Below are 64,721 nucleotides of genomic sequence, written 5' to 3'. Positions count from 1 at the left end.
GGTGAATGCACTAACCAGCACCACTTGGTAAGCTATTGGGAAGGATGGCTGTGTTAAAGTACTGAACGTAGGCCTTCAGAATCTCATTCTATTCCTGTTTGACCCCGAAAAGGCTGATTGCTGATTTTCGGTACTTCATGTTGCTAGCAAACTGGTGTTGGAATAGGGAGCTAAATTCTGTGCAGCAGGGCTACGTTTCAAACTTATGGATATGCTCAGCTCGATTAGTTGTACCTTCATAAGCAGGTAAGTGAGGAGGTGTTCGAGAATGAACAGGGAGTTCCTCTACCATGATGTTCTCACTAAAGGGAATGTCACATTCAGTAGGTGTGGTCTCTTTTGTTACCTGGTGGTGAAGCTCCGCTATCTCTTTCCTTAGCGATTGCCATATTCCAGGGGGCTGTAGGGTGGTTGTTTCCTTGTATGCAAAGTCAGCAGGTGTGGTTCGATCTTGCTAGTGTCAGCAGGAATCTATTCATCAATACATTAGCTTCTGGTGTTCCACCTCTTTCCATCTAGGAAGAGGATCCTGCTCCGCTAGCTTGAGAATCGCGAAGGTTTAGTTGATGGCCTCCATGATGAACTTACGAAGCTGCTCATAGAAGAGCGCGTTCATAGCCATGTGTCTAGCTATTTGGTTGAGAGCTGGAGTGAGAGCATTGGCGGCTCCTAAGTTTAGATCTGGAGCGAGAACATTGTCAGCTCTTAAGGTTGGATCTGCAGGTGGAATAGTAAGACCAATTACAGCCAGGAGGGAAGAGTTTCCCTCAATGGATCTATTGTCACCTCCATTATCTGAATTCGCCATTTCTCACGTCAAAACTCAAGTGTTCCCACAGATGACGCCAATCATTCTTACCAGATTCTTCAAGGAAATTCTAAGATAATCGGAGACTAATCCTGTAAAATAAAAAATTAGCACTCTGATGCTTAAGGCAGTTACAATTTTACCAAAAAAGGTACACATCATTGGCGCGTTCTGTGGGAATACTTGAGCTTTAATGTGAGAAATGGCGAATTCAGACAATAGAGATGATAATGGATCCTATGAGTGAAATCCTTCCCTCCCTGCTATAGCTGGTCCTACTGTTCCACCTGCAGATCCCACTGTAGGAGCTTTCAGTGCTGCCGCTTCAGATCCAACCTTAAGAGTCGCTAGTGCTCCAACTCTAGCTCTCGGCCAAATAGTTGGACCTACTGCTTTGAACCTGCTCTTTTATGAGTAGCTTCATCAATTCATTATGGAGACTATCAACACAACCCTCCGTGATTCTCAAGCTAGTAGAGTAGGACCCTCTTCCCAGCCGGAAAGAGGTGGAACACCAGAAAGCCAAGGTGTCGATGAATAGGTTCCTGTTGGGTTGCAGTAGGATCGACCCACTCCTGTTAACTTTGTAGGCAAGGAAGTAGCCACCCTTTAGCCCCCTGAAATCTAGAGCTTCGCCAGTAAGTGACAAAAGTGACCATGCTTATTGAGTGTAACATTCCCTTCAATTAGCACATCATGGCAGAGGAGGTCCTTGCTCATTTTCAAGCACCCTTTCCTTCACCTGCTTATGATTGTACCACTTATCCAGCTGAGCATATCCATAAGGTTGAAAACACAACCCTACTGCATACGTGTACTGATGGAAGGAGGCTTTCTCGACTATTGAATGCTTATAACCTCAGGAAGTTTTATTTCTAAAATCTCTACTCTCTATTTACAGCTTGCTATCCTTGTTATCAAGTATTATCTCACATGAATAAAGGCAATTATGCTTCCGATCTTGTTTACTCGCAAGCTCAGTTTTCAGTTCCTAGCTAACTCCAAATAAGCTACCCCCACTAGTTGGCGCATATTCTTACATAAGTCGTTCCTAGCTGGCATACGCACTTACGTAAGCTACCACCACCCATCGCATGCTCCAAATAAGCCGCCACCAATTGGCGCATCCTCCTAATAAACCACCCCTGGCTGGTGCACGCTTTAAAATAAATTGCCCCTAACTGGCGCACACTTACTAAGCTACCACCAGCTGGTGCATGTAGTGACATGAGCTACCACTAACTAGCGCATCCAACTCGGCCATCACGAGCTAGCACATACGCCAACTACTAGCTGACACACTCACTTCAATTTCAACTGCTTTATGTTGGCACATTTGTTTCAGCACAATGCTAATAAGCTAGATATTACTTAGCATTAGTCTAGCACCTATAAGGAACATTCTTATGTAGCATATATAGTACCTGCAGGAACAATAAAGCATAGTAGAAAATTCAAGCGGTCAAGTCAATTAAAAAATCCCCTGGATCTGCGAGCTCTAGTTCCTTTGTGTAGAACGACTCTCCAGCTTCAGCTCTTCAGCCAGTCAGCATCAATCAAGAAACCCAGTGGGATTTATCCTGCTGATGAGCATGAAAGATCTCTTATTTTTTGTAGGATATTCTACCTACTCCAGCAATCCAACTCTACGATTTGCACTCTTAGAGTGGGGGGATTGATGATGCCCCCTATATCTTTTATGGACTAAGCCTACCAGTAAGGCAGATCAGCCGAGCTTAATACTAGCCAAGCTAAGCCCATCTGTAGAGAGGAAAAGCCCACACAGGCTTACCTCCTACTTTACTGAATTGCCAAGCCCAAGAAATAGGTTCATTTCAGTCGAACACATCACTATACAGCTAGACAGACAGGTCATAAAGTTTACCAACATATTAAGACACGTCATCCTAAAAGATCTCCAAGTGGTTCCTGGCAAATGAGTTGGAAATCAGCAAGTATTCAATTCTCAAATTTTCAGGCAGATAGGGCAAGACTCATTTCACCTGACGTATCTTAGTCAATATTTATCCAAATCATAGACAGCTTATTCTGGATGATAGCCAACTCGAAGGGCTTTCCAACGCCATACAATACTCTGCAACAACCTCAGTATCCCACTAAATACACGCCTATGAATAAAGGTCTTATGCAGTCATTTGGTATCATCATTCTTCATACTCAAACTTTCACTTATTCTCTCCACTTTCTTTCAATTTTTAGGCTATTTAAGCTTATATTTTGCACTTTTACTTGAATACCTATCATTCTCATATCATATTTCATCATTGTTCTCACTTAAATTCAAGTTTTTCTTTTTATTTCTTCTTTAATCCATTGCTGACTTAAGCATCAATGCTAAGCTCTATTTTGCAAGGTTAGTTCCCAGTAATCTTAGGATTTCATGGAAGATCCTTCGACCCTTGTAGTGTGGTCAAAAATATTGTACGCATCAAAATTAATATATTCTTTAGTATGTTCTCATAGTTGTGGGTCCATAATGACCCGCCCCATACATTTTTCAACTTTGCCCTAATTCTTCTCCTCTCCTTACTGTAATTTTCTCTTCTCTCTCCTTCTCTCTCTTTTCTCCCTAGCTATGCCGCTCGCCTTCGCCACTGACCCTTGTCGCACCGCTCGCCTTTTCCTACTCAACCTTGCGGTGCCTCTCACCTTGCCGCTTTTCTCCATGCCTCTCGTCCTAGCACTCTATTTTCCCTCTCCTCTCCCTTTCCTCCCTCTTCCTTTTATTTATTTTTTTAAATATGAACCCGATTCTTGGGTTTGTTCTGTACTTAGCAGGATGAGTCTCAGATTCACCGTGCACCGGCATGTAACCACCTAGCCAAGAAAAAATAATATTGGATATAAAATATGCTAAAAAGACTAATAAAGTTGAAGAAAAATATACACATTATTGCGTTAAAATAATCAAATCTATAATTTGTACAGAGCAGTAAATACAATTAATATAGTTCCAGGCTCTCATGATACATTAAAATTAATTTGATACTTAGGATTTAGCAAATTTAAATTAATTTTTTATTAAAATTAACTCATTAACAATTAATATAACATTATGAATCAATTTGCAAAAGCTATAAATGAAAAGTCTTTGTTACTATAATGTTGCGTAGTTATTATTACAAATTGATACATATTATAATAAGTCGCACTACAAGGATCGAAGAATGTTTAAATGAATCCTAAGATTAATAGAGTAGTCCTATAAAATAAAGGTAAAAGCACTCTAATGCTTAAATTAGTAGCGGTTATTGAACAAAATAAGTTGAGAAATTTGAATCAAAGTGAGAATAATAGTAAAATAGGTGATGTATTTTGTGTGGAGTGTAAAATATGAGCTTAAAGTAGTTGCAAATCAAGAAAGATAATTGAATGTGAAAGTGAGAGTTTGAGCGTTAACTTAAATGTTAAATGAATGCATAGAAACCTATTAATAGGCCTCCATAGAGTAGAATCCGAAGGTTTGTTGGGTGAATTTGTTACCAATGGATAGCTATACGAGTTAGCTTATAATAAAAAAAGAATCTCAAGTCATAACCTTTTGATTGGGTCTTGCTCAATTTAGACGAGTTTTCTAGAACGATCAAATGGCTAGAGCTGTTGGAGATACCTTAGGGTGATATGTCCTATTGTGTTGGCAATCTGTATAACGTGTCTGCCTAACTGTTTGATGACGTGACAGACTGATAATGAGCTCGTCCCTAGACTTGTTAGTTTAGAATAGAAAAAAAAAAAAGAAAAACGAAGGGGGTGGGGGGTGGGGAGGGGGGGCTTGTGGACCTTATTTACTTGCTTATGGGTCAAGTGATGCTATGTCCTGAGCCGGTTCAAGAAAGGTAGAGAGGATATGACAAATATAAGCAATAGATTCATAATTAGTGAATAAAAAAATTAAAAATAATTGTCCATTAACATATTAGTTATAGATTTAATTTCAATCTTTATAATAAATTTATTTTTTTGTAGAACACTAAGATATATATATATATATAGAGAGAGAGAGAGAGAGAGAGAAGAACTTAATAGTACTTTCCATGATTCTTTTACTTCATCGTTACTCTTTTATATTTTTAGTTCAACTTATGAACTTATTGGGGTTTGCTATCTTCTTTGAAGTGAAAAAAAAAAAGACTGTTTGATCGATTATATTTTCTTACATATATATATATTCAATTTTTTTACTAAAATATTAATAAATTTTAATATTACAAAATTATCATTTAAAAAGTTAAGAAAATAATTCTAATAGAGAACAAAACCCACTTATTGATTTTTTGTTCATATGGAGGTGATCGTAATTCAATTCAAATTGATTATCTCTTTAATTTGAAGTGTACTAATATAATTGGCAAATCTTATATAAGAAAAGTTAGAATATTAATTATACAAAAGTTCATTATTCATTACAAATTAATGAAATTATATTTGATTACAAATTTTCATTAGATTATGGTTCCTCTGCTATTAACTTATGATTTTTTTTTAACCTAATTTCCATTTTAAAAATAATAATTTACAGAATTTACAATGAAATGCATGAGTGAATGTTTTAAAAGAATAGAACCACAAACTACAAATTTTATGATATAATAATTATGATGTACTAAATAAATGACTTCGTTAATTTTATTTAAATATTGGAACTTTTATATTTTTTGTTTTACTCCCACATCAATTTGTTTCAATTCAAATCATTAAACATACTAATTAATAAATACGAAATGCAAAAATTCAATTTTAAGGAATAATTTTTTTATTTGATACGTAGTAGCAATAAATTCAAAATTGAATTAAAAATAATAAATTAAGTAATTTCCTCATCAACTAAAATAATTATGATCAATTTTTTTTAATAAATATAATTGCATACTAATGATTCAATTATAAAAATACAAATAAACTTATAAATTCAATTTTTCTTATAACTAATAAGTGATATATTTACCTTTAAAAATATATTTATATGCATGCATTGTACGTAATATATTTCACTTTTATAAAATATTTTAAATAAATCTAGCCGAACACGACTCCGATCTTCTCAAAACACTAACATCACATCATACTCAACTAGTCATCAATAGTTGTAAGGAAAAAATGCAAGCAACCCCTTGTGATATTGTAAATGAGTAAATTACCCCCTTATGAAAATCAAAAAGCAATAACCTTCCTGTATTGTTTAAAATACAATAATTGACCCTCCTATGATTTTTAAAATAAAATAATTTAACACCCTATATTTTTTAAAATTCAATAATTGACCCTCCTGTGATTTTTAAAATGAAGCAATTTACCTCCCTGTATAAGGAGGTAAATTGCTTTATGTTAAAATATACAGGGAGATAAATTGCTATTTTTTTATAGGAAATATGTACTTATTTTCAATATCAAATAAGATAAATTACTATTCACGCATAGTTATAATGTCAAGAAACTCGTAATTCCTCTGTGGGTCTTGAACCAGCAGCATGAGCATGCCTTATGATTGAAAGGATAGGGTTCAACTGGACTGCTGCAGTAAAGCTTGTTTTCCCATTCAAGAGCTCATAATCATATTGAGTGCAGTCAATATTGAAAGCTGCAACCCTAAATTGATATCTCATCTTTTCACATCTTCTATCCTCACACTCATCATTTTGACTTACCTTTTCTCTCACCTTAATCATAACTACAATTATTATTTGTGAAAAAAGAGAGACTTTTAATTATTGTTCATGCAAATTCAAATGTCTTCTTGTAAGAAAAAATATTATATGATTAGAATTAATTGTATTTATTGTCTATATATATAAAATAATAGTAAAATAAATATCGTATATATAAAATTAATTTTTAATAATTACAGAACTCTGGCCATCAAATTTTATAAAATAATTGAGAATTGCTTATATGTACAATTTTAGAGCTTTTTAAATTGGAGGAATAACTTACTAGGATCCCTCAGCAATTTTCAGTCACTTTTAAGATTTCGACCATTGGAGTCCGACAATTGGCAAAAACAAAAAAAATTAATTTCAGGGTATTGTTCGTCACCCATATATTTAGAGTTCTTAATTTGCCAACCCCTCCCGCCCCAAATATGTGGAATAGTAAATATAGTGAGGCTTATATGGTTATATCAATATTTTAATAAATTGAGTAACTGAACAATATTCAAATCAGTATATTAATATAATAAAGAATCATGAAATAAATTATAATAAATATACATAAAATGAGTTTAATGAAACTTAAACCCATAACCTTAAATTTATCCATAAAACTTAATTAGTCTTAACAATCGCACTAAAACCATCGTTGGTAAGTAATATTCTTTTCAAGATGATACAAATGGATAATCAAGACGTGCATAAACATGACGAGAACTTCACATTTATATGTTATGCATATCTAATTAATTATCACACAGTAAATGTTATTATATTTTTTATTGGGGCATTTTTTTAAATTATATATATACTATATATTAAGTTCTCATAATTTAGCTGAATATTAAATATAACTTCGTTGAAATTAACTCCTGAAAAGTAACTAATAGGATTGAGAGGGGTTTGTGCGAGTTTATAATTAGTATGCACATGTTTCGTAATTTGAGCTCATTTCTTGTCAAATATTAATATTAAATAATTTATATTTTTAATTGATTAAATTTTTAAATAAGATTATCTATGGATAATTTCTAAAAAGAAAATCATTGAAATTTTCAGAACTGTATGAGATAATTATGAAAGTCCCAAATTTCTTGTCTTAGATTATGAGATTTTGGGTTTAGGATAAGGACGAATGTCGGTCACTTTTTATTTGTCCAACTTCATATTTGCTAAATATTTTATGTAATTTTGATTAATATCACAATATTATTTAGTTTACTATATTGGAATGCATTATTCAATTTTTTTTTTATAAATTATTTACAACATTATTAGTTCACATCTGACAGTGACTAGCTTTCTTGTCGTGCATCACAAAAACCTTCAAGAGATATGAAATTCAAACCAATAAGATATGAAAGTGTTTACATTATGGATTGGCCAAATGATTGGAAATGATTCACGCTTTTAAAAAGTACCATCTCCAATGATGGAACCGAGCCCAATAATACTGGAGAGAGAGAGAGAGAGAGAGGAAAAAATTAATAAATAAAATAAAAAATTGAGCATGATATTTCTTGTGAGGCCATTGGAACCGAGGTTACAATTGTCGATTTCGTCTTTATATCTTTGGATAAATTACACTCTTATAAAATTAAGTTCAATTACACAATCGTCCTCTTCTTTATGCAAAATTATAAGATTATTTTTTATTCAATGATAAAATTTTGCGCAAACATATTTTGATGTATAATGCACTAATACTTCTTTATAGAGTCACTAAAAATATTATGATTTTCCGTTACACCCAATTATTATAGTCAAAACAATAAAAATTATAATAAATACAAATCAACTACGGTTTCGCAACGGCCATTAATCGTTGTTTTTGCAATTGTGGCCAAAATATTAGTCATGGCTAAAAGCATAACAAATGATTTAGCTATGGCTAAAAACCATTGCTAATAGTTATTACCGTTTATAGTGTAGCAAAAACTCAATTTTTTTTTTTAGTAAATGTACTTATAATTTTACAATTGACGAAAAATATTAATATAATTAGACCTAATTTCAAGAAGTGTCGATGCAATTTATTCTATATTTTATGTTATATTTATTTTGTGTTAAATTCTTCGTATATCTAAATGATGTAAATTTTATAAACAGAATAAATTACATAACATTAAGTATAAAATAAAAGATTAATATGTCATAAGGATTATTCCATTGTTACACGTGTTCCATAATTGTTACTCTCTTTAAATAACATGATAAGTGTAATTCACTTACCACATACTTTTTTTGGATGCTGTCAAACTTTGGTTAATTATTTTAATGTTATTAAAAGAATTATAAAAATATAATTTATATGAAATATATAATAAATTTATAACGAGTCGTGGATCAAATTTAAATTTTTTTTTTTTAAGAAAAAAGGCATGTCGGTCCCCATGAGTTGTTTGCTTGGAACTGTCACGGGACAATTCAGCAACTGCATGAACTCATTTGCATTCACAACCCCTTACTAATCTTTCGGACAGAATCAATGTGTCGTAAACGAAAGGTGGATCAGATTAAGGAATCTGCTTTTATACAGTCTTTCTGTTGATGTGGAATGTCATAGAGGACCAAAAACATACATAATGTTTAATTTTGTTCTTAACTTGTTTTAGGATATTTGGTGGAGATAGAGAGAGAAAAACAAAGATAAATAAAAATAAGTTAGAGATAGTGTGTATGTCTGGATTTATTTTTGGAGATAATATAAAATAAGTATGGTATGTTTGATGTTGGGTACTGGGAGACAAAAAGTACAGTTCATTGTCAAATCATGTCTCTTTTGTATATATTTATATATATATATGTATAAAAATATATTTAATTTATTTAGTTGTGAATGGATTAAAATAAATTTTATTTTCTAATTATATATGTATGGAAATGTAAAAAAAATAATTTATGTAGATACACTTTTATAAATAATTAAATGCACTCTAGTAATGGTTTAACAGTATTTTTTGTTAGACGTTCTGTTCGAGGTGATAAATTTAAATATATTATTCAAATAATGTAATATATGAATTAATCGCATAGAATTTTTATATTATTTGTATTTTTTAAAATTTTTTAATTATTCCATGATGTAGAAAATATTACGTACAAAATATTAAGTGGTTAAAATAAAATATATTTGCATTTAAAAATCAAATACAAACCTCACCAAAGAAAATATTATACATCTAACATGTATATCAACTCTCTAATGCATCCTTCAATTTTTTATAATTTGAAGATCCACATAATCCAATATTAACTAAATATAATTTATAACTACAGATTGCAATGGTTTGAAAAATATATTTTGGATTAATACGGCGTATTGTCCAATTAAACTATGACAATGAAACCCTTAAGTCATTGAATGCTATATGACGCACACAATCATGTTCCCGTTAACTTTATAATTAACATATGACAACAAGTGACTGGCTCACATATTCTACAACACCACTAATACTTAAGGACCGTCACGTCGACGTGGTGGAATTTCGGTTGGTCGCCGCGAGCGTGCTGTACTGTCTGCCTCACTATGCGAATGGCCTCCATAGTCGGATTGCACGCCAAAGCGACGAATGTAATCTATCCATGACCTGATCCCGCCAACTCCCGAACCCATGTCCAAACTTCTATGTGGCGCTAATGAAATATTGCGCGCCAATCGTGGGCCACCATCCCCACGAGCTACCTGTTCCTCAACATCCCAACTGGCAATATGGGTATGCGTTTGGTTTTGAAATGATTAATTTTAGAAAAAATAATTATGCCATTTTAATCAATAATTTTATAATAAGTTATATCAATGCAGATTATAGTAAAAATTAAAAATAATTGAATTAATTATACAAATACATATTAGAGTTAAACATAAAGGATAATTAAGTAAAGAATGATTGTTGTGGAATTAAAAATTAAAAATATAGTTTTTATAAAAAAATATTACTCGGATGGAATTGATCATAAAAATAATTATTAAAAAATAAATTAAATAGCATTAAAATTGTTCTTGTACTGGAAATTTAAATTTGAATTGTTCAATTGCAAGACCAAACAAGGCTTAATTGACAACCCTAATTTTGAGATGGCGAAAGGTGAAGATAATATCTTGGGATAAATATAATAAGAATAAAGAGAAAAAGAAAAGGCAAAAGGAAAAAGAAAAAAAGGGCACTATTTCAGTGTAATACAACACAGCATTACACTGAACTACACCGCCGCTCCACCGCTGAGAATCTACAAAGCCCGGCCGCAGCGGCCGGCGACGACTCTTCCACCACATCAATCGGAGGCAGGACCATCCCGTCGGCGAATAAAGCCCGCCCATTTCTCGGAAGCTCCTGAACAAACCCTTCCTCGAGCTCCACAGCCGGTTCGCCAGCACCACCGCCGTCCCCGAACCTCCTCTCCACCTCCAAGTACTCCCCAAGAGATGCCCTTCTGGAGTCACACTCGTCCCTACACAGCCTCCACCATCTCCGCCTTTTTCTCTGTTTGGAGAAAAATGGGCTGAAGAGCAGGAGATAATCATCCAATCTGGGATCAAGAACGGTATAGATCTGAAGAAGAAGGAAGACGATGAACAGAGGTGAAGGGCGATTTCTGCTAGGAAAGGCGATTTCTACAAGAGAGGAAAGAGAAAATCTACTGCTGTAAATGAAGACAGTCAGTTTTGTTCCCCACTATTATTACAAAAACACCTAAAAATAAAATAAAAATGGGTAAAACACTGCATGCCAAACATTACATTCATTTTGGGCCATCTCTTAGATGGCCCAAAAACAAACCCAAACATAAGGATATATTTTTACATTGTGATTTTGTTGGACAATGCCGGGGCTTACTTGACATACCATGTGCGGTAACATATAATTGGAAAGGGTCTGCCGCCGAGTGGTTATAGCACCTTGCAGCAAAATGTACCAGTGCTCAGTTTCTCTTGGCAATGACACTTATTTGGGGCATCTGGGGGTGTAAAAATAAGCTCATTTTTAAGGGAAAATAACTCATCCAACAGCCACAATTTTGTTTGTGAAGTCTTACTTGCAGCATTTCCAAACGGCTCAATTGCGGCATAGTGGAGGCTTGGTATCTGTGTAGTGGAATAAATAATTACTTTACGTACTATTAGCATATACAAATAGATTTTAACCTCCATATAGGGATTGTTAATGTGGACCTATTCAACTGGTTTGGGACGAGTTCTGAAGCCATAATTGAGTCCCGAGATGGGTTCCAAATCTTAGTCTCTTTTGGATCAGAATTAGAACCAAACCTGATTATTTTATTTTTTTATATCTTTTATATATATTTATATAGAATACGTTTATATGAGAAAAATCTGTATATTTTATTTATACTTATATATAATACATAAACACTAATATTTTTATAAATGGTAAATAATTTATAGAGGTTTTAATTTATATATTATAAACAACACATATTTTAAATTTTTTAATATTAATTGACATTTATATAAAAAAAATTTGAATGCCATTATTGTTTAAATATATTTTTTAATATTTTAAAAATATTAAACTAGGTACAACAGGTCCAACCCTCCGAGTCCTAAGTCTGGGGCGGGTCAGGTCCTTAGTTCAACAATTTCTTGGTTGGTTGGGTCCCAAGTTTTGGCAAAACCACACCGCTCAGATCTGCATATACCCTCCTAAAAGTAAATAATATTTTTAGGGTTAAATACATTTTTCACATTGAAGTATGCTTATGGCCCAATTCCCCCCGAACTATTAAAGGTATCGAAGACCTCCCTCATAACATGGACCAAATTTTTAGAACTACAATACCGTTATTATTATTTTTTTTCGAGAATAATTCACCAAGTATATTGCTAGAAAAACCTTAGCGTTCACACTTTATCAACGTTCAACTAACATGAATCAGATTCAGGCCCTCGTGGTGGTTAGCTAGGTCGTGGACAATTTGATAAGCGTCCAACTTGGGTTTACAGCAAGGAGGAGGAGATACAAAATGAGGTGTTGAGCGTAGGGGTTGAAGGACAACTAATAGGGGTTTGATTATGACTTCTAGGAAGAGGTCCAACTGTTTTAGACTAATCGAGGTGGATATGGAGGGGAATTGTGCTAGCAAATGGAGGTTGCATTTGGTGGATGAAGAATCTGATGTTGTATCGGTGGAGGCTATCGTGCAGCCCCGTCGACAGCCTTGAAACTTTAGCCTAGAATTGTCAGGGGTTTGGGTTCCTTTGGACAATACATACACTACGCGAGCTGGTGAAGCAGTTCAACCCTGACTTGGTTTTCATCTCCTAGACCAAGTCAAAATCTTGGAGAAACGAGATGATGAAACATAAAGTTAATGATTTTGGAGTATGTATGGATTCCCGAGGTAAGAGTGGCGGCTTATTGCTTTTATGGAGGAAGGACATCGGTGTCTGGGTATAATGGTTTTTCACTAATCACATTGACACTACAGTAGGTCTTGAGGGAGCGGCGAAAAGATAGACGTTCACAAACCTTTATGGAACTCCAAAAGGCTCTGATTGCAAGGTGTCTTGGGATCTATTGTGCTATCTTCATATGGTGTCAGCCTGGCCTTGGTTGTTCAGAAGGGATTCTAATGAAATTTTGCACCAGCATAAGAAGCAGGGGATTCACCCTTGGGCACAATGGCAAATCGAGGCCTTTCACCATTCTTTGGGGGATTGTAAACTGAATGACTTGGTGTGCTCGGGGCATATGTTTACGTGGTGTAATAATGTAGAGCACCCCGCCACCGTGAGGGAGCGTTTGGATCGTGCCTTTAGGGATAATAAATGGGCCACGAAATTTCCCTCAACAAGGGCATCTCACATCTCAAAGGCATGTTTAGATCATACAGTTCTCTTTTAGGACTTAGAGCCTCGTTAGGTTAGTGAAACTAACCCAAGAAATCCAGGTCTCGGTTTAAGGTAGCTTGGTGAAGATCATAAGAGTATGCTAAAGTGGTTAAGTAACGCTGGAGATGGGTACCGACGTTTGAAGCGAATGCATCACTGTGGAGTCGAATTAGAAACTGTAGGCAAAATTTGAAGGAATGGAGCCGGATGCATTTTGGGAATATTACTAGATGCATTAAGGAATTGAATGAGGAGATCGATAAGCTAAGGGAAGGAATGCTGATGGGAGAGAAAGAGGCGATTAGAGTTCCTCGTGATGAGTTGGAGGAATTATTAGAACGGATAAGACATTATGGAAATAGAGGGGTAAGGAGTTGTAGTTAAAGAGGGGGACGAAACGCTAGATTTTTCCATACTCAAGCCACTGAGAGGTTCTTTTGGAAAGAGATCTTGAAACTTAAGAATGAGCAAGGTAACTCTAGGGGGTAAAGATGAGGTCCAAAAGATTGTGTTATTATTTTGATCACCTTTTTCGCTCACACAGCCTGACTCTCTTGTGATAGATGAGACCCTTTCGTGTGTACTAGTGGTAACTGACGCTATGAATGAGGAGCTCAGTAAGTTGTTTTCCTCTTAGGAGGTAAAACGAGCGCTCTTTTAGATGAACCCCCTTAAATTTTTGGGCCCTGACGATATGTCTTCTATCTTTTTTCAAAAGTTTTGGAATGTGATTGGTAACGATACTACTTCATGTGTCCTTCGGTTCCTTAATGATAGACTACTTGAACTTAAATTTTATTCTATTCATATAGTGTTGCTCCCCAAATGTGCTCACCTAGAGATGGTTTCCGATTCCATCCCTTTAGTCTGTGTAATATAGTGTACAAAATTGCATCTAAGACTATAGCTAATTGTATTAAACTATTAATTGGTAACATCATCTCTAAGTCTCGATCGGCTTTTGTTCATTGATCACTGACAACATGTTCATTGCTTAAGAACTTAACCATTAACTAGCTCACAAATATTGGGTTACTTCAGGCCGCATTTCTCTTATCAGTAAAGTATATGACCTCATCGAATGGATTTTTCTTGAATAAGTGTTATTTAGATTATGGTTTAATGTGCAACTGGTTAAGTTGATCTTGTTATGTGTTACTAGTGTACTCTCGTATTCTATTATACTCAAAGGGGTCCCATTTCTGTAAGTCTCATAAGAGAATGAATTTGTATCTTATTAATTAATCGTAAGGGTATATATACAAGTATCGAAATCCTATAATAGGAAGAAAAATATCCTATTACAATCAATCAGCTCTTCCTATTATTTAGCCTACAAATCAGCCTATGTCTGTTATATATCTAAATCCAACAAAGAAGCCTATTTAAAATCTCTAACACTCCTCCTCAAGTTGGAGCATAGATATTAATCATGTCCAACTTGTTACATAGATAATCAATCTAGACCCCGTTAAGAGCTTTTGTGAATATATCACCTAGTTGTCCTCTAGTCACATAACCTGCAGTGGTCAAACCATGTTGGATCGACAATCAGTCTCACTATATTTTGTCCATTCATGAGATTTTTATTGGAAGCAATGTGAAGTGGAGCTTGATTGTCGCACCATAGCTTTACAGGTATTGAGACCTTAATTCCTACTTCACAGATGAGCTGAGATATCCATGTGACTTCACACAAAGATTTGGCCATAGCTCTAATTCAACTTCCACAATTGATCGTGAAACTACATTCTATTTCTTACTCTTCCACAACACCAAATTTTTCCCAGCAAAAACACAATATCGTGAAGAAGATCTCCTATCTTCCTTACACCCTGCCCAATCAAAATCTGGAAACATTCGGTCCTAGTATGACCATAATTTCTATAGAGGATTCCACGTCTTGGGGCACCTTTCAAATAGTGCATGACATGTTGCCTTCCAATGATCAACAGTTGGTGATGACATGTACTGGCTCAACACACTTATTGAATAAGCAATATCAGGACGTGCCATAGTAAGATAATTCAACTTTCCAATAAGAACTTCTATATCTCTCAGGATCCTAAACAATTCACCTTCTTTGGTTAATTATAAATTAAAAACCATTGGATTAGTACATGGTTTAGCACCAAATTTTCCAGACTCCGACCGTAAATCAAGCACACACTTCCTCTAAGATAGGAAGATTCCTTTCTTACTCCTGTTAACTTCTCTCCCAAAAAATACTTTAACATCCTCAAGTCTTTCGTATGGAACTGAGTATGAAGAAAGGACTTCAAAGATCAAATTCCTCTAGAACCACTACATGTTATTACAATATCATCCACATATACAACTAACAAAATACTACCTCCATCAGATTGTCTATAGAAAACAGAATGATTTGATTTGCTCTTCTGCATTCCAAACTTCTGATTAACTTGGCTAAAATTTCCAAATCAATCCCGAGAAGTCTGTTTCAAGCCATATAGAGATTTTTGCAGACGATCAATTTTCCCACTTGAGCAACAAAACTAGGTGGTTGCTCTATATATACCTCCTCTTGAAGATTACCATGAAGAAAGGTATTCTTTGTCTAATTGATGTAAAGGCCAACCATAAGTTGCTACAAGGGAGATAAATAAATTGATACAAGCAAATTTAGCAATAGGAGAAAAAGTATCATGATAGTCCCCTCCACAAGCTGAGCTTGTTTACTTGCATGTAAGGTAATCAAAATCCATTTACTGTCGACATCTAGAAATTTTTGTTTGTTTTGCAGGAGATATTCCAAGAGCTGTTGGAGGATCACCAGCCTTAGGCTATGGCCAATGGCTAGGATACTCCGCCCAAATCGGAGGGCTTAGTGACCGAACAACAGTTGTGGCTGGCAGTGGTCGGGGTCAAGTACAAGGGTCGTGTATTTGGCGTTGGTTTTGAGGCCCACGCCTTGAGCCGAACCTACACATCACCATCACCACCGCCACGCCCAGACATGGAGGATTGGATGGTCCAGCTAGAGACGATTATGGTCAACATGAAAATGAGCATGATGAAGTCGATGCAGGCCACTACCTCAAATGTTGGCCCGTCATTGCCCAGCGCCCCATCAAAATGGATCTAATTAATTACCATTTTTCCCTTTCAAAGAAAATATATAGTCCAACTATTTTTTTCTCTAGGCCTAATTAATGACCATTTTCCCCTTTTAAAGAAAATATATAATTCAACTATTTTTTCTCTATGCCCATAATCAAGCCCAACATGCTTTCAAAAATAAAATTAAGCCTCCATAAAATTATAAATAAAAATAAAATTGCATTAGATCCATTTTTTATCATGGAAAACATATTTTGAGGGTGAAAACTACATTTAACCCTACAAAATATTAAGAAATAGAAGAGAGTTATGAGAAATTATCTGACAAAAAGAGCGAAAGAAGAAAAAAAAGATGTGGAACTTGAGAAAAAAGGAAAAAAAATAAAACTTTAAAAAACAATTAAAGAAATAAAATCTGAGAAATATAAAGATTAAAAACACACACATATACTCACAAAAAAAGGTCTTCAATGATATTCTAACAGAATTCATATTGCTTCTGTCATTTTCTGACAAGAACATCATGTGTGAGTGAGATAAGGTTGTTGGGTTCTGAGAGTAGGCTGTGCAGTGGTCTATCTAACTACACCAAGTCATTGACGTTGACAACTGAAAATCTACCTTTTAAGGGGAACTCATCATTGCGTATATTTTCTCTTAAATGATTTTATTTTATTTTATATTTATTTCATTTAAAGTTTTAAAAATAAATTTATTCTGAATTGTGCTAAGAAAAAAATTTAATTTTATTGATATTAACAAACAAGAAATTAGTGATTTTAAATTTTATCTATTTGGTACAAATATTAAGACTATAAGGAACTTGGTTTTCTCTAATATTTTAATGATTACAGGTTAAAAATTACGGTGATGTGGGCTCACACCTAGGTATCCTAAAAAGACATAAATGTCATCAGAGATTCAGGCCTAAAATGGTTCAAGATCTAAGCCCCGATTCTTCGAGTTATACTAATCCGGGCCTAAACCGATTTGAGCCTGTATATGTACTAATTCAGCATGATTATATCAATCTTGTACTAATAGTCCACGTGTAATCATACAATTTGATCATTAAAAATATATTTTCCATGACCCAGGTACGATTTTTTGTCACTTTTACTATTTCTTATAGGCAAATTTTATTCCCTATGAATTTACTAATTTGGACATCAGAGGCTATATCCGGAGCCTTGGCAGTATTGTTCGCACATGCACTATTTTTGCGTATTACACAAGTGAATCCTAGTGAACTTAAACATTTTGAAAATGATTATATATAGATAAGACCCATTTTGCAACCCTGATTCGGATACTCAATAATTGGTGCCCGTTCATGAAAAAATCAATTACATTTTATTTTTTTAGAACTTGAAAATAGCTGCGACTCCAGTTAAAGAAAGGAATGCAACGGGCGATGATGGCCGTATGGTGAAAATCAATCATAGTTTTTTTAGAACATTATGCAGCTCTATGGACCTCCAGGCGCTCTGAACTGTAGAACTCTCGTGACGACCTTATGGTGTAGCTGAAGAGATTAATTTATAAATTTGTGCTCTATAAAGTGTGGTTGGGTCCACTATTAAGTATAAATTTGAGTCCTACAATATTTCAAAATAATTAAAATGTGATACTTGAGAATAATAATTTTATTCAAAAATCATAATAATAGTAATCAATATTTTGTTCATCTCTCTTCGAACAAACGATATAATAATAATTATAACTATTATAATACATTTATCATAGACAAATGGTATAACAATTAATTATATCACACTTACCACACCCTTGATTTCTAGAATGGGTGGACGATTCTCGATGGGAACACATACACGAGTAAATCCTGACGAAAATCCTCGATGGGTCCACAATACTAACGTATGAGTAGATCTTGATGAAGATTCACATGGGATTCGCATACTACGTGATGATAACCTATTGATAACATAGACTTCACTTATCATTGCAAAATCATTATTTGATTATGATAATAAGTGATACTCCCTATCATGTGGGCCAAAGATCATCGTTTACATCTGTACGACGTTTAATATAAAGCTTTCTCTTCCCTTACAAGCTTGTATCTAAATTATATTATATACATATATAAACAAAAAAAAAGCTTATTAAATAAAAATAGACTAAGAGTGTGAAATAATAAACTTTTATAAAATATATTTATAAAAAGCAACATAAAATGCATGATTTGAACAACGTTGTAAAATTCGTAAAAAATATAAACACACACAATTGAACAAAAGTAATCGAAAAGACAATTCTTGCAATTCAATACCAAAATCAAATGCACTCCAAAAGTATAAATTAAATTGAGGAGACGCAGTTCAAAACCAAATGTTACGATGGAATCAAATGCAATTCTATTGGATGGACGTGAATTCGAATTAAATACGATGAGATCAAATTGAATCAAGTTAAAAATAAATAAAAATTAAGTCAATAATAGAATTAAATTGAATATTAGCTAGTATCAAATAAAACTTACTCTTAAAATATAAAATAACTATAAGTTATATTAATATTATATTATTGAAGATAAAATTTTGAATAAACGCAAAATAAATATTTTCCTACAAGATTTTTTATAATTAAATAAGATTTTGGATAAATACAAAATAAGTATTTAATGTACAAAATAAATATTTTAACCGATAAGAGTTTTTAATAATTAAAAAATAATTTTAGATAAATATAAAATAAATATTTAATATATTTAAAATAAACAATATTTCTAACCAATGAGATTTTTTTAGTAAGTTAAAAACTCAAAATTCTAAGAATTTAATGTTGAGTTAAAATTGGCTCAATTATAGGCAATTATCGTTCTGCTATATATATATATATATATATATATATTTATAGACTCGGATAAAAGGAAGAAAAGGAGAAAGCAACAGAAGAACTTTTTATCTGGAGAAAAAAGTTAAAGATCACATAAAAGCACGAGGAGAAGACGACGAGATAAGTGGAGAAATTGATTAACATCGGGACAGTCGTTTAAGCCCAATATTCTACTCCATGTATTTTTCTGAATTTTTCTTCTTTGTGTTTGATTTAATTAATATGAACTAATTTACATTTTGTTAAGGCTTTTGAAAATCCTAATTGAGACAATATTTTGATTATTCTATCGGATTAATCTACAACTTTATTTTTATATGTCCACAAATTATTGTGTTTATTATTATAATTTGAGAGTCCGACCGTTTCTTAGATTAAATAATTATGTTGATGAACCGGAAAGGAATTCGACATAGTAGATAGTGTAATCTGTGGTGTGAATTGAACGATATGTAAATATACATAAATATGATTCATCTGGTTGCTAGTTTTTTTACAGATCTTAATGCATTATTATCACAAGTTTTAGAATGGAGGAATCAACTGATTCCTTAATAATAATAGGTTTGGTATAGCGAATTAACTTAAAGTACCTCAGCATATGAAAGTACTCGCTCGCTCGTTTCATTAATTTGTTAATTTTGCCATATTATATTTGATAATTATTTTTTTTACAGTAATAATATATCACTTGATTCACGATCGCCTAAACAATTATAAATGAATTATAATTTTGATATTTATTTCATTTAAATTCTCGTGAATGTTGAGACAATAAATTTTTTTTTTATCAAATACAATACCCAATAAATATTATTATAATGATATTGTGATAATTAATACATATGAAAGTAGTTCAGATTGACATCATGTGATGTTCTATTATATATACCCTTTCTTTTTTGGAAATATTTTATTTTAACCACTTCTAACCTATTGCATGAGAATGGGACTTGGGTGGATTTGTCGGTTGCGGCAGTGAAGAATAAGGACAAAGTATGCAGCAGACACTACAGTTAGGTTTTGTTTTGTCATTGAATCAGTTTTATAGTCCTGTTGGGATTGTCTTGTCCCAAAAGATTCTCTTCTGACTGTGGACTGACACCACTTTTTATTATTATTATTATTTTTTTTTGGTAAATATAAATTTTATTAATAAAATAAAATCGTACAGTAGAATAGTGCTCAACTGGTGGTTTCTCCCTCGACAGGCCAAGGGATGCGCCATAATCTATATAACGCACATGAACTAACAGAACGAGATAAATTAACACTGATAATCCTCTGTCTAATATCTTCCACGATAATGGTAGCTATTATATTCGGTGGTCGCTCCCTATGCTCAAAGCGTCTCAAATTTCGTTCCCTCCAAATGTGGTAAATGCAAGCAGCCAGGAGTGCACGATAAGCCAAGTTAATCATATGTTTTCCTCTCCATTTCCTTGCAACCCACTCCACGTCCCGTGACCACTCTCTATTAGGCCATTCAAACCTATTATTATTATTATTATTATTATTGCTTCTAAATATATAATTGTGATTGTTCGATATTTCATCTGATTTTATTTCAACAACAAAAAAAATAAGATAAAATGAGTTTAATTGTAATTATATGATTGATGTGATGAGTAAAACTATGTTAAATAAAAAAGAAAAAGTAATAATTGTAATTAATGTAATATATTTCTTAGAGTAACAAAATGTGTTTGAGATAGTTTTTTTTTTAAATAAGAAATATTTTTCTATAAACAAAAAAATCACCGGCTTACTCAAATGAGACGAGATTAAAAATTAGAGTTAAAAATATTTTGCATCCCTAAAGTATAAAAATATAATAAAAATTCATGACAGAATAATTTGACATTGACAGAACAAAAATTTCCTTCTCACTCACTCGCTCTACTTTTTATTTTACTCTTAAAGTATGTTTTATTAAAAAAAAATATTTCCAGAAGTACTTTGAATGATTTAATTGTTTTACTCAAACTCTATTTAAAATAATAATGTTTAAATTTATAGTTTTTGTAAATTATATATTACAAAAAATATTTAAAAACTCAATATAGCATATGCTTATATAAACTAAATTATTTATATCTAAAAAATGCACATAAATATGTATGAATCGCGCGCTATGCATATAATTTTATAGATTATAGACTTTATATTTAATAACATATACAAATAACTAAAATATATCATATCTTTACTCAAAGAATTATAGAAAGTTATTGATTAATTGTATATATATAAATTTGTAGTTTACAGTACATATATATATGTGTTCAATATAATATTTTAAAATTGTATTCATAATATGTATATAAAGAAAATGTTTAATATATATATATAACAATACAGAACACAAATTATCTAATTTACTGAACAGTAATATAAACATTATAAGAATTATAAATTTATAGAATTTATACAGATTTTTATATACTAATTACAAAAATCGCATATTTTGGTACTATTTATTTTAAATGAAAAATTTATAATAATTTACATTATGTTTTAGGTGGTTGATTGTAATAAATTTATTTTAGCATGTGTGGCAGCCATAATTTAATTTTTCCTAATATTTGTAACATAATTCTTCGAGCTATCCAATATTTCTTTATTTCATTTTACGTGTAGAGCCAGACTTGGGTGCTTTAAAAACACATAAAATACCTGAGCGAATTACATTTTTTGTACCATATTTTAGGTCACTGTGCAGTTATGGTACAATGTTTTATCAACTTAACAAAAACAGTACCATATAAATGAAAATTATACAAATTATATTCCACCATTAATTTTTTAATAGAAATGGCACGTGAGTCGCACGTGGCCGTTGAGTCATGATTTTTAGGTGGTTAAAAACATTGACAATGAGCGTTGGAGGAAAACTGATGGTTGTTAGGTCGTTCTTTTTGTTTTTGAGTATTTTTTAACTCATTTTTTTTTCCTCTCCAAATTTTTGTCTTTCTAGCTATGTAATGAGTTTCTCCCATTTTTGTTTCTATTTCCAGCTGATCTCGCTCGAGCTTCGCGATCTCAACGGATGGCCTCTGAGCTGGCTGCTTAATCTTTCAAGATCTAGTGATCGGCTCCTGAGAACAAAATAAGAACGTGAAGCTCGTCAGGTGCGTCCCCTACAACGACCCTCTGACGTTGAAGTTAGTGTTGCTCAAGGTAAAAATGTGCGATCGGATGAATACAGGTCGAAAATAATAATAGCACAGTTGCCTCTAAAATAGAGCGTCGGCGTATTTATAGTGCCCAAGTGGTTACTGTTGTTTGGGCCACGTGTAAACATTTGAGGTATGGGTGTCTTCAATCGGACGGCTTTTCGCCTATCGGGGTCTTCTGTAAGTAATCAGGTCGTATCATGGACTATCCAACCAGCTGAGCTTGATGCACGAATCTGCTTCTGTAATGCTGAAAATATCCTTCATTAAGGACATTTTCGATATTCCGTATTAAAATTGGGTTTTGCCCATCACCAGCTATGCATTCATTATATGAACACCTTATTAATATATAAGACATTTGCATAAAATGTTGTAACAATTTAATGCAATTTGTCCATAAAAGAAGTAAGTTTGTCCTTACACATCCAAAAATATAAGCTAATAGTGTGCATTTGCACAATACAAAAGTTGTCCAAAAATAATTCAACTGCAAGTCACCAAAAAGGTTATACCAACACCAACAAATATTTGGATCAAATTCCCTTCTTACCACCCTTATATTTCAATCTGGCCTTTGAAGATTATGAGATAGTTCCAGCATTTTTTAATATTTTAATTGTTAGTTTTCTTCAATACTCATTGTCAGCATTTTTAACTGTCCAATAGTCATGATTTAACAGTCATGTGCCACTCACATGTCAATTCTCATCCAAAAGTTAACGATGGTACATAATTTGTATAATTTTTTATTTATATGGTATTGTTTTTGTCAATCTGACAAAGTATGGCACCGCGACTTCAAAGTAGCTTTAAGTATGTGATGAGGTAATTTTCAAAAGATCAAATTGCCCCTATTTTTTAAAAGAATATGCAGTAAAGGACAGGATCCGCGCATGAAGGTGCGGGTCGGGCCCGACCCGCCCTACCCAGACCAATGGACTTGCCCGCTTTGATAACCGTTGGATCACCTAATATCAGGATGCTCAGATGATACCACGTGGCACCTTACCATGTAGTAATGTACGCTATAAATACCAGCATTTATGAATATTTACACAAGTGCATTTATCATATTTTTTTAATCTCACTCGTTCTCCAGTTATCGCTTTCGGGCCTACTTTTTTAACTTAAGTATCGGAGGGCCTTAATTGGGGGCTATCCAACAAGCCTAACGCGTGTTCTGTTCTCAGGATCCACTCATAGGAAGCTCAAAGAGGGATTCAGTGACTCGTTCGCAGGGTACCAAATTCAGTGACCCGATCTCAGGGTATCAGGTTCAGCAATTCGATCCAAATTATGCGACCTCCATCAGTATGGTACCACAATCCATTCAAATACCCCTAGTCATATTGATTAATGTCTTAAGTGGGCTTGGACCTACATCTATGGGACTCGAGTCGTCTCGGTCCAATTGCAATCTAGCCCAGATAGTCAAACCTAAGTATGTGCTACTTCACCATGACCGCACCATCAAAATTGCATTAACAGTCCATATGTGATAATTGCAACTCAGTTATATTCACCATGCTCCAAGTACAACTTTTGTATACCTTTAAAAAAATATTTATGAGCACGATATCTTAACAACCTCATCAACTTAAGTATCAAAAAATTATAATTAAATTTTTTTTGATAATATTATCTCGTGCTCTATTTTTCAGAGTTATCATAGGTAATCTTAGGTTTTTATGACCTATCTCTAGATCATCTAGACCCTCAGGACTTGACCTAATCCTTACTCAAATGAGATCTCATGCTCATTATCTTACATGTTAATCTAGCTACTTGGAACTACATTTTGATATTTTCAATTATATGTAATAAATGTTATGTAAATATAACATTTACACATTATATAATTGGCTTAAATATGTTTTTGGTTCAATAATTTTGATACTTTGGCATTTTTATCATTTATCTTTTTAGTGGTGCAAAATAATTTTATAATTTTTTGATATTTTGTAATTTTGGTCCCTCCGATGTCAAACTTTGCAAATATCGCCGAACAAATCATGTGAACTTCACGTCGTTCATTTAAATTGGGACTTTTGTTCTGATTGGTTCACTTTTGCCAACATGAAGAAAAAAATAAAATAAAAGAATAACGTGACACATGATTTATTCCAACAATATTTGTAAAATCCGGCATCAAAAGAACCAAAATTGTGAAATATCAAATAATTACATAATCTTTTTGCAACTCCCAAAAAAATAAAGGATAAAAATGCTAAAATCACAAGGAACACATGATTTATTTAGGAAATTTTTAAACAATCTAGCACCTCAAATACAAAAATTGCGAAATATAAAAAATTAAAGAGATAATAATGAAATGACCCTTACATAATTATGATAAAGTCGAGTTTTAGAAATCAGTCTAAATAGTCTAACTGTGAACCATGACCGAATGAGGTCACTCGTGCAATTTGTATGCTACAATAAAGTTCCCATTACTTAATTGGTCATGTCACGTGCCAATGTTATATGATTCAGACGCCATTTAAGTGTTATTTAACAAACGCTACTTGAAGTCAATGAAATCTAGCTCAATTGGTGAAACTAAAAACGCATAATGTTAGAGGTTGTGGGTTTGAACTCCTTTTTATGTGTGGGATATTATTTCTACTAAATAGTATGTGTATTGTTTTCACTGAATAGTAGGTGGTATTTTCACTATATTAGTAAGCATTTATTGTAATATCTGACATGAATAATTATAAAATTCAAATTTAATGTATAGCCCAAAAAAAAAAAAAAAAACATCCGCCGCCCCCTTGCACTCCGACTTTAGGTCTGGAAAAAAAAAAAATCTCAACCAAAATCTTCTCAAAATCGTCCATTTTCATCTGAGCAAATTTGAGTATTCAATAGGATGCGATCACGCTTTATTGAGTATTCAAAATTTTTTTTATCATCCATTGTTCTTTATCACTTTTCGAGTCTAATTAGGTCATTTTGATTCTATTTTCAATTAGGTCGTTATAGTGCATATGAAATCGTTGCGCTAACTTTTGGGTATAGGGTCCTTATTTTATTTATTAATTTATATAAGAAAAAGTACGGATGTCTTGTGTTCCAATCACCACTGCATATTAGAGCACGTCTCAAAAACTAAAGTTCATTAGAGTACTTACAAATACTTGCGTATTAATACAGGTTTCATATCTTTAGCAGGGATTAAACTCATAATCTTATGAAAGTTATCCATTTTTACTGATCGAGTTAACAAGAATCGACAATATGTTTTCATATTTGTTATTATTATTTTGAAATAATTACACCGTCCTTTCCATCGATTAATTTATTATCGACTTATTGCAGATCAAATAATTTTTTTTCGACTAAACTACCCTTATAAAGGTTCATGAACATATACATCCCCACAGCGTTAAAGCGTGAAGACGTGTGAGGGTAATTTTATCATAAAAAGATTTATCTAGCCTGCAATAAGCCAGTAATAAGTCAATCGAGGGTAAATATAGATTTTTTATCTAATTTTTTTGTTTATGACTAACAACGTGACTTATTTGTTGAACGAAAGCAAATATCAAAAGTGTTAGATGTATTTTTCCAAACTATAAAGGATTTACATATAATTACACCAAATTCCAGGAAAAGAAAGTGTGATTATCCCTTATCTCTATAATGATTATAACACGTTTTACGCATCACATTAACTGCGGTTGTTCCACTTTTACCCCACACCTAATCACATGCTCAAGAAGAAATCTGATATCAACTAAACACACCGTCTCTCGTTAAAATGACACGAGATGGGATGAAATTACGAGTAATCACATAATAATATTTCTCATTTGATCCTTTATATTTATTACAAATAAAAAATACAAAAAAATAAATAAATAAATAGCAATGCATATCATGACAGGTCTCCTTGTACAGTGATTTACAAGACTCAAGTCAAATCATAGGCACCTTTCAACACGTAAAACACGCCACAAGTCTCAGAAAAATACTCAATTTACACATACCATAACATCAATTCGAACAAACATCACCTTGTCAAAAAATTTCAGGTGGTCCAATGCACTAATTATGATCTTGCATAGTTATAAATTATTTTTTACACTAAAAAATATAAGTAATTTGTGTAATAATATTGACGTTTTTTAGGAACATATGTGTAATTTTTTAAAATAAAAATAATTTTATGTAAATAATATCGATGTTTTTATGAGTATATGTGTAATTATCAAAAAGGTAAGAGTAGTTTATGTAACAGACCATAAGTCTGGGTGTGTAAATATAATTATTCCTATTTTAAATTGTAAAATATATCAGTGAAAAAATGTAATTTTCTCTCATAATCAGCTACTAATGAGAAAATTAAAAATTATGACGGATACTGAATAACTATACTTGCACAACGACTACCAATCGTTGTTTTTGTAGGTAAGGTCAAAACATTAGTTTTTGCCGAAAATCATGTCACTATCAAATATTCATCAACTATGATCAAAATTTAAATTTTTATATTGATATTATCTGATCGTAATAGATAATATTAATTTATTATAATTTTTAAGTTGTGATTATTTAATAATATAAAAAATAATTGATAATGTTGTACTGTATACAAGTGCTTTTCTCTTGGTCAAATTAAAAATCAATTTAGAACTTTTATTATAAATCAGTGTGTACATAGTTAACCTTTTTTTTTTTTTTTGTAAATTTGTGTGATGCATTTAAATGTGTGTATATAATTAATTAAAAATGCTAAGAAATTATTGTACAGAAAAGTATATATTTTAATTCGATAAATAAAAAGAGGATGAATTACAATGAGCTCCCCTGAAGTTTGGCATAATTATAGATACATCCTCGTTGTTTGAAAAATAATACCCCCTAATATTTAATGAAATTATGTAATCGTTAAATGGAGGTATAAACTTGCCAACTTCGCACTTATTGTATTTTTTATTTTTTAAAAAAAATTAAAACTTATAGAAACGGATGGGATGGATGGAAAAAATTTTAAAAATTATAAAAAAATTATCCGCTTAGTCCATAAAAAATAAATAAAATTATAATTTTTAATCCACAAGGATACTTTGGTTAGTTCACCATAGAAAATGGATGGAAACCTAACGGATTGCTCTAATTGCTAGACGACCGTTAAAATCAGGGAGTATTAGTAGTTTTTTTAATTAATGAGAGGATATTTGTAATTATGCCAAACCTCAGGGGAGGTCGTTGTAATTTACCCTAAAAAATAATTATGAGAAATTATTGAGAAAAAAAAAGAACGAAATTGAGAAAAGAGTGAAAAAAATATTAAAAATACGAAATTAATTTTTAGAAAAATATCAGAGTGGAAGTTTGAAAATACAAAAAAGATGCCTTAAATTATAAAAGAATACAGATTATAAATATATATTTCATACTATATTTTATATACATAATATGTAATAATTTTCAAAAACACACATACAAAGTTTGATTTTTTTTTTTATCTATTTTAAATATGAAGTATAATAACATTAATTTATTAATAAAAATTAAATTATTTTTTTAGTGAATAAGTCACAATTACATCATGAATTACAACCATTAATAATTAATATTGTAATTATCAATATTAAATATAGGAATAATTATATTGTTCTTCCTCAGATTTGGGTAATTACTTAAAAATCCCTTATGGTTTAAAAAATTATATCTAATACGTCTAACATTTGTTTATGTATAACAAATAGACCCTCCTGTCAGTCAAGCTTTACCAAATTTATTTATATTAGTAAACAAGTTGAATGAAAATCTATATTTATCCCTGATTGACTTATTGCAGATAAAAAAAAAAAAACTTTTTTAATCAAACTACCATTACACATATTCACACGATAACGAGTGTGGGGAACTACATCTCCACTCTTATAAGGGTATTTTGGTTAAAAAATGATTTGCATTGTTTGCAATAAGTGAGTAATAAGTGAAATTATATGAATTGTTACAAATGATGGAATCTACTTGTTAGATAGAAACAAATATCAGATGCGGAAGATCTAATTTTTCAAATTATAAAAAATCCATGTACAATTACATTAAATTTTAAGAAAGAAAAATATAATTATGCCTTAATTATGGAATCTTGTTTTCATTAAATAGAAAATTCAAATTATTAGCTAAGAACACGTAAAAACCGCATGCTCTGCCTAAAGTACCCAACTAATGACTCAGAAGACTGCAAAACCACACTCACAAAAGTTAAAACCCTGTCCAGAAACACTGCTCTCTCTCTCTCTCTCTCTCTCTCTCTCTCTCATACAAACATACAGAGAGATTTTATAAATATTCCCCACCTCTTCTTCAATTCTTTCCCGCATATTTTAACAGACCATCTGACAGAAAAAACGAACACGCTAGTACATAAACAGGCAGGCATCACCCAGAGATCCCACACCAAGGAAGAGACGTAGCACCAAGAACACCCACTTTCCTATTCACTCTCCTGAACGGCAATGCTGCCTTACACCACCGTGGAAGCGGCGGAAGCCGCACTCGGTAGATCCCTCTCGGCGGCGGAGACCCTGTGGCTCAACTACTCCGCCAACAAGTCTGACTACTTCCTCTACTGCCACAACATCCTCTTCCTCTTCATCATTTTCTCTGTTTTCCCCTTTTACTACCTTTTTCTTGAGTATTTCTTCCAGAAATATGTTGGGCCTTACAAAATCCAGCCCAAAGTGACGCTCTCCTTCTCTGATACCCTTCGATGCTACAAATCTGTGATGCGCATGTTCTTCCTCGTTGTGGGTCCCCTCCAGCTCGTTTCCTTCCCTTCCATTAAGGTAAGTGTTTTTTTAGTCTTTTAATGATTCAGCGCCATTCTTCGAGTGTTTTGTGAAATTGGGCTATTGGGTTTTAGATTTCCGGATTGATGCAGTTAGTTTTGTGATGGAATGATGGGTGCTTACTGTTGTTGAGTATATGCCCTTTCTTGATCTTAATGTGGGTTATACATGAAGGTCCAATCTTTCTGGATTTCGTTAATGATTTTTCTTCTTCTTGTTTGTTGAATGAAGTTGATAGGGGTAAGAACAAGCTTGCCATTGCCTTCTTTCTGGGAAATTGTGGCTCAATTGGGGGTTTATTTCATCGTGGAGGACTATACAAACTATTGGATCCATAGGTTTCTGCACTGCCAGTGGGGGTACGAGAAAATTCACAAGGTGCACCATGAGTACACCGCGCCGATTGGGTTTGCGGCGCCATATGCTCACTGGGCTGAGATTTTGATCCTCGGGATTCCGTCATTTCTTGGGCCCGCGATGGTCCCCGGCCATATGATTACATTCTGGTTATGGATTGCTCTGAGGCAGATTGAGGCTATTGAGACTCACAGTGGGTAATGCACTTTGCATGCTTCTTGCTCATGCTTTGATTTGATGCAGTTTAGTAAGAGCTTTCCAGCTTTGATTGATTAAGTGTCAGTTATATGTGCTTTGCTTGTGCTAATTTGACCAAATGATGGCTTAACACTGTAATTTATTCACTCTCTTTTCACTATTTGCTTTTGGGATTTCGATTGATCCACTGAAAAGTTAATCGATTGGTGGGTTGAGGTCAATAATAGTGGATTAACTTTTGTGCACGAGTAGTACGATTCTCTCTCTCTCTCTCTCTCTCTCTCTCTCTCTCTCTCTCACACGCACACACACACACACAATTCTTCGGGTAATAGTTGATTCACTTGCATTGTGATTTAGTCACTTTTTAGGTCTAATAACTAGTCATTATTTCTTGCAAGGATTCACATGTTTTCGTGTTTTCCTCATTAAGTTCGTTTCTGAAGTCATAATTATCAGATACATTTCATATCCGGCAAGGTATAGTCTGAGATTTTCCTTGCAAATATTAAATGTGTGGAAACTTTCTATATATAAGGTGTATGGATAACGGAGAATTTGTTTAGTTCCTAAAAGTTGTCTACATCAAATGGTTATATGTTAGGTACTGTAGTGTTACATCTCTGGTTGCCAGTTTCAGTATTTGTACTCTGTAGATATCGAATTTTGTTTCTGAACCTGCTTGATTGGGTACCTTCAGAATAAGTTTTTGTATTTGTATCAGATCATATTAAGAGAATTTATCCGAATTGTAACATCCGAGCTATCCATGTGCATCTATTAAAAGCCAAAATCATTTCATTATGTTTGATTAGATGAAATAATTAGATGAAGTTACATGAATCAGCTAAGACTGAGACAATGAAGATGGATATTAAAAATGACAGTTATTTAAAGTGTTCGGTACTCATATGACGTACTTTTCTATGTTTGAAATGACGATACAATTCTTAAATGTCAAGATTCAACTGATCCCAGAGATTATCTCAGTTTCATAGTGCATCATATTGAGTCGGAGCTGAATATGACACATGTGCATTAATAGTTGAATAAAAGAATTAAATCAGCTAATTTGTTGACATTCAGTACATAAAATGTCTACTGTTTATGCAATTACCAGCATGCAATTTTTTCAACTGAACCAGGCGAACATTATGTTCTGTCCACCAGTTTTTGCCTTTGCTTAACACTGAGTTGTTAGAGTTCTATAGTTGTCATGCTTTATCTTCTTTCTTTTTTTTCCTTTCCTAACTTTATGTATGAAATTAAAAAGCCTGCCAAATGCATATATCCGCATACAACCATCAGAAGATGCCTCAGCAGGCAGGAAGAAGCATTTAGGCCTTAGGAAATAGAAGTAGTCTTATTCATCTTAGGAAATGACATGTATGCCTTAGTTCTCCTTGAATGGCTGTTGGATTGGTTATTGACTTGTATCCTCTCTCCTCGTTCCTACATTACGACAAAACCATATATAAATACTTATTCTGTTTCACTGACAGTGAAGTTTGGAGCAGATGTTATTTACTCATGTTAATTAGACTTTCTTTCTTTGATTTGGAGTTACTATAACGAATTCCGTTACTAATAATAAATTCCTTATTTGAGGAAAGCTAGCCATCAATATCTTCTATGGTTATTGCCGAAGTTATAAGAGTCCTTTGACCACTCAATTGTTCTCTGTTTTCGCAGAACTTCTGCGGGGGGGGGGGGGGTTGCTTTTTCTGTTTATGTTTATATTCATGTTACACGTTCACATACTTCCGTAAAATAATCTCTGTGAAAATGTTATATTCATGAACGGACACAGATGGTCGACCTTGCAGCTACAATAATCTAGCCAACTTTGTAAATTATTTCAATTCATATACATAAAGCACAATGGAGGTGTTTCAGTTGTGTTCACGACGAAGGTATGCTGCTACGAGAAGACAATTCTCATATGGAATTTGTTGCCTAAATACTCATTTGCTGAGTCCAATCTAATATGATGATATCGTCTTGTTTCTTCAATGAGACTTGTGAATTTCATTTGCTTTACTAGGACACCTGATCGCGTTCTTTATCAGCACATATGTAACATATGCTTTTTTATTATACAAAAGCATGATTACATGCTTTCCGCCAACTAGAGATTGTAATGACATGCCTTAATGTGTCAACAATACAGGTACGACTTCCCTTGGACTCCGACAAAATACATTCCCTTTTACGGCGGTCCAGATTACCATGACTACCATCATTATGTAGGTGGACAAAGCCAGAGTAATTTTGCATCAGTATTCACGTATTGTGATTACCTCTACGGCACTGACAAGGTGATTGTTAAAATAGATCACAATTATCCTTAGAGAGGTATTTTATGTTTCAAAAAGATTATGTGTCCTAAACCTGCTTTTTGTTTGGCTTATCTCACAGGGATACCGCTATCAAAAGAAAGTCCTTCAGCAGGTACATTAACTCTTCCAAGATCCAAATGATGGTTCTCTTATACTTTAGCATGTGGAAAGTTAAAACTGGTCATATATTTGTCCAATAATCTGACCAGATAAACTTTACTGAAATAGTCTGATATCCTGGAAATTATCGAGCTCTACGAAATCACATCATTTGGTTAATAATTATTCTTCCCCTAAATTCATATTGCTTTTAGCGGATAAAACCAACAGATCCCCTAATGAAAACACTTGAGTAAAATAAAAAGGACAATGCGATCCCTTGAGCATTTAAGCTTATTTTTTCAAAAAATTTAAAAGCCGCTATGCCTTTTTCTTTGTTCAGAGAGGAGTTTTATGTCTTTCTGTAATTTTACACTGGTTAAATGCAATTAACCCTACTTTCAAATGAAAACAAATGCTTTCACCAAATGACCGTGTCCCGATTAATGCTGTTTACATTACAAGAAGTGTACCTCTTTTACGCACACGTTTTTGAGCGACTTCCACTCCATACATCTTACGACCTCATTGTTCTGTTAACAATCATCATCGTTGATCGTTTCAGTTGCGGGAGGGAGTGAAAAGCAATGGAACTATGCATGAGGTATCTGCAGAAAGTCAGAAAGTGGACTAGTTCCGGTGTGGAGCTCCTAATGGCCTTGTTATCACTAGTCCACATTACTTGGCTTGTTATCATCCGTAAATATAGGTAGAATGCTTGTGTGGATGCTATTCTCATATGATGTTTGTAGGACTTTGTGATCATCCCATGCAATCTTGGGGAAGACCGGACTATGTTAGAATAAAATTTAAGGCTTGTACTGTACTGTACTGTACTATAATGTGTTAGTACTTGGGTTTTGGATTCATTAGCTGTTACAAAATTCAATGTTGATGGTGCTTGAATCTGAACTGAACTCAGATTAACGTGGAACGCACCCTCCATGTGTACAAGAAAACAAAAAACACAGGTGGTGTTAGGGTGTAAATTCCTTTTCTGGATTAGAAGATTAATAACCAGACAGGGGGGAATTCAACTCTTCCTTTCAAGAGCCTAATACACACAAGTGAAACGTGTTTCCGTCGAAAGAATAAATCAGCACTGTTCCAGCAAATAAAAAGCCCGTCTAGCTCAGTCGGTAGAGCGCAAGGCTCTTAACCTTGTGGTCGTGGGTTCGAGCCCCACGGTGGGCGTGTTAATTTTTACACAAAAAACGTTCTTACCTTAATATTTGAAACTATTCATTACCTTCAAGGAAGGAGTAGTACTATTCTCATCTTTCACTTCCGCCTCCACCTTTGTCATCTGTTTTTTTTTTTGTTGAATCGATTATAATTATATCATAAATTCCAATAATTACTAATCAATATTTCAATAACGCCCATAACTTACCAATATTATTTATTAAAATAAATCAAAGAAATATTATCAAAATAAATCATTAATAAAATTATGCGACAGCAACTTGGTCAACAAAACTAGCCCAGATTCTATCACCCCGTTTTGTTGTGAATTCATGGTTTATTATAATAAGAAATTTGGACACATTTATAGGGAAAAAATGGATGTAAAAAATTGTAAAATGTTGGCATTACCCACAAAGCCCAAGCAAAGCAATATATGTTTCTTTCTTCACTCTCAATCTTCTCCTCTACCATATAAATGTATATGGGCATCAAATCACCCTCTTCTTGCCCCCCCCCCCCCCCCCCCCATTTCCATTATCATAACATATTTGCTTTTTCATTCTTGGGCCTTGGACTTTTATTTCAACCAAATTATTGATTTATGTTATTGGTCTACATTATTTTTCTAATGAAAATTTGATCACATTTCACCTTTTTTTTTGACATGGAGAGCTATTTCATAAGGTTAGAGAAGTTGATGATGCAAAGACAAAAAATAGGAAATTTTTGTGAATTCTCATATGGATGGAAAATAAATATTAAATTCCTTTGACACTCCCCCCAACAAAAAAAAAAAAAAAAAGAGGTGAATTACAATCAGATGTTTTAAAGTTTGATATAATTATAAATATTTTTTTATTATTTGAGAAAATTACAAATACCCCTTAATTTTAGTGTCCGTAAAACAACAAGTTCATTCCATTAGCTTATGTTAGGTTTTCATCCAATTTTTATAGTAGATTAACCAGAATGTCCTTTTGGATTATAAATTATAATTTTATATGTATTTTATTATACTTTTCTAAAGAAAAATTAGAATAATGTTCCCTACAGATTATTTATTTTACCCACCTTCAAATTTTTTACGTTGTTTCAGATATTTTTTTTATTATTTTTGAAAAAATTTCAGCAGGCTACGTAATTATTTTTTATTTGAAATTGATATTTGTAATTTTTCAAACAGTGAAAAGATATTCGTAATTATGCCGAATATTAGAGAAGTAGTTATAATTTATCCTATTATACAATGATAGAATTTATTTCTCATGTAATCAATTTTATTTAATAAAAAATTACGTTTGAAATTAACTAGAATATTTGCAACCAGAAATCACATGAAATCTTAATGTGTTCGTGTGATTTATTTAACTGATCAAATCTAAACCAATTACATAATAAGTATATCACATTTGTAACGTACCTAACAGTAATTCTCCGAATTTAATACTTACCCCCTCAATTGACCATTAATATTAAAGTGTATAATTACTTATACCCTTATTATTATTTTTTTCCTTTCCCTCTTTTCCCTTCTTCTTTTATAGGAAACTGTAGAGTAAATTAGTGAAGAGTTTTCTATTTATGTTTCATTTTAAAGAGATAAATAAAAATAATTATATTTACATCCCCTAACCTATCATTTATTTATTTAAATTACTTTTATTTTTTAAATAATTACACATAAACTCACTAGAGAGATTAATATCATTTACATAAATCATCCCTATTTTAAAAAAAATTCACATAAATCCCCCAAAAAGGCCAACATCATTATATAAATCATTCATGCTTTTTGGCTGTCGGGAGTGGTTTTGGTAATTATGCAAAAAGTAGGTGAACTGCTCAGAGGAATTCTATCGAATGCAGTTGTCGATCAGCGATCCGACCCGATTCCTCGAACAGTAGTTTTCCTGAGAACACAAGAAACGGTTAAGCCAGTCGGGTGTTTTCCCGACGATGGCTCTCCGACGCTCAAGTCAGCTCTTTTTGAATGAATAGGAGTATAAGTTGAGTATATTACTGAAAGTAAATGGACATTACCTCCTAATGATCTCCATCCGTGACCTTTATATCTTTCTTCATGATATAATTGGTAAGTGCAGACATATAGATGCTTAGCTTAAGTTAAGCATCTCAAATTATAGTTGATTGATACTCCATGATTATTGCGGTCGTAAATCCCTCCTTAAGAACATTTAGTGGGATTTATAACTTTTCTAGAAGACATTCCCGGTTAATATCCATGTATTATCTAGTATGAGGGGCAGATTTGTCTTATGATAAATTACCCTCATCAGTAGGAGTGATTTGTATAAATAGATTATAGATCGAGAATCTAAACGTAATTATCCAAAATAAATATAAAGAATATATTTTCGGCATCATAATTGTATAAAGTATTTTTTAATTTATACAAATAGAAAAAATATAAAAAAATATTTTACTAATCTAATTATTTACATGTTTAATTTTATCTCTGATGATCATGTGTAATAATTTTTTTTTAAAGAAAAAGTTAAAATTAAGCACTTGTTTTGGTCAGAAAAAAAGCTGATCCAATGACACCATACATCTTAATTGGTAGTAGTGGTTTACAGAGGTTGGATGGGACAATAAAGGAAGAAAAAGGAAACTGGAGAAAAAAATGTGAATGATAAAGAAAAATTAAATATATATATATATGTATATATATATATATATATATATATATATGAAAGAAATAAGGGTATAAATGCCAATTCACTTTGAAGTGAGCTGACCATTAAATAAAGATAGGTAAGTGATATTTTTTATAGATTTAAAAGATAAGTGTTACATACTGTATTTATACTAATATAAAAAAAGAAAAGGCATTTTTTCATTCACAAATGGTGAATTGTGACATCAGTTAACTATTTTTTTTTCTTGAGTTAATAATATCGTCAAGTTGAGTTTTTTTCAAAAAAATATAATGTATTGGTTTATATATTTTATTCTTATTTATAATATATTTTAAAGAGTGAAAGATTATTTATTATATACACGCAAGAACAACATGTCGCGATTGGTAACAGATGAAATAAAAGTAAGTTTACACTATTCTTGAGTGCTTATGGTAATAAAATTACCTGTTATCGCGTCATGTACACATATATATATATATATATATATGAGTAATTAATTAATTTATTTGGATAAATTACACTGATTATATACATAACAATTCATTATCTCTTGCAAAATTATCAATACATTTATCGATATTATAATTGTGATTATAAACAGATTTTCTTTATAGTGACGAAATTTTACAGAAACAACTCATATTTGTCGTCGTGTCATTTCACTTAGGGAAAAGTATTATTTTAGTCCGTTAAGTATGCCTAATTTTAATTTTAGTTCGATAACTATGTCCATTTTTGTTTAGGTTCAGTAACTTATGAAATTGCTTACTTTTAGTCTTCTGGCAGATTTTCGAATAATTTTACCCCTATGAGTGCATTTGGATTAAAACTGCCTTTCAAAAGTTGCATATGAGTAAAATTGTCCGAAAATATACCAAAGGACTAAAAGTAAATAATTTCGTAGGTTACTGGACCTAAAATAGTGAACTAGTGAACTAAAATAATACTTTTCCCTTTCATTTATTTAAAAAGTAAATGTTTGAATTAAAATGGTAAAATGAATTAGGCATGTAAATGAATTGGGAAAATAGTGTAGTCCAACTTTTAGGTAATTGGGTGAGTGATGGGGCATACTACTTTTACAAAAGTAGAAAAAGGGGGGAGAATTACATATGAGTCTTTCTCATTATGTCATAGACTTTATAGCTCTCTTTTTGGGGGCATCTTTGGGAGAATTATTGTCTCTAAATCTGCACCATCCCCTACCCCCTCTTTTACCCCTAAAATAAAAAGGGGTAATTCCACCCTTTATTACATATGCTTTCCTCAAAATTCACTCCTATTCATTCAATCATAAACCTAATTATACTTTTGTTGTTCGATATTCAGTTAAATTCATGTTGCCTCTGGTACTTTATGTATTTTGAATATATAAATAATTGTGATGCTGATGGAGTTAAACAAGTAAATGGTCTAAAAAATGAAAATATTCTCTACAGGACTTTAATGTTCTAAAACAGGACTAAGATCCGACCTGTTGACTTGGCTTTGTAGCCGTTGATTCTAGAACACCTAGAAAGAGGAGAGCTTGCATGTTGATCTATAGAAGTACGGACATTTTACACTTATAAATACTTCGGACAGCCTAGGGTCAAAGTACACCATTATGATTGGGGGCCTCCCAATTGGCCTAACATCTGTCTGTTTTCTCAGGTTTCCAACATATGTTCGGGATTCACTACCCTTAGCTGTCTACTGGACCTCGACTCGAATCACATTTGCCCTTAATTTTTTTTAATAAGAAGTGGTGTATCTGTGATTATTTAATTACCTTGTGTATTCAACACTGAGTACAACATCTATATCCCTTTTAGATAAATGGTATTGGATAAATAGAATGCAACAACTTTGCCGTAGGACAGTGAAAATAAGAACTAAAAGGGTAAAAGAATATTAATAGAAGAATTTATGTAACGTATTTCGTACCTATAATGTACTTTTATTTTTAAATTATTATCTATACATACAACATTAAAAAGTCTCTCAATTCACATCACCATATTTAAACAAAAATAGAAAAATATTATACTTTGGATAGCATGCTCAACATGTTATGTACAACATAACTATTTTTTTCTTTCATTTATATGAAAAAGTATATAAACAATAAACATTTGGGAAAAAATAAAGATAGAACTACTAGACAAATAGTGTTAGTCTTATCTACACTACACTTTTTCTCTCTTACTTCTTTATGAAAATTCCTTATATATATGTACATGTATATGTGTATATTTTGTGAATACTTGTACAATACGAGTGTCTTGATATATTACGTACCTAGAAATAAAAAAAAAAGAGAAAAATAAAAATATAAATTACAATAATTTTTTATATTATTTAACATAATTACATGCCGTCAGGTCTCAATATTGGGGAATTATATCTACTTGTTCAAATACTAACGACAGTTAGAAAAATGTATCATTTTTAATGAAATTAATAGCTCATTTTTTATTAAAAAAAATTACATGAACCTCTTTAAGGTTTGCAACACTCTCTCGTAACGTCAGCTACGTTACAATTACATTCTTTGAATTATTTATATTTCAACGTTATATTCACTATGTATAATTTTTATTCTAATAAAAATAATAAATATACCTAAATATATGAAGCTTTTTTAAAACTATAAAATCAAATTACATGCCAAATCTAAATTCAAGTCTATAACTTTATATTGAGATCTAAATAATCTACGTCATATCTTTTTGTCCTTCTTAATTCAATCACAAAATTCATGCTTTGTCAAATCTATATAAGAAAAATCAAATTAATTAATTTGTAACTATTTTAATTTAGATAATGTAGAGTGCATCAAATTTTTATCATGTATTATATAAATTCAATTTTAAGGAAATTGAGTAAAAAATTTGGATAAATCTAAGAGAAATTTATGTAAATGTTATCTCAATGGATATTTTTGTAAAATTTAGAACCACCAGCTGATTTTGAAACTTATCATTTAATTAAAATAGTGATACTGATGATTAAAAAAAAAAGCTTGGCTCATATGGAAAGACAACAATATTAGGGGAGAGATTTGCACTTTTAAAAATTTAGGAGGTATATCTGCATCTACATCATACGTCATGAGATACTTATAAACTCTCAAGCCCTCATTTACATTTATTTTTTTAATAATGTTAACAAATTATGTGCATCGGACTAATCATTGGGGTAAATATTACGGTGGTAAATGTAATTTTTACAAATTTGAAACCACGCATGTACGTTTAATTAAAGGAAAAATTTCAAGCGAGGATATCGTAATTATATCGAAATAGCACGCTAGCTAGCTAGACTATAGCTGGTGTACGATTTATCAATAATAAATTTTTTATTTTATACATTTTATGGTCAAGATTGAGAATGTGTGCTGAGAATTAGTACTAACATAATTATTCCGAGGTTAAGATCGAACATTGACGCACCTATAACGTGAGTTTGAATTTTTGTTAAAATGTTTGACGGGACTAAATGCATATTTTAACTTATGCATTTAAATTCTTGTCCAAATGTTGGTCTCTAAGGGAACTACATGATCACATCTGCTTTCTCAATTTTGTAACAAACAATAAATGTGTATTCTATGTAAAATGAATGGTCTTCAAAATAGGTATTGGGCAGTGAATTTGGTGAGGAACAGACCAGCCAGAAGCCAAAAATTTTGACCAGATTCAAAATTCTGCATTAGTGCTTCTTGAGTGGAAGAAGCCACCCAGTCCACTTAGGTATAAATGCAGTTCAATTTGGTTCTTTATGTGATAATTTTGAATCTCCACTTTGTTTTAAGATGCATAAATTAAAGCACGCATATGAATTTGGATCATGTTGAAGTCTATCTTTTTGCTCCATTCTCATATCTTGAACTGTATTTAGGTTTACTTGCATTCATAAGAGGTCAGTGGAAACAATATAATAACGTTCTAATTATAGTCTTTTGATACTTAAATCAGTCATGTCGGAAACGAAGTGTGATTTGAAAGTACTCAAGGCAATTAAAAGGAATATCTAACATTTGGGGACTCTGTATTTATAGGAGAGATCGAACAGTACTATTCGCCATGAACCATTGAGCTAGTTTTGATCGAATCGTTATAGAGATCCTGTATATTGTCGGGATAAGTTTTGATCAATCAGCATATGTGGATCTTGGAGTTATTGGACTATTAAATGGATATCTAGGGGTTGTTTTGTCATTTTAGGTACCTAAAGATGATCACATAAGCTGTTTTTTTTTTTTTTTTTTTTTATAATTTAGGAAGTAAAACGCAGTTTTTTTTAGTAGAAAGAAGGTTAGATAGGGATAATTTGGTTGTATCTATTCGTACCCAGAGAACATAACTGTCACAAAAGTATTTCTTTTATTTAAAGCTATTTTAATTGAATCAAACATTACATTCGATAATACTCCCCCGTAAAGTAATCTCATATATTTTTAAGAAGATTTAAACACATTTAAATGAAAAAGTAAAAAAGAAAATGACCATCAGACCGTCATATTGATGGTAAGTCGAGTGATCTTTTGTACTCAAAGAAGTCGTGGTTTGCCATTTTTCCAACACAATAGTAAAAATGTTAAATTTTTCTTTTTAATAGAATCAAAATGTTAGCATTGTACTTTTGAAAAGCTGAAACATAAAAGTGTTGACTAGTTGCACCATCAGCCCATTTACTCCTATGGTGTAGGGGCACAAACCATCGACTATTATGTCATATGTTGTAATTTTAATAATAAAAATTACATAAAATTTATAGATTACGATGAGAAGAAGAAAAAGAATTTTTTTTTTTAATTGCAGCAAAACATTTGGATTTTTAACAAGTGAAAATTTTATTTTAAATTCTTAAAATCAAATTCTGATTATTATTATTTTCAATTTCAAATTTTAATTGAAATTTATTTTCAGCTACTGTTTCAGTTGTTAGTAGCCATTTATGGCTATTACCATCCAAATTATTAAGGCATTTTAGTGGCTGTTTCATTTGGTAATTAAATGCCATTATTGACTCCTTTATGTGCTGCAAGTGGTGAGGTTTGGGCAAGTATGTAAACGGTTTGCCATTTCTCAATTCTAAAACATAAACTTCAAACAATTATCTTCTCTCTCTTGAGATCTCTCTCGGCTTCTCTATCAACATTTGTTTTTCAGATTTGAACTTTGTTCAATAACGAGCTTTTGAGTGTTTGATCAAGGTGTTCTTCAGTATAATGCTAAAACTGAAAGAACTGTAATCGTTTTATCATGAGAGAAATTACATTATACCTAGTGCACTACTGATACAGGATGTATATTTTCTTTAAGGCAAGCAGTAATTGTGTGAATTTTTCTTGTCATAAATAGCGTTTATAACTGTTTTATTTTATTTGTTCCAACGTGGCTTTAATTACTTTTGATTTCTAAATCCGATTGTTATATTTCAAAACATCGTTTGAATTACTTGAAACTGAAAATTTTTCAACAATCTTGAAGAAAATATATAGGTTTTTTATAAAAACCGATTTTTGTTAGGACGGTTTTGGAAAAATGCTATTTTTAAACTCAGTATTTTGAATTCTGCTTTCAGTTTCCTAACTGCAGATAGCTGAGCCGATTTCTGTTGCTATTCCGATTGCACCCAAGGTCGACTTTAATCGGTTTGCCGGATAAGTTTTTGGGCTAGTTTTTCAAACATTGGCGAGAACGAATGAAAATTTGGTTATCGATGAAAGGACTCTTGTCAATGATTCAAATGACTAGACCTGAACCTACAGATCCCGATCCCAGGACCGCTGAGATAGCGTAATGGACAGAGAGGGATCAAATAGACAGAGGAGCGATTTTGTCAGCTTTGTCAAATATGCTCTCCAATGTCTATTGTTTCGATTCTTACAGTGCTAAATCTCTATGGGATGAGTTGGACCGGAAATATAATACTAAAGAGCTAATCTAATAGTGGAGAAACAGAAAGTGAACAAGATTAACTCAAACTCGAAAGCCATCAATAAAGGCAAGGCCTCACAAATAAGAAACAAAAGTAAAGAAACCATGCTGGAAATGTGGGCAGGTTGAACACTAGGCCAAACTTTGTCCTAATAAAAAGGCCAAGACTGGGCATGCAGCTGTCAACATAGTTGTGGGAGGTTCTAGCAGTGCTAGTACCTCAGGAGCAATTGGCATGTATGTATCTGTACAACCCGAACTCCTGACTATTTATGAACCGTGTGATTAGTTGATTGACATTAGAGCGAATGCGCATGTTTGTGTTGATAAATCTCTCTTTTGTGTCTCATCAGGCCATTAGTGGAAGGACAATAAGCATGGGGAACTCCAGTACAACTGAAGTACTTGGGATAAGAAGCGTGGACTTGAAGTTTCCTTCAGGGGACATTTTGTCGTTTAAAAGAATTCATCCCATAATACTTACTATCAGAAGAAACATTACTAGTGGTTCTATAATAGTTAGGGAGGGATATGAGTTAGTTTTTAAATTTAGTAAAGTTGTAATTCAACAATTTGGTATTTTTGTTGGTAAAGGTTATTTAGACGATGACTTGTTCAAAGTTCGAGTTGAAAATAATAAAAATAATATTTCTGATTCTATTATATTAAATTTGGAATCTTCTACTCATGGCATAGTAGGTTAGGTCATTTAAATTTTAGTTCAATCAAACGAATAATGAATTTGAATTTAATTCCTAGTCAAAATATTGAACAAAGTCACAAATACCAAGTTTGTGTAGAAGCTAAACAAGTTAGAAAACCTTATCAGTCAATTGAAAGGGATTCAAAAATACTTGATTTAGTTCACACATATATTTGTGAGTTTAATGGAGTTTTGACCAGGGACCACAAATGATATTTTATCACCTTTATAGATAATTGCAGTAGATATTGTTATGTTTTTCTCATAAAAAATAAGGATGAAGCTTTAAATAAATTTATTTTGTTTAAAAATTAAGCAGAAACTGGAATTGGTAAGAAACTTAAACGACTAAGGTCTGATAGAGGAGGAGAGTATGAGTCAAGTAAGTTTAATGAATATTGTCAAACTTTTGGGATTATTCATGAAAAGACTCCTGATATTCTCCTTCGTCTAATGGAATGGTTGAACCAAAGAATAAAACATTCAAAGACATTATTAATAGTGCCTTACTAACCTTCGGTCACCAAAGTATTTGTGGGGAAAGGTTATGAATACGGCTTGCCATTTTCTGAATAGAGTCTCTATGAAACACAATACGAGTAGTCCTTTCGAGTTGTAGAAAGGTAGGAAACCAAGCCTCAAATACTTTCGAGTGTGGGGGTGCCTATCAAAAGTGTCGGTCCTAGAACATAAACAAAAGAAATTAGGCCCTAAGACTGTCGATGCTGTGTTAATGGGTTATGTGAAGACAAATTATGCCTTAAGATTTCTGGTTATTAAGTCAGAAATTCTAGGTATTAAGGTCAACACAATAGTCGAATTTCGTGATGCTATCTTCCTAGAAGATGTATTTTCTATGAAAACAAGAATACCTTCAAATTTTTCGCTTGATGATTCACTTGCCTCTACATTTATTCACAACATGTGAAAAAGATGATAAATGTGGAGGTTAGTCCTAGTAGTACTAATCAGACGTATGAGGAGTCAAATGAACCTAGACGGAGTTAGAGAGCTAGGGTTGTCAATGATTTTGGAAGTGACTTTGTCATTTGCAATATCGAGGATGAATAGATTACTTTGAAAGATGTTATGGCTTCTTCAGAAGCCAAACAGTGGAAAGAAGCTGCGTAAAGTGAGATGGACTCCATTATTTTCAATGGAACATGGGTACTAGTCGATTTCCCTCCTGGATGTACTACTATTGGGTGTAAGTGGATCTTTAAGAAGAAACGGAAACCTGATGGGATCATAGATAAGTTTAAAGCCAGATTGGTGGCTAAAGATTTTAAACAAAAGGAGGGAATAAATTATTTTGATACCTATTCTCTGATAGCTCAGTTGACTACAATCCGCTTATAGTACTTGCTTCGGTGTATAATCTCTCGATTCATCAAATGAATGTGAAAACAACCTTCTTGTATAGTGAACTCGAGGAAGAGATTTACATGAATCAGCCTGAGGGGTTTTTAGCTCATGGTAATGAGTATAAAGTTTGTAAACTTGTTAAGTCTCTATATGGACTTAAACAAGCACCCAAACAGTGGCATGAAAAGTTTGATAAAACTATTCTTGCGTTTGGCTTCACTGTAAATGAGAATGATAATTGTATATACTGTAAGGTTAAAGGAGATAAAATAATAATATTATGCCTGCATTTAGATGATATTCTGTTAATAGGATTATATCTAGACATAATTATCGAAACCAAGTTATTTTTGAAACATAAATTTGAAATGAAGGATATGGATGGGGCTAATGTGATTCTTGGCATCAAGTTGACTCGAGAACTGATGGAATAATTATTTCTCAATCTCATCATGTTGAGAAGATAATTGAGAAATTTGGTTATCAAAACAGTAGAATTGCTAAGATACCATATGATTCTTCTATAGATTTATTCAAAAATGAAAGTGGTGTTTCGGTTGCACGATTAAGGTATTCCCAAATTATTAGGAGCTTACAGTATCTGGTAAATGGCACGAGAGTAGATATATTCTTTTTTCTCTTGAATCTGGCTAGATGCATTAGTTGTCCTCACAAAACCCATTGGAGTGTTTGGATAGGGTACTAAGGTACCTGAAGGGCATGGTGTCACTAGCCATACTTTATGGCAAATTCCCTATTGCTCTTGAGGGATATAGTGATGCTAGTTGGATAGCCAAAAACTCTGGGAGTAATGGGTGATCAAGATATATTTTTACCTTAGGTGGGGGCGCAGTCTCCTGGAAGTCTACAAAACAGAGTTTGATAACCCGGTCTATTTTTGAACCCGAGTTATGTGCGTCGGACACAACTGGTATCGAGGCAGAATGACTATTTGGATTGTTATCACAACTTTCCATTGTAAGTCAGCTTCTTCCACCTATTGTTGTACATTGTGATAGCGAAACCAGAATAGCAAAAGTGAGGAGTCGTAAATACAATCAAAAGACCAAATGACACATTCAAATTAGCATGAAGTCTATAAGGGCATTAGTGTCCGACAGAGTATTGACATTGACTTGGTGGGAACAAAGGATAATATAGTTGATCCTTTGACGAAAGGATTGCATCTGCCACAAGTAAATAAGTCCAGATTGAGGATAGGACTGAAAACCCATCAGTGATGTATCTATGACGGCAACCCAACTTTCTATGTGGAGATCCCACAAAGAAGGTTCAATGTGGTATCAACAAGTCATAAGAGTATGTCAGAGCACCAAAATAGACTGATACTTTGTATCTGGAGTCAATCCCCTGCAATTCTGGAAGGTGCTGCAACTGCAAGTATAGTAAGAGTTTAACCCTGAACGAGGTCAAGTCTTTTAGATGAGATGCTAGCGTTGCATCCATGGAGACACCCAACTAAGTGAATGTAGTTGTTTGACCGCAACTAAGGAATTCGATAATTCCTTAAAGTATTCATGAATATGATTAGGACACATGCCTAAGTGTCAACCCTAAAGATCAACATACATAGTTTCATTAGTCCAGAAATGTTTGTTGATGTGAATAAACAATGGTGAGTGAGTCTATGACTATCGATGACGATGACAACACTAAATACATTGGCATTGTGGCGACAAACCCACAGTGGAACACATGGAGGGATGAAATTGCTTTGTCAATGTATAATGAGTGGCGTGGACAGTCGTAATACTTTATTTTTGCTTTGATATTGCATGAGTGTAACTATGAGATGACTTGTCATTTCTGTTTTACTTTAAAACATTCTCTGATGGTGTAATATTTTTAATTGACTCTAAAATGTGTTGTTCAATTTTGATTAATGATCAAATTATGTATGAACCTTAAATTATATGATCGTGTATGTGATGTGTTTGTGTTGTTGTTGATTTATTAGTTACTTATGGAGGACGATGGAAGCAAAGGAGTTTGTCGGCAAGGGGTGAATTGGGATGGAAAATTGTCACGCGGTATATGATCCACTATGTTTAAGGGAAGTGTGACAATGGTTTCCGAACAGGTTACTTGGGTGTTTTGAAACAATTATCAAATAGAACTTGTCCAAATACTGGTTTAAAGTTGATCCACATATAGTTTTAAAATTCACGTTTGGAAGAAGACATACAATTGTATTAATGATGTGATGGGGCATAGTAGATTTACTTGGAATGAGACCACACTCAATATTTTCGTAAAAGATGATGTTCTTGACATCTTCGCCAATGTAATTGCATGCTGAAACATTGCAAATTTCTCGTTTAAATTCACTTTATTGTTTATTGAGCACAACCATTAGATATTACAGATTTATTCCTTTGCATCTTGCGATACAAATCATTCCCGTACTATCCATAGTGGTGTGAGGTATTTGGAAAGGATAGGACAATCAGTTATTGCGGCATAAGTCCTGCTAATGCACCCCAATTTCCTATCAACGTCCCCCAAAATGTGAGTAATGAAAATGTTCTTAGGGCACCTGAATGTTAGGTGCCTGCTTCGAATCCTAGTGTACATAGAGATGATGATGAATTTATGAACTCTTTTGCATCCACTACTGCCTTCAGTTAATGTAGATCGATTTGATACAGAGCGATTAGTTCTCGAAAGCATAAACTGGCTACTAGTGATACTGATGAGAAATTTGATGTGTTTCTAAATGTTACTGATGCTAGACTATGTGACATTGCTAAATGGTTTGGTATAGAGGTTGAAGAATCATATGCACGTAAGCAACTATAGTGTGTCGTTGAAGCAATTCCCAATTTGATGATTGAAGAAATGCATTGTTTTAAGAAAATTAGTGAACAACAAAGCGGATTTTGAAAATGATAGCAGGCCATAAGGTGTAGAAAGGGGTTAACGCAGGGTTTAGTTGGTCTTAATTTTAGTTAGACCATCCTTTATTTGGGTCTGTAAAGCTGACATCTTACTGCAATTCTTTTGTGTATTTTGGGCGTTTTTATTAATTGGCTTCGGTGTAGCATTTTGCTGGAATGTAGTGTTTCTAACATTCTAATTTTTTGTTGATGTAGTCCAACATTCTACTAAGACATATTGATTTTGTGTGATTGAAGTACTTTATGGTTTTGATAAATCTAATTTAAGTACTGTCTTTACATTCCAAGTACTCCATTTTTAATTAAGCATATTTCTGATTCAATTGAGCAGAAACAGAAATAGGTTCGTCTTCTTATTTTTTAGTTTCAGTTTTGGAGAAATGTTTCACAAAATAGATAGAACAAAAAAGAAATTTGAGAAATTTTCAACGAGAAGAAGCATACAACTACATATTTGTGAGATGATAATCCAAGCCAAATACAATATGAACGTCCCCAACATTTAAAACCACCACATAAAAATAAAGCAACATGCATTCAAAAGAAAGAATATACAATCAAGTAATGTCCACAATCATTCGGAAGGCAAGGCCTAATTTCTCATATCAGTATCGGATGAGATCTTAATAATCTCATCAACATCAATCACTTCATCCGCATGAAGGAGTCTACACTCGTTTCCTCCAGATATAACACCCTTGTTCACCATTGGCACCTTAGTCACCTCGTTTGTGCCCCATCTTAAGTCACATAAAAAATGAAGCGCAATGAATCCCGATTCGGTTATCCAGAATGCTTGTACACCCTAGCCAAGGGACACTCCTAGTAGAAGATAGGAATAGAGTGTTAAGATATATACAAAAGTTGAATGTAGAATAAATTGAGGGGTTTACCTGTTCAACTTCCTCCGATAAAACCAAAGGGCATTCATTATGTTGTTCGATCTATCCCAATGCACCTATGCCCGTGAAATCAAATAACTGAAAGTTTGATAACTTCACGTAGTTTTTGAAGTCGTGGGCATCTGGTTCGAGCTGAACGCCTCTTTCATTATCATATTAAACTTACTTGTAGCTCCTAGTAAAGTAGGAGAATACAACCTTGGACCACTTTGGAAAAGATCAGACATAATAGAATCCCATAGCGCATTGATGAAATACTGGTTATGTGTGGGATACCAAACCAGAGTGTGGAAGTTCCTTCTTTGTTGTTGATGATACGGGGGTAGGTTAGGAACATAGTTTCTAGCAACATTGTTTATATAATTCATGGCCTCAATTAGGTGTGCTGGGTTATAGTGAAAATGGAACAAGAAATAGAATAGATCATTGCACATCACAACACCTTCACCTCCTTAGCCTTTTATAGCACTTGTAGAGACTTAAAGAGACATGGCAAATGGAAGGACTATATAGAGTTATTAATGCATGTTTTGAAGATATGAAAAGACATATAATGAAGATGCTGAAGGGAATATTTTAACTTCCCAAGTAAAATAAAAAAAGTTGCACAAGCAAGATTACCTAGTAAATGTATAATTTGATGTGTTTTGGTTGGCGTGAAATAGGCTCATATGAGACAAAAATGCTTGGGTTAATCACAACTAAATTTAACGATAATAACAACTAATAATATATATATATATATATAATGAAAACATAACAGAATAAAGACAATGTAGTTAATTAGGTATTGCATTATAACAAACATACACCATAAGAAGATAAAAAAAGCACTCTAAAACATAAAAAATTAGAGTTTTTGAACATATTAAATAACTAAAACTGGGTTAATGAGAGTACTAATCTAATCTTTAGGTTTCAATAGAGTATTATAATATTTCCACAATCTAGTCTATATCTATCACATTATTAACATCAAACGAAATGCTTGCAGTTGGTGGTCTAACTTCATTGCGGCATCAAAAGCTGGTGCAGATGAAGGAGTTGGTGGCTGGAAAAGAGCACGTAGACTGTTCCAGTTTGGTTTACCAAAGCGGTCGCAGGCTTTTGCTAAAGGATACATCTGCAAATCTATGTAAAAATGACATGACCACTAAATCTAGAACAAACGAGAACTTTGAAAATCATATTTGTAGACCTACAAGAATTTACTTCCAAACTTGGATGGTGCATGCATTGTGTTCTCCAAAAGGTCCCAAACAACTCTCAGCATGTGATTAAGAACTAGAACATCTCATAACACTCCCGTAGCTTATGTAGTCAAAGTCAGTTTTGATCAACAAGGAATGGTTCTTTCATTCACCATACTCACCATTGTTGTAGCATGTGCTACTGCCTCTTCATTAATCATTAGACTGTGTGTTTCACCTTCTGCAACAGCATCCCACAAGGCATCAGTAAAACACTGGTTATATGTTGCTGGCTTCATCGGGTTATACAATAGTTTTCTCTGCCTTAGTGGGGAGGGTGCAAGATTCGACACATTGTTAGAATTACATTGGGAACTTCATTGTAGATGAGGGATGAAATATTTGCTCTTGTCATTTTCAGTAAGATGTTGAGATAACAATATACGAAAGATGAAATTATGGTGCAGAAAGATATAGAATACAACATCTTTACATACAAAAACAAATTATTGCAAAATGCGAAGAATAATGAATTGAAAAGATACATCAATGCCTCATAAAGGTCTTTCATGGTGCATTAGAAAGAATAAGCATGTCTTTCACCTTTCGGATACATCAAAAGATGTATCGATATGCCGATAATCAATGAGATTCTTTATAAAAGTTGCCATGTTTTCAAAAAAATTCCAAAAGCCATTCACAGTCACATTAATACACAGAATTTTTATCAATATTATGAATAATAATATTGACAACAAGATACAATTAACAAACATTATTGGTAAATAAAGTCCAACAAACACAAATCATTAGTACAAATTAATGATATAGTCCAACAAACACAAATTAAATACATGCGAATACTAGATCAAAGAAAATCGATCTATTTAGTCAGAATTATTTCCACTCTGCGGAGAGAGGCTAATGACATCTGCATTTCTGACTAAGTTACCGTGTACATTAGCCAGAATATCCTCTTCATCATCAGTTACCTCAATGAACTTTGGATCTCTATATATGATCTTCAGTTGTTCCCAAGCTGAATCATGTAGATTAACAAATGCTTTTACAGCACCCTTCAACCATTACAAAAGCAAATATGAAGAGGATAACTAGGAAATTGTACTACAAATAAAATCTAATATAAAAGATAGTAAAGATTCAGAGTGTACTGATCAAGCATTATCTCAAATTTGTTGACCGATGCCTAACTCCTTCAAAATTGGATCATAATAAACTCCAGAAAGGTGAAAAATCTATGAAAATACAAGATCTCTTTCTTACGACACTTGTGCTTTGTCTGTGAAGTAGTTACAAGGGGTTCTCCTGAGATTTATTTTAATTTCAAATACCCCCTCATTGTTTAAAAAATTATAAATGCCCCCCTAAAATTAGAAATACCCTAACTAATACTCCCCTACAATGAACTGTCATAAGGGGGTATTTGTTAGAGTATTTCTAATTTCAGGTGGTATTTGTAATTTTTCAGACAATAGGAGGTATTTGTATTATGATAAAGTTTAAGGGAGTCCGTTGTAATTTATCCTATTGAACTAATATCTTGATGATTTTATATTGGTCGATCTGCTTCTATAATCGTACTGGACTGATCTCCTATGCTCTCTTAAACTACTGTTTTGACAAGATTCATATACTCACTTCGGATTGATCTACTCTACTCCTATGAACTATTGCCCTAATTAGACTAACTTGCTCTACTTTGTTGGACTTTTGTACTGATTTGGTCTACTATCCTAAATTACTATCCTGATTATTTTGCACCAGTATAATTTGCTAAACTAATATACCACTTAAGTTACTATCCTAATGAGGATTAGTCAAATCATTTATCAGAAATGGTGTGCTATTTCATATCCATTAACACAACAATTAATTTGAAGGTTATCTCTGCTAGCATATACAAAGAAAATAATGTATTAATTAATTTTTTCTTACCTTAACAGGATTCACTTTTCTTAGGTAGAATAACCACAAATAAGGAGGACTTTAATAATTTTGTTATCTTTATATACATATGTAAGATCAATTATATTGTATATTATTTATAATTTTCTTTTTAAAAGAATAAAATTCAAATAAATTCCATATTTCTTTTTTACTTTTTCCCTTTAAGGCCTGATACTAGTGTCTTCACTCAGCATAGAGTTTTAATAATGTTGCTCAACTCTTTATCTTAATTTTTATTTTTTAGACTCATGCACCAAACACATAAACACACTCAAAGTTCGAACACGAGACCATTGATGTGAACTGAACAAAAAAATTTTGGTTGAACGTGAAGGGATTGGGTTCACTCGTAGTTGGACCAGCACAACCATGCCCAATGAAGGCCCAGATACACATGGCGTAATCACAAGGTAGTTTAAGTGGCACACATAAATTTGGTGAAGTATAAAAACTTCTCATTTATGATATTTTAGGCATCTAACCACTTTATTTAATGTCTTTTAACTTCATGTTTTAGACCCCCAACCCTCCTAACTTGATTGTCGCCTGGCACCTCCGTGTCTTGGTGCAAATTTCCATCTTATTTCTTTCGAGTTACCCTATTGTGGTGCGACCATCCGACCAGTATGGACGATGATGAAATGCATCATATTAGTACCGTCTGTAGGAAATAACCTAGAGATCTCAATCTTGAGAGAGGTTGAATGGAAGGCAATCAGTCGAGAAGAGAAGACAACCTTTAGAGAATGAGGATAGTGGTAGTAGACTAGGGAAAGAAGTAGTGCTTGATCCTGTGACGCCCACCTAACAACCAAAGGCTGAACTCAGGATACTGTGGTGCACCTCATGCCGAATGTGCTAAAAGAATTATTATTGACTGTCGTTTGGAGAAACATTGCAGACAACATTTTCAAAATCGAACTAGACCAGCCGATTTGATCGATCCGATCAAGAATCGGCCATGGTTCTAGTTTGGTTCATATGGTAAAAACTGCCTGAGTCAACCTCGGTGCAAGCCGGTCAAAACTGGTAATGGGTCAAATTGATTTTGACAATTTTTCTTTATAAAAAAAACTAATATATAGTGAAATATATATTCCACTAATCAAACATATATTCCACTAAAAATAATATAGTAAAATATACAAAGAGAAAAGAAAACAATTGCCAGAAAAGATAGATAGACAAGTGCTTCATGAATCATTATTCAAACAAACTACCACCATATTTAGAGTCTAAAGTGTTTAAACTTGGCTTATGCTTTTTGTAAATGTGGGACAAAGATAAACTGTTTAAGCTTAGTTTATACTTTTTCAATGTGGGACAATGAGCCACTTCTAATAGTTAATGTATTTTTTTTTTCTTCTTCATCTATTTATTTCTCCCTTTCTCCATGTTTTTTTAATCTTTTTTGGGCTTCTTTAAAAAGAAATATACATGACGGCAAAGGTTGCTAAAATGTTGGTAATTGTATTTTATTAATTAATTAATATGTAATCTATTTGGTGGGTTTTAAATTTTAAATATTTGTTAGTATAAATTTTGATTTAATTTGCTTCCTACAAGAGGTTTATTGATTTTTTTATTGTTAAATTATTATAGATTGTATACATTTATAAATTATACTATTTTTTTAAAATGTTGTTATAAACTGTATTGATTTAATGTATTGATTTATAATGTATTAATATTCTACAAATATATGTGTTTATAATAATTTCAGAGCAATTAGTTTTTTCAAACAGATCCGACCGATCGTACCAATGATCCGATAATTTATCCAATTCAATCACCAATTTGATTTTCAAAACATTGATTGCAGAGTATAAGCAATCAAGATTGACGTAGGAGTAGCCAAGAATCACCAAGAGGTTATTTGAAGAAGAGGAGGATGGTAGAGTTGAAGGAGTAGCACGAGATATCAAAAATTTTGGAGGTCACTACCTGTTGGAGGAACAATATACTGATAGGAGAGAGCAAGTCACAAGGATCAAGAAACTTAGGGATATTGACATTCCAACCGTGAGAAGGAAAGACTCACCATTTGTTGCTGAAATTACCATGGAGCTTGTCGCTCATAGTTTTAAGGTGCAACATTTACCCAAATATGATGGAAATAAGGACTCTCAAGAACAACTTACATCCTTTTGGCACATAATATAGTTTTACGGGTTATCAAACCCTATGAATGCTTGCATTTTTGTTACGGCTTTGCAGAGTCGTGCTCAAGAATTGACATAATTACCCCGAGCCACAATAGTTGAAAGCAACAAAAAATGCAATTGGATCGGCCAGGGAATGCGCAAGCGAAAGCGGTAATATAAAAATACGTAAATTAAAAACGAAACTAATAAAATTATAATTCCAAGGGATGTACCCTTGGAGTTCTCGGACGTTCGATGTAGTTAATAATAAGACCAAATGGGGCTAATGGTAAAATAAAACGAGAGGGACAAAAATCATAAATCAAGTATTACCTCTTTGATTGATTTACTTCGAACCTCCTTCATTTGATCCGCTCACGCGATACCTCAACGTAGAAGCCCTCTAAAGACGCATTCACACCACAATGGAATTTCGAATCCTTCAATTCAATTTGCTAGAAAAGAATTGGGAGAAAAACACACCAAGTGTTTTGAAAATCAGGGGTGGCTGAAAATTGCTCTAGTGTAGGAAATTATTTTTGTTGTGTATTATGTTTTCATTACTTATCCCACATAACTAATATACATATATATACCTTGTATGGATGTATTAGAATTTGTCTAGGTTTATTCTACAATTCCTAAAGTAATAAATCCTTTATTCCAAAATAAAGAATGACTAACATGACACTTTCCAAAAGTGTAATTGTTAGTCAATAATTTTCTTTCCTAGAATTTTCCAACAAGTTGGCCGATTTTATTAAAAATAAAATACAAGGCCCAAATAATTTTAATTAAATTCAATTTATTTAAAATCCACCTAATTAAGCCCATCATATATTTAATCCAATTAAATATATGAGCCCAATAAACCTTTATTAATTAATAAGTCCAACTTATTAAATAATAAGGGCAAGCCCAATATAAATTAATTCTATTAATTTATTCTTGGGCTCCTCCATCCAATGGATCCCTCTCATTAATAAGTAATCCTTATGGAATTAATTCCTCATCCCTTCTCGATGATTTGTGTGTGACTCTTTAGGTTCACCTTTCAGATAGACTTGGGCTAGTGTCAAACACTATTATTAATTAAATCTAGTTTAATTAATAATTCTTGATCAAGAAAGCCCGTCACCATGGGTGTCGTCTAGCAACGATCCGTGGCACTAGAGACCAAGCGAATATCCATGTGAACTTTTAGGCTTTCGAGTCTATATGGGTACTGTCATTCCATCTACCGTCTTTCGGTCTTAGTCTAGAGCATGGAATTGGGTGTCGGCTCCCATCCTAGACTAGGCGTTATGCTTAATACTTGAGATTGCGTTATACCAAATTGCTCGACATAGGAACCTTTTTTTTCTATTCGACCAATGACTATGGCCGCAGTTTTATAGAGCATTAACGCATCTCCAAGTGCATAAGAGATACCTTTGTTATATACTGACAGCAGACGGATCATTTTCTTGAAAATCACCGTCCTTGCTACATACTCCGACTACACTAGATAAGGCTTATAATGATCGTATCTGTAACACAGTCACCTCTTGCACAGACCCAAGATACAGTCATCATATACACGTGACTGTCATGATTGTTCAAGTTAGAGGACTACTTATATACTATCGGAACCAGGGATTCAAGTCATAACGACCCAGCCTCCAAGGCTTCCATATGACGATCTTCGGGAGTCTATATAGTCGATTCGACACTTGGCCAATCGACCCACTAAGATAACATAGACATTCCACGTATGTCGCTGATGAAATACAATACTCATCAAATGATTGCAACTCTTAATGTAAGTCTCCACAGGACACTGGATGCCCATTCTCGAGGTCCTCGGCTTGGAACATTTCAAACCAACCCCAGAAGTTAGTTTTATAGCTGTCATCCAATGTGCAGTCCAACTACATGGGTTATTATGGTCTGTGGGCATCTGTTTTAATGTCAAAGCAGTGCTTGACGTAATATTGTAAGCACAATATATGTATGTGCCAAAGACGAATACTTACCATATTCTTCGGGATAATACTACTTAACTAAAGATTACTTGAATGGTTCTGAAAACCGCCAAGCTAATTGGCTTTTGATCACCTATTCCAACAGTACTATCATATTCGTAGTTGGTTAGAAAGTGATTACACCAGTTTGCTAGTAATAGAAGAGCAAAGAGACCTACTACCTATCTGTTTACCATTAGTTCTTGAGGAATTTCATACATTGGTTTAACAATGACATGATAGAAGTACAAGATTCGAAGATAGAGATGTACTAGCATACTGATTCATGGGCTCTCTAAGGGCCCACTGGCTTCGACCTTGTCTATAAACTCTCATTAACGACAAAGAGTTGAATGAAATGATTGAGCAGTACATCCGAGAAAAAGAAATGTTGGCTATGAAGGAAGAATGCGTTGAAAATCCCAGGCTTGGTAAGGAAACAACGAATACCATAATATAGAACTACAGATGGGAAGTTATGCTCGAGAAAAAATGGGACCTCCAACGGGCAGGTACACATCTTATATCCTACTTAATGTGCCTAGGGGACGAGTCTTGATGGCCGTAGAAAGTTACCGTGCTCTAAGGTGGCCCATGCCCATGAAAGAAGGACAAGCTAAGAAAAATTCACATAGGTACTACCACTTTCATAAGGATGTAGGTCGCAATACAATAAAATTTTTCCAATTGAATGATGAAATCAAAAGGCTTATATGACAAGGATACTTGAAGTCCTTTATCTCACAAGTATAGGTTCATGCCCCTTGGATAAGGGTGCCTAGGAGAGAGAATTGAGGTCAAGGATTGTTCATAAGAAATAGTGGTTAATGTCGAACCCCCGCATGTTAGTATCATGCATGACAAAAGAGAGCAAGATGTTGATGATAACAAACCTATGAGAGGTGTAATTAATACCATTTTGGGAGGTCCACGAAGGGAGACTCGAGGAATACGAGAAAAAGGTACGCTATACATTTCCATTTCAAGAATTTTTTTATAATTGTACAAAAGATGTAGGGAAGAGAGCTAGTAGATTTTTATAATAGTGACTTAGTGGTGGTAGATGAACCTGTACATGACCCACTGATTATCTCTATAGACATAGCCAATTTTTAGGTGAAAAAAAATGTTGGTTGATAGTGGCAGTTTAATCGATATCATTTTATAGATGTATTGAGAATAATGGATTTCGATTTAAGTGTTTTAAATCGGTGATGACACCTCTTAAGGGATTTGGAGGGAAATATTTGGTAGTGGACAAGCCTTTTTGTATATAACATTGTATTTGGGAGGATGCAGTTGAATTTTTTCAAGTAATTATTTCCATTTTTCATCACAAAATGAAGTTTCCCACAAAGGAAGGGGTAGGACTCATGTTGGGACCAAAAATGGCTAGGGAATGTTATAGCCTAGTGTAGCAAAGTTTAAGAAAAGTCAGAGAAACAACATAAAGAAACAAGGCTAAACTCAAGAGGAAAGAGTGCGAAATTAACCATAGAATTTCGCCCATAAAAAACAAGAAAATTGAGCTATATCCCATGGAACCCAAACAAAGTGACTAGGGTTAGAGCTCAGATGAGTGCCTCAGTAGAGATGTCAATGGTTGATCTTTTTAGGGGTAATGCTAATGTTTTCGCGAAGGAGCTCGTAAACTTGCAAGGTATAGATCCAGATGTGATTGTCTATCGTTTAAATCCCAACCCAGCAGCACGACCAATACAGTGGAACAAGAGAAACTTTGGCACACAGAGAAATAACATTATTGTAAAAAAAGTTTAGAAGTTATTAAAGGCAGGATCATAGTGGTCCAATATACTGAATGACTAGCCAATGTAGTAGTAGTTTCCAAAGGGTTGAACAAATGGCATATGTATACTAATTTCACATATTTGAACGAGGCATGTCCTAAAGATCATTATCCATTGCCCTACATAGGCTCTTTGGTAGGTCCCATAGCAGGTTCTTCTTTATTGATTATGATGGATGCTTTTCAAAGCTGCCATCAGATATTCATAGTTGAAGATGATCAGATTAAAATATATTTTATTAACGGAGAAAGGTATATATTGCTATAGGGTAATGCTATTTGGGTTGAAAAATGTAGGGGGCACTTACCAAAAGGTGGTTAATCGGATGTTTGAGAACTTGATTGGAAAAATAATGGAGGTATATGTCGACGATATAGTCATTAAGAGCAAAAGAGAGGAAGATCACCTGGGTTATTTGAAGGAATGTTTCAAGGTTATTAGGCATTGTGGTATGAAACTAAACCCATCATGGAGAAAATTTTTTGAGTTACCTAGTAACGTAAAAAGAAATTGAGTTGTACCCAGATAAAGTAAAAGTTATCATCAATATGGAGTTCCTCAGGTTGGTGAAGGAGATTCAATAGTTGACTGGTAGCATAGTTTCACTTGAGAGGTTCTTGTCTAGATCAGCCGATAGAAACCGCCTATTTTTCAAAATACTGAGGAAGATGAAAATTTTAAACGGGCAAAAAAAATAGGGGTGGTCACTGTACGGTTTCAATTTTTTAAAACTATTTTCAAACCGAATTGCCATTTGTGGTTTATGAAATAATTTCTTAGATTTTCAGTTTAAAAACCAAAATCAAATGTGTGGTTATGTGCAGTTTCAGGTAATTTGGCGGTTTTAATATTTATAACAAAAATAAAACGTTGAGACTAATAAAAATCAAGAAATAAAATAAGTGTTTGTTAACAAGCAAGAAATACCAACACTATGCACCATAGACTACCAATATACTTTAAGTAGTTTAAATATTAATCCAACAAGAAAACACTTTGTCCAACAAAGGCCAAGGGTCGATTTTAGAGAGAATAGAGATAAAAAAAAAAAAAAAGAAACAGAATAAGGAAGGTGGTAAGAGAGAAAAGAGAGAAGAAGAAAAGGGAGAGGAAAAGGAAAAGGAGAAAAAATGAATAGAAACTTGGGACAATCATCAAATGGGCTTAAAATTAAAATGACTTAAAGAATTAAATATATCTTTTTTTCTATAAAGTCCAATTATAAATGCTACAAAAATGGGCTTTGTGATAATATATAAATTTTGGGATTATATAGTTCGAATATGAAATTCTTCTAAAAAAAACAATTATTTTATCAAATTATTATATATAATTTAAAAATAAATTATACAATTAGAGGTGCGATGTGATATTTAGTATTTTTTTTTAGCTCTAAATTATAACTAAACCAATAGTGTGGTGTGATTTTACTCTAAATTTAGAATTATAGTTTGAAACATAAGTCATAAAAAATGATTCGATTCGGTTTGGTTCGGGGGATTTTATTTTATTTTTTTACCACCCCTACACAAAAGTGCGAGGTCGGATTCTAAGATTTGAAAAAACACTTCTCCACACTTCTAGTTTCTTTGAAGCCAGAAAATGGAGAACCACTATATAATACTTGGCAGTACCCAACTTGGCTATAAGTTCAATTTTGACAAGAGAAGTAGACACCCATCATAAACTTGTGTACTACGAGAGTAAATTGTTACAAGGAGCAGAGTTGAGGTACATGAAAATTGAAAACTTTACTTAGCATTAGTGATGTTGGCCAGGAAGCTGAGATCATATTTTCAATTGCATCACATGGTCGTACTCACCAACCAATCGGTGAAGCAACTATTGTCTACTCCGGATATGTCGGCAATGTTAACAAATGGACGGTAGAGTTGGGAGAATTTTTAGTTGAGTATAGGTCTGGGAAGGCAGTAAAGGCTCAAATATTAGGTTGATTTTTCTTGTAGAATTAGAGGTTAAAGAAAAATTGGCCTTAGAACAAGAAATAGAAAGATGGATCATTCACATAGATGGATAGTCGATGTCTGGATAAGGGGCCGCAGGAGCATGGATTCATGGACCCCAAAGGGTATGAGCATGAGTTTGCAATCAAGTTGAATTTTCAGGTGATGAATAATGAGTGGAGTATGAAGCTTTGGAGACATGTCTGCGCATGGTAAAGGAAATGGGGGCATAAAAAGTATGGGCACTTATAGATTCCCAACTAGTAACCAATCATTACTTAGGAGGCAAGGGATGAGAGAATGAGAAACTATTTTCATATAGTAAGATCATTGAGTAAGGGGTTTGAGGAGTTCAATTTGCAGTGAAGCCCAAGGTCAGAGAATGAAAAGACGGACACTTTGGCAAAGTTTGAAAATTTGTTGACAGGAAATAAAAATAGGAAGGTCACGTTCTTGGTCGCAGATAAACCAAAGATAGAGTTCTCATCAAATGAGTCATTTTTCAGCTATAGAGGCACATAAAAACACGGCTAGTTGGAAGGAAAAATGTTACGCTATCTAGCGACATGTGAATGCCATAAAGTAGGGCCAGAGAAGTATTTTTTTCAAAAGATCTATAAGGTTAGTAGCAATAAATAGGGAATTATATAAGAGTTTAGAAGGTCATATGCTGATATGCCCCAACCCAGATGAGCAGATTGAAATGCGGGATCTTAGCCAAACGAAACGGTGACCCGCTCTTCCTCCTAATACTGACAGAAGCCCGGATCTGAGCTTCCAAAGCTCTATGCTTCCTAGTTGGAAGGCGCGAACGCTGTAGTAAGGCAGCTCTGTCCGGGCCGAGCGCAGCGGACCTAACTCCGGATTTAACTACCGAGCTAAATGGAGTGAGCTGCCGAAGGCATGAACAATGGAATGGAGTTCTCAAAGCAGTGACTGACTTCCTAGTTGGAAGGCAGGAACGGAGGGGGGTGTCTTAGGGGGGGTTTCCACCAAAAAATCGCGACCGCCCTCTTACCAGAATCCTAAGAGTAGACTAGTATGTGATCGTTCCCACATACACGAGCAAAGTTGTAGAAATCAACCAGGAGATCGCTCCTTGAAAAATAAGGTTATATGTTTGAGTTACTTTTGGCCAATGTTGGTCGAAGATAAAAAAAATTCACATGGAAATGTGAGCAATGTCAATAATATGACAACTTGATACGTGCGCCAACTTCGAGTATTGAAATAATCAATGCTACTTACCCATTTTACCTATGGGTAATTAACTTTGTAGGGCCTTTTCCACAAAGAAAATGATAGAAGAAGTTTATGATAGCGGCAGTCGAGTATTTTAGCAAGTGGGTCAAGGCCAACGGTGTTGGCCGAATAACTGAAAGTATACTAATGAAGTTCCTATGCAGAATATCGTTTGAAGATTTGGTGTCCCAAGGATATTAGTATCTTACAAAGAAACACAGTTTGAGGGACTAAAAACTTTGTAATGGTGTAAAGAAATGCAAATTTCTCAAAATTTCACGTCGGTCGGAAATTTAAGAACAAATGGACAAGTAGAAGTTACCAATAATTTTATAAAATTTGAAGACCAAATTGGATGAAGCTAAATCAACATCAATAATGAAATTCAAAGGGGGTTGGGAGCCTATTGCACTACACCCAAAACATCCACAGGGGAAACCCCATTTTGCCTAGTGTATGGGTTGGAAGCAGTAATTCCCATGAAAATAATAATACTGACCATGAAAGTTGCAGCTTACGAGCAAGAAGAAAGTCAAGAGTCGAGATGACTCGATATAGAAACGATTGAAGAGAGAAGAGAGGTTGCATATGTGCAAACCTTGCAATTAAAAAATCATGCTAAGAACACATAGCAAAAAGGTTAAGCATCGTTTCTTTCAGGTGGGTGGCTTGGTGTTGGAAAAAAATTAGAAGTATCAAAGCACATTGGAAAGTTGGACGTCAATTAGGATGGGCCATACAAAGTGGTCAAGGTCTGAAAAATGGTAGCTTATAGACTCCAAAGCATGGAAAAAGATGAATTGTTACGACCATAGTATGTAGATAACTTAAAAAAGTTCTACGCATGATACCATGTGGTTGTAGGTCTTCATGTCTTTTTCATAATATTTTGTGAAGACACTTTATGATATTTTGAGAAGAACTTTTTATAATATTTTGTGAAAACACTTTTTGAGGATATTGTGAACCGTCATTGCCATTCCCTATATTTAGATAAGTGGCATAAGATATAGAACCTCTTAAGGATTACAAACATAGGAAGCTACAAAACCTTAAGGTTTAAAAAGATAAATGACCAGAGATCAAAGCTAAAAAATCTCTTACATAGTGTTTAGATTCACTTTTTGGGTGTTTTATTGTGTTTTGTAGAGATAAAGACGTATGTGTTTGAGATAAAAAAGCTACAAAAAGATAGTAACCTCTTATGTTTTAAAAAGATAGACAACCATAGGTCAGAGCTTAGAGCCAGTAACCTCTTAGGGTTTAGAAAATGTACAAGATAAATAGTAAAGATACCAAATCCTTCAAAAATTAATTGATTGATCCCGAGCTTTGGGGATCAGGTTCAAATTATGAAAAATGCAAGTCATCATGAAATCAAGAAGAGAAAGGCACATGAACTCAAAGACAAATTTTCATTACCATAAGTCCTTGAGACTTTAAATCAACACTTATATATTTCCCCATGATTCTAACGTCAATAAGAGCATTGCAAACTAAGCCCGTGGAGGATGTTCATTCCCTGCAAGACTGAAGTCAGTAAAGAAAAAGTTGAAAGCATGAATCATAAAAAAAAATATGTACTTGTTGATAAGTGTGTGCTCCCATCATCTCCAAGTGGGCATGATGAAGGTTGGCTAAAACAATTGATCCCTTGAAAGGAAACAAGCTTTATACAAATCAAAGAAGGTTTCACCAGCTCAACTGCCAAAAACTTGCCAATTAGGGACCAAGACCTGTTCATGGGGGAGGAACATTAGTAGATAAATATAAAACTTAAGTCAATCTCAACCCTTTGCCCTTGCCCTTGCCCAGCAACTATACAAAACCTCCAATCACTTGGTAGCTTTATTAATGCCTTCACTTTCCTTACGGACTCACTTTTCCTTACACGAACCTTCTTACTTGTTACCTTCTGAAGTTCCCACCTCATCCTTACACTCACTTTGCCTATAAACTCACAAACCTAATGGGCATTGCAGCAACCTGTATTATTGGAATCATGGCGGAGGCCGCATTCTACAACATTTCTTCCTCAATTGAGGGAGAAAAGGGCACTTTAAAAGAAAATAGAGTAATTAAGAACCAATAAGAAAGTTCCAACACCTAAAGTTCTAGTAGTTCAACAATAGAAAGAACATGTTCTTTCAGTAATTCTTCATATCGAACCAATGGTCAGTTAGCATGTCTTCACAAAATTATCATCCCACGAAAGGGCACATGGCCAGCGGAATATGAATCACTGACTAGGAACATTTCAAGGTCGGAAAGAAGGGGCTTTTGGAAAGAAAAACTTAAGTTTTCCATGATCAGTGGAGTTCAAATTAATCTAATACATTAGAAATTATTGACTTTCCCACCAAAATGAATTATTGGATTGGGGGAGTAAATGATGTGGGTTGAATGAGAAGATTTGGGATAAATAACAACATTAGTGGACCCAGCACAGCCAATCCCAATGCAGGCCCTAGTCCTAGGCTTGTAATCTACAAGGATCCCAGAATTTGAGGATGAACGGCACGTGGTGTAATCATAAGGCAGTTTAAATGGCATTCATACTTTTGGTGGAGAAATATAAAAGCTTCTCTACTTACGAGATTTCATGTATCTAACCACCTTATTTAATGCCTTTTAGCATCGTGTTTTAGACCCACGACCCTCCTAACTCCAAGGTTCGAGTGCTTACGTCAGAATCAAATTGGTACCTCTGTTGTCTTGTGCAGATCTCCAATTTATTTCCATCTAGTTATCCTATTGTGGTGCGATCGTACAACCATCCAACCAGTAATAGTAACGACCTAGCTCATTAACCTCCCATAGTGAAACCACTCTCGACTCTCCTTGCATGCCTCATTTGTCAATCACAAAGTCAAATATAGACTCATATCTCGCATCAAATAGTGTATATTGAAGTGTAACCATAACCAATTACAATTAAAAAAATATAAAATTCAATTTTCATATAAAATATTAACATGATAGGTTATATTAATATTTATATATAAGTGAAATAAATTAAATAAAGTTCAAAAAAGATAAAAATAAATTGTTAAAGAATCACGATACTTATCGTTGGCTTGAAATCATGATTGCCTTCCTACTTGCAAGTATTGACGATTGATCGTAACTCTAAAATAAAATTCCATGAGCTCACAATAATATCTCGCCTCATTTGCACAATCCTTAGTTTCAATGTCTCTAAGGCTATAATTGGGACGTTAATAAATTTAAAATTAAAAATTTCAAATCCCAAGTGACAAATTTTCTGACATTGTTCGGATAATCCTATAGTACAAGAATCTTGAAGTAGTCTCACTCTCATTTAGAATTATGTTGGATGAAATATCGATGAATTTTAAATTCTCTTAATATAAATCAGTTGAATTTTTTTTTTTTTTCAAATTCTTTTCTTAAAATCAAATATCAATCTAAATACAACATAAAAAAATTGCGAAAATATTAGAAGAGTATTTTAAAAACTCCTCAAAAGGAAATATATTGACTTCTTGCCAAATGAGGAAGAAGGTAACCACCTTTTAAATAGTTGAAAAGAATTAATTTAATCATTTTCAAAACTTAAGTGGTATAATAAATTATAATTGACTCATACAAATAAGTTAAATAGTATATAAACTATAACAATCAAATATTATTAGACCTCATAAAATTATAATTAAATTATTATAATAATGGGTTATAAGCCTCAAATAAATATTAAATTAAACAAGCACGTTAAGTTAAAATAAAATATTATAAATAATTAAACAATCCAGAAATTTCTAAAAGTTATTTCCAATAATCTCTAACACTCCAATCTACCTTCAAGATATTATTTTTTCGTGCCCCCATTAGAAGAAAATTTATTAGACTATAAATTAAAATTATGATAAATAATTATTTTTTATTAATCATAGTTAAAAAAAATTAATGTACAAACTTAGACTATCCATCTTGAAAGGGTCATAACAAATATTTTTACCATATTTTTTAGCCACGACAAAAATTTTAGCCACACTAATCGCGACCAATAATTCTTGAGTGGCCGTCGTCAATGACTATTCACTATGTCTATTTATTTTTAAAGTATTAAATTTCTTCTAGTGTCAAACTGACTTAAGCATCGACAGACATGTCTTGTACATAGCGTTCATGAGGATCTTCTATCGTATTCAGTGCCAGACTTTAGTATCACAGTATATAATTACGTATATCCCGTTTAAAAATTAAAACATAGAAAATCAAATTAATCTATACCATAGAAATACGGATACATATCATTCTCGTAGCAGCATAACATCAAAATGAGATAGAAGATTCTTGGTTCAAATTTACAGCTCTGTATATGTGAATAAATAATTAACTTTTTGATCACAAAATCTATCAAAATCAGATCCGACTAAGAGATGGTTTTGTCCTGAAAGCAACCATTAATTGCAAGGTAAAGATGTTGTGCGAATAGGAATAATGTTTCCTCAGTTG

At 33.2% G+C, this 64,721-nt stretch overlaps 2 protein-coding genes and 1 non-coding gene across 3 annotated transcripts; 2 read left to right on the top strand and 1 right to left on the bottom strand.

The window, feature by feature from the left end:
• Window positions 1-10,673: 10,673 nt before the first annotated feature.
• Window positions 10,674-11,550, bottom strand: LOC148789327 (uncharacterized protein At3g17950-like). The gene is made up of 2 exons (XM_088879414.1): window positions 11,518-11,550; window positions 10,674-11,033 (listed from the first exon to the last, which is right to left on the bottom strand). The coding sequence occupies exons 1-2, from the start codon at window positions 11,548-11,550 to the stop codon at window positions 10,674-10,676; spliced, it is 393 nt and encodes a 130-aa protein (XP_088735540.1).
• Window positions 11,551-28,670: 17,120 nt separating this feature from the next.
• LOC105155669 (methylsterol monooxygenase 1-1) lies at window positions 28,671-33,126 on the top strand. The gene is made up of 5 exons (XM_011071590.3): window positions 28,671-29,261; window positions 29,496-29,818; window positions 31,990-32,137; window positions 32,238-32,270; window positions 32,823-33,126. The coding sequence occupies exons 1-5, from the start codon at window positions 28,932-28,934 to the stop codon at window positions 32,889-32,891; spliced, it is 903 nt and encodes a 300-aa protein (XP_011069892.1). The 5' UTR covers window positions 28,671-28,931; the 3' UTR covers window positions 32,892-33,126.
• A 252-nt stretch (window positions 33,127-33,378) lies between these two features.
• On the top strand, window positions 33,379-33,451 carry TRNAK-CUU (transfer RNA lysine (anticodon CUU)). The gene has a single exon. It is a non-coding gene; the product is annotated as a tRNA-Lys (tRNA).
• Window positions 33,452-64,721: the final 31,270 nt, after the last annotated feature.

This window comes from Sesamum indicum, linkage group LG1, assembly GCF_026168435.1.
Source record: "Sesamum indicum cultivar Baizhima isolate 11 linkage group LG1, ASM2616843v1, whole genome shotgun sequence".
Classification (NCBI taxonomy): domain Eukaryota; kingdom Viridiplantae; phylum Streptophyta; class Magnoliopsida; order Lamiales; family Pedaliaceae; genus Sesamum; species Sesamum indicum.
This window is presented reverse-complemented; position numbering and strand designations above follow the sequence as displayed.

Coding starts and splice junctions, on each gene's coding strand:
- LOC148789327 (XM_088879414.1), bottom strand. CDS start 11,550: ATGCCGCAATTGAGCCGTTTGGAAATGCTGCAA. Junction 11,034..11,517: donor GCCGTTTGGAAATGCTGCAA/GTAAGACTTCAC, acceptor CTTCTTCTTCAG/ATCTATACCGTTCTTGATCC.
- LOC105155669 (XM_011071590.3), top strand. CDS start 28,932: ATGCTGCCTTACACCACCGTGGAAGCGGCGGAAGCCGCACTCGGTAGA. Junction 29,262..29,495: donor TTTCCTTCCCTTCCATTAAG/GTAAGTGTTTTT, acceptor TGTTGAATGAAG/TTGATAGGGGTAAGAACAAG. Junction 29,819..31,989: donor GCTATTGAGACTCACAGTGG/GTAATGCACTTT, acceptor TCAACAATACAG/GTACGACTTCCCTTGGACTC.